This window comes from Ovis canadensis, chromosome 20 (assembly GCF_042477335.2).
Source record: "Ovis canadensis isolate MfBH-ARS-UI-01 breed Bighorn chromosome 20, ARS-UI_OviCan_v2, whole genome shotgun sequence".
Lineage (NCBI taxonomy): Eukaryota > Metazoa > Chordata > Mammalia > Artiodactyla > Bovidae > Ovis > Ovis canadensis.
Window position 1 is genome coordinate 56,662,952 of NC_091264.1, and position 72,089 is coordinate 56,735,040.

A 72,089-nucleotide genomic window follows, 5' to 3' on the forward strand; every position below is an offset into this window, starting at 1 on the left:
TGACTCAGGTGTGAACATCTTGAACTAGCTGTGAATGATCAGGAACCAAGTTTTCTGACCTTCTAATGGTGGTGCTCATGCTACCCCACCATATCTGAGTGCCTTAAAGAGCAAGAATCTCTGTGACTAGCCATGCTGGGAGTTGAATAAGGAAGGTGGCTTGTTCGCTGCTGTTTCTGGGTCATGGAGTTCCGTCAAGGTGGTGAGGCTTCTGAGTACTCAACTATCCGGAGGCCTGCTGGGACCCGGCTCCTGGCACACAAAGCATATCAGAAATAGTGGTGGGGATCTGGGTGGGAGAGTGCTCAAGGCTGAGCAGCAAGCCAACCGGACAGGAGTGGGCACTTGCCAAGGGCCCTGCCTGTGCTAAGTTCCTTGCTAGGGGCTTTGAGCTGTGTCGTCGTGTTGTCACTGAGAAATGACAACTCCTGGGAGCCTCACCAGCAGGGTCTAGGAAACCAGGAGACACCTGGATGGGTTAGGGTGCTTGCATTGGCGGTTAATAGAAAAGGTGAAAGTGGCTGAAGTGTAAAGACATCTAGAGACTCCAGAACGGCTGAGCCAGTGGTCCGGTGCTAAGTGTAAGAACTCACGCTGTGTCCATCTCTGCGTGTGCAGTGGTGACTTGATGCTCAGGCTGGCTCTCCTTACGTGCACTGAAGGATTGCCAATAGCATCCATGCTAGTGCTCCCTTATCGTGACCGGAGAGTGTGAGTCAGAGGGAGCTAGTTGCTAGTACTTCCCGCAGAAAAGCAGCGAACCTCCTTTCCCAGGAAGCTCTTAGCTCTCGCATCTTGTTAACCAGAATTGAGTCACATGGCCAGTCTTCAGCTCTAACAAGAAGGATGGAATTATGCTTAGATGTTTAGACTAACGAGGATGGGGACAAGTTGGATTCAAATGGGAAACTTGCTTTTGGTAAGAAGAAGCAAGTCTTGAGCTATATAGAAGGGAAGCTAGATTCTGTGTTTGATTTATAAATGAATGGCATTTAGAGATGTGTGCGTGTGCATGCACAGTTGCTCAGTCTGACCCTTGCGACCGCCTGGACTGTTGTCTGTCAGGCTCCTCTGTCCATGGGATTCTCCAGGCAAGTATACTGGAGTGGGTTGCCATTCCCTTCTCCAGGGAATCTTCCTAACCCAGGGTTCGAACCCTCATCTCCTAAGTCTCCTGCATTGGCAGGTGGATTCTTCACCATTGAGCCACTTTAGAAAGAGATACATCAAAAAAAAAAAAAGTCATTTTTTACTTTTATAGGGGAAAACAGTTATCTGAAATGTTCTCTTAAACTTCACTCTTAAGCTCAGACATATCTGATAGCTTACATTGTTGTGCTGGTTTCTGCTGTATGATGAAGTGAATCAGCTCTACATATGTCTCCTTCTTCTTGAACCTCCCTCCAACCCCTGCCCGCTTCCCTGGAGGTCTCCAAATACTGGCTGCATCCCTTGACTGATACTCACAAACCCTATCAGATGGCTTCTCCACACGACTCTCTGCTCCAAGTTTGTGTTTCTACCCTCACCCTTCAGGCCTAAGGATGGCAACAGGACCCCACGTGGTTTCCCTACACCCCACCCACACCTCTGAATGTAATGCCTTTGTAAATAATTTTTAAATTACTGAATTCAGTGTGCCAGATGTTTCTTGCCTGGACCATGACTAATATAACCATTCTCATCACTGGCTCTGTCCTGCCCAGAAAACAAGCCTTCAGCCTTGCCATTTCCCAACACACTCTCTCACCCTGATGGACTAGCCGTTTCCTGGCCGTGTTGTGTCCTTTTGCTTCTTGAGGGTTTTGTGAGTAATGCTTCCTTTTCTGACTTATCTGCCTGGACATTGTCTTTTACATCTTTCAAGACTTTGTTCAAACCTCACCTGTTGACCTTTGCTGCCTTTCCCCGGGCAGGTTCCTTGCCCGCTCCTCTGCACCCCCACATCCTGCTACACACAATAAAATGCTTCTCATAGCCAGAGGCACTGTTTTCCAACTCCCCTCTGAACCCCTTGACTGCCTGAATGGTATTCTGCTTTTCTTGGTTTGCCAAGTGTCTGCTGTTATCCCTGGTGGGCTTAATAAATTTTTTGAATGAATACATTTTCTTTATGGACTGTATTATTTCTTGCACTGTTCATATAAATGAGATTGCTGCAATAAAATATAGTCAGCCCTCTGAATTTGCAGATGTGGAACCGTGGATATGGAGAGCTGACTGGACACCCCATTTCATGTAATGGACTTGAACATCCTCAGAGTTGGGTGTCTGCGGGGAGTCCAGGAACCGACTGTACGACTTCATCAAGGCAAGTGTGTGCATTGTTTTCTATTTTGACGAGTAGCATTTGGTTTTACACCTCGTGACAGTTCTGAGAGACGGGTGGATGGGAGGCAGATTCCTCTGTCACTTGGGTGGTCAGTGGCAGAACTTGGCCAAGACTCTAGACCTCTTGAGACAAGTTTGGCGCTTTTTCAGTTAGAGCACTCTGCCTCCTGAGATGCCAGATTAAAAAACCACAAAGCCAGGGGCAGACTGGATGAGTATGCGCTACCCTAAGGGCCACTTCAGATGGAAGGCCAACTCAAGTGCCATAGAGATAACTCCAAGTGATTATAAACACATGTTAGAAAGGCTGTTTAGAGAGAGCTTGTTGTCAGAAGGGTTCTAACGAACGGAACTGGTCATATTACCGGAACCCAACCTCCATTACCCAAGAATTATGTCTGATGTAAGCTCCAGGGACCATCAGCAAAACATGACAGTGGGATTACAATTAGGATATGAACATCACAAAGAAGTATTCTGTAACCCTGGGGAAGGGATGGATTGCTTCTGTAATTCAAACCATACCCCACAAGAAAGTAATTCATAGGCAGCAGCACACAAATAAAGACAAATTTGAGAGCATCTGAGAAATTTCTGTTATGTCAATAGAAGGCTTAAATGTTCTTTCTTCTGTCTGCCTTTGGAGAAGGAGGCATCATGTTGAAAGCACTGCTAATAATGTAGCTCACTTGTAAGGAACATTCAGAGATACAATCAGAGAATTTCAGCAGGAAAAGGAACCTTAAAGGTCATCCAATGGGGGGCTTTGGACCTTCAGATTTTTTTCCAACAGGAAGGAAAACATGAACTCTGAGTACTCCAATTGGTTGAGGGTCAGGACAGATTAAATTGTAGATCCCATGGGATCTCTGCAGCCTCAAGAGTGTCAGAGCATGAATGTGATCCCTGTGGGTTCCTGTCATAACCTCATAATCATGATGAACCTTCCATTAACTGAAACACCCGTTAGTGGCTTAGATCTTTTTCCTTATCTTTCACTGAAGACAAATAAGTGAGTTAACAGAACATAAAGGAAATAAACTATAAATTTCTATGCGTCCATCTTTATCTTTTAAACCTGCTATATTGGTGCTCTTAATCTCAAAATGTTCGTATCTTTTAACTCAACGATTTCATTGTTGGGGAAAATTTATCTTAGGGATATAATAAGAGTAATAGATAAAGATCTGGAAAGAAACCAAACTGTCTAATGATAAGGAAAACATTAGTTAAATCCAATTAATAGAATTCTGTGTCATTATTTAGATCACATGTTTGGAAAAAAATTTAATGATGTGAAGGTGTTTATAGTATAAATCACAAGAGCAAGATATAGAACTGCAGCTATGATATAATTTGTCTGATGTTTTGAAAACCTTTTTCTCTTTGCCTAGATACATATAGCTATAAATAGTAAAAAATACCAGAAGGAAAACCATCAAAATATTAATTATGGTTATTTCTGGGTGGTGGGATTGTGGGTGTATTTTATTTTATCCTTTGTAGTTAGCTCTTTTTCCAAACTTTGTGAGTATAAATCTGAAAACAACTTTGTAAGCCGTATTGAAAACCCTCTGCTGGCTTCTCCCTATTTTGAAGGCAAAATCCAGACTCTCCAGTGTGGCCAGTGGGGCTCCTTATGACCTGGCTACCCACCCTCCTGGCTCACGTCTCCCCACTCCTCTCTGTGTCTGTGTCTTGGAGAGCCTTGAGAAGGAGCCCTCCGGTGGTCCCTTCCCTTGCTCCCGAAGTTCAAGCCTCTCCTCTGGTCCCTGCTGCCTCTTGTTTGTGTCTCCATCTGCACCCATCCCATCGTACTGCAACAGAACACGGCTCTCGTCCCTCTCTACCTGACCTGAATCCCCCTGTGGGTAGCAGGGAGAGTCCATTTTCTCTGTGTGCACAGCACCTGTCACAGCATCTGGTGCCTAGTTGTGTTGAATGAAAGCACATGAAAGGGAAACGGAGGGCAGAGAGAAGAGCAGGTGGAGAAACTGAACGAGTCCCTAATTAACAAAAGGAAACAGCACAGTCCTTCTGTGCCCTTCCAGCTGAAGCTGCATTTCCCACGGAGCCTTCCTATGCATCTACCAATGAATGAAGTTCTGACTTCAAGGTCCCTGTAGCTCCTTTCAGGGGAACCTTGGCAAATGCCAATTCTGCCCCCCCTTTTTTTTCTTCCTGTTTTGTATTTGCAAGACTAACCCTTCTTTCTTCTCTCCTTCCTCAGCTCTACTTCCTTCTTCATTTTTCTGTTCATCTCTCCCCAGGCTATTCCACATTTATCCCATATTTCAGGGAAAAAAATGACTATTTTCTCTTAATAGGAGCCCATCTCAGAGCCTCTGGGAAATAGAACTGAGCCATGTGGGGACCCACTCTCATTTTATCTCCCATCTTCCACAGGAAGCAAGGCAAGTGCCATGAGCCCCAGTGCATAATTAGGGACAGAGCCACTAAATGCCAGGCCTAGACACCTGACTTCGGGGTCTGCACTTAACACTGGTCTACACTGAGGGCAGTCCCTTACTTGGGAGGTTTTCTCTATTAATACATTTGTTTCTCTTAGAGTTAAAAAAGTTGTCGTAAATTCTAAAAGTAAAAATATGACTGCAGCATTGGTAGCCATGTGTGCACACGTGTGTAGGCATACAAGCGCATGTGTGTATGTGTGAGAGAGAAAGACTTCAAACCTGCAGAGACTTAGTCCTGCTTGTTGCAGGTGTGACATAGGAATGTTTATTCGCCACTCCTCTTGTTTCCAGGGGAATGTGCTGCCAGTGAGTAAACCCCCGGGCCTCTCTCCATCCTCTCCTTCACCTCATTGGAGGGAGAGGAAAATGATTAGTCTGGGAGAATCCATTGAAGGTGTGTGTCTCACTGTCTCCTCCCTCTGTGTGGGAATTGACTGGAGAAAGTGAACATTTTCTGTTCCTTTAAGTCTCAAGTTTTAAGGGGCAGCTCCTCATGTGGCCAAGTTTCCTGTCTTCCAGCATTGCCTGATGCTGGCTAGGGGATTTCATTTCAGTGGTACAGTATTAACAAGTCCACAGACCTAAAGTCATGGTCTCTAATCAAGACTTTCTCAATTTGAAAAAAAAAAAAAAGAGATGCTTTTTTTTTTTTTACCTCTGTCTTATACTTACGCCTCTTAATTGATCCACAACTTGGTCAAGAAAGAAGGGTCCTATTTATCCGATTCCCTAAAACCTCAGCATCAGAGAGAACTCCTCTGCTTGGCCTTCAACAACTGCCTGGTTAGGGATATAGGTCTTCTCTTAATGGGCAGCCAAAATTTTGTGGCAGAGATTTGGGACAGAAACATAGAGGCCAGCTGGCTGAGTTCATCCCATCTACAGTCTGAGTGACTCAGGGAAGGTCTACTCATTTGGAGCTTATGAAGAGGAAGGAGGGGGCTTCCCAATAAGTCACCCTCCTCTAAGTGACAAAGTTGTCATGGAACAAACAGGTTTCCTGCTAGGGCTGCTTCCTGTTTCCCCAGACTTCCAAGATTAAGTAATCATGTGATCAGGGGGACTCACTGTAATAATTCCTTTCTGAATACTGAGGTCCAGTTCATATCTGATCACCTCAATCAAAAGTAATCTCTCTCCTCCAGACTTCTACACTCATTGCCTAGAACTTACACTTGGGACTGATTATTCCTGACTGTTTTTATTACTTGCTTAGTAATAAAGTAATCACTTGCTTATCTGTTGTGGTAGATGTTCTCGTTCTCTGTGCATTTTATCTCAAATCCCAAGGTTTTAAAAGTTTGTTAAGTATAAAGACCACGTCTTACACCTCCTTGTATTTTTCCCTACCTGCCAAAAATCTCCTTAGGATTTATTTGTATTTGTTAGTGTGGAAATAAATTAAGACCACCCAAAAAAGAACGAGCAAAGGTGTTTATTTAGAACTTGATCTAGCAAGGGGATTAGCCACCATGACTTATGTTTTGGCAGAGACTCAAAGGCAAGTGAAAAATTGGGAAAGATTTATAGTGGAAAAAAGAAAAGGCTTCATGCGTGTCTCAATTGTAGACTATTGGCCTGGGGAACCTGGAGGCAGGTAACTAGAAGCAAGGCATCCTGTGGAATCAGTTAGGGGTGTATATTTGATTTTCTTAGGTCCTAAGTTGGAAGGGTGTGGACAAAAATAAGAAAAGCTGCCAGTTATTAAGCTGTAGTCATTTAGATTGTTACTGCTGATAGGAGTCTGACTTTCTATAAGCCTAGCACAGCAGGCTGACTTCCTGGACTGGTTACTGTAGAAAATGGGTTGTTTTCCTGGGCTGGTTACTGCAGCGTGTAGGTCAGAACTCTACTTTTTATGCATGATGTGGCCATTGTTCATTTGTATGTTCTGTCTCTCATTAGGTGTCAATACATGTGGTTGATTAACTGATAGCTCTGTGGTTTGAAACATCTCCTTTGAATTGATATCCTTTCTCTTTCCTCTTGCAGCTTGCTAAACAGTTTATTCAAGAAATATTTTTCATTTAATTTTTTTAACAAGACCTTAAAAATAGCACATGAGAGAAGGAAACATCACACTTTTGCTCCCTTTCTCATTTATCTTCTTGGAGTCTAAAACACTGAGAAAGAAAAATAGGGGTCATGGTCTTCAGTGGTTCAGACTAGAAATTACTATAGTTTAAAGTCCTGCATTTTCTAATGAAGAGATGAAGGCCTACGGACTTGCCCAAGGTCTTTATGATGTTAAGATTATAGAAGAAGTCACCACTGAAAACAGGTGGATAGTCTGTCTCCAGCTGTGATCTACTGAGGGTGCGACATGTTGGCATGAGGGGGTGGAAGACCAGTAAAGGTTTTTAAAAACTGGAAAAAAGCCAAGTTCCTGAAAGTGGAGGCCTTTGGAAGGGTATTGCTTAGAAGCCATGGAGCAGAAGAACATGGGGAGTAAGTCTTATGGGTTTCACCACAGTGTGCAGTGTGCTGTTCTACTTTTCTATGACTGCCATGAAAATTAGGAAGTCAAGAGATACCTGGAATAACAGGCAAGGTTGGCCTTGGAGTACAAAATGAAGCAGGGCAAAGGCTAACAGAGTTTTGCCAAGAGAATTCACTGGTCATAGCAAGCACCCTCTTCCAACAACACAAGAGACAACTCAACACATGGACATCACCAGATGTTCAATACCAAAATCAGATTGTTGTATTCTTTGCAGCCAAAGATGGAGAAGCTCTATACAGTCAGTGAAAAGAAGACCAGGAGCTGACTGTGGATCAGATCACGAACTTCTTATTGCAAATTCAGACTTAAATTGAAGAAAGTATGGAAAACCACTTGACCATTCAGATATGACCTAAATCAAATCCCTTGTGATTATACAATGGAAGTGACAAATAGATTCAAGGGATTAGATCTGATAGATAGAGTGCCTGATGAACTATGGATGGAGGTTCATAACATTGTACAGGAGGAGGTGATCAAAACTATCCCCCAAAAGAAGAAATGAAAAAAGGCAAATGGCTGTCTGAGGAGGCTTTACAAATAGCTGAGAAAAGAAGTGAAGTGAAAGGCAAAGGAGAAAAGGAAAGATAAATCCATCTGAATGCAGAGTTTCAAAGAATAGCAAGGCGAGATAAGAAAGCCTTCCTCAGTGATCAATGCAAAGAAATAGAGGAAAACAACAGAATGGGAAAGACTAGAGATCTCTTCAAGAAAATTAGAGATACCACGGGAACATTTTATGCAAAGATGGGCACAATAAAGGACAGAAATGGTATGGACCTAACAGAAGCAGAATATATTAAGAAGAGGTGGCAAGAATACACAGAACTGTACGAAAAAGATCTTAATGACCCAGATAACCACAATGGTGTGATCACTCACCTAGACCCAGACATCCTGGAGTGTGATGTCAAGTGGATTTTAGGAAGCATCACTATGAACAAAGCTAGTGGAGGTGATGGAATTCCAGCTGAGCTATTTAAAATCCTAAAAAATGATGCTGTGAAAGTGCTGCACTCAGTATGCCAGCAAATTTGGAAAACTCAGTAGTGGCCACAGGACTGGAAAAGGTCTGTTTTCATTCTAACCCCATTGTCTTCCTTTGGAAGTCAATGCCAAAGAATGTTCAAACTACCACACAATTGCACTCATCTCACACACTAGCAAAATAATGCTCAAAATTCTCCAAGCTGGGCTTCAACAGTATGTGAACTGAGAACTTTCAGATGTTCAAGCTGAATTTAGAAAAGGCAGAGGAACCGGAGATCAAATTGCCAACATCCACTGGATCATAGAAAACTCAAGGGAATTCCAGAAAAACATTACTTCTGGTTATTGACTATGCTAAAGCCTTTGACTGTGTGGATCACAACAAACTGTGGGAAATTCTTAAAGAGACTGGAATACCAGATCACCTGTCCTGCCTCCTGAGAAATCGGTATGCAGGTCAAGAAGCAACAGTTAGAACTGGATATGGAACAACAGACTGGTTCCAAATTGGGAAATGAGTACGTCAAGGCTGTATATTGCTTATTTAACTTATATGCAGAGTACATCATGAGAAATGCTGGGCTGGATGAAGCACAAGCTGGAATCAAGATTGCTGGGAGAAATATCAATAACCTCAGATAAGCAGATGAGACCACCCTTATGGCAGAAAGCGAAGAGGAACTAAAGAGCCTCTTGATGGAGGTTAAAGAGGAGAGTGAAAAAGCTGGCTTAAAGCTCAACATTCAGAAAACTAAGATCATAGCATCCGGTCCCATCAGTTCAGTTCAGTTCAGTTCAGTTGCTCAGTTGTGTCCGACGCTTTGCGACCCCATGAATCACAGGACTCCAGACCTCCCTGTCCATCACCATCTCCCGGAGTTCACTCAAACTCAAGTCCATCAAGTCGGTGATGCCATCCAGCCATCTCATTCTCTGTCATCCCCTTTTCCTCCTGCCCCTAATCCCTCCCAGCATCAGAGTCTTTTCCAATAAGTCAACTCTTCGCATGAGGTGGCCAAAGTACTGGAGTTTCAGCTTTAGCATCATTCCTTCCAAAGAAATCCCAAGGCTGATCTCCTTCAGAATGGACTGGTTGGATCTCCTTGCAGTCCAAGGGACTCTCACGTCTTCACTTCATGGCAAATAGATGGGGAAACAATGGAAACAGTGACAGACATCATTTTATTTGGCTCCAAAATCACTGTAGATGGTGACTGCAGTCATGAAATTAAAAGATGCTTGCTCCTTGAAAGAAAAGCTGTGACCATCCTAGACAGCACGTTAAAAAGTAGAGACGTTACTTTACCGACAAAGGTCTGTATAGTCAAAGCTAATGCTATGGTTTTTCCAGTGGTCATGTACGGATGTGAGAGTTGGACTGTAAAGAAAGCTGAGTGCCGAAGAATTGATGCTTTTGAACTGTGGTGCTGGAGAAGACTCTTGAGAGTCCCTTGGACTGCAAGGAGACCAACCAGTCAATCCTAAGGGAAATCAGTCCTGAATATTCATTAGACAGACTGATGCTGAAGCTGAAGCTCCAATACTTTGGCCACCTGATGCAAAGAACTGACTCATTGGAAAAGACCCTGATGCTGGGAAAGACTGAAGGCAAGAGGAGAAGGGGATGACAGAAGATGAGATGGTTGAATGGCATCACCGACTCGATGGATACAAGTTTGAGCTCCCGGAGTTGGTGATGGACAGGGAAGCCTGGCGTGCTGCAGCCCGTGGGGTCCCAAAGAATTGGAAACAACTGAATGACTGAACTGAACTGAACTGATTGCTGCCATGTAACAGAGTACAACCAAACAGATGCCTTAAATAACAAAAACTGATTCCCTCACAGTTCTGGGGGGTGGAGGTCTGAAATCAAGGTGTCGGCAGACACCTGAGCCCGGTAGGAGAGAATCCTTCCTTGCTTCCCCTAGCTTTTGGTATTTGCTGGCAATTCTTGGAATTCGTTGCCTCTGCTTCTATCATCTCATGACATTCTCCATGTATATTTCTGTTTCTGTGCTCAGATTTATCCTTTTAAGGACCCCAGCCATATTGGATTAAGGGCCCACCCTACTGTAGTGTGACCTCATGTTAACTAATTAAATCTGCAATGATCTTTTTGTGAAATAAGGCCCCATTCAGAGATCTTGAGGGCTAGGACTTCAACACATCTTTTTGGGAGACACAAATCAACTCACAACTCATGCCATCATGAGAGCTACATCTTTCCCGTGGAACTCCATAGTCATGAGCTGGTGGTCTTCTCTTCACTTCTGGGCCACTGCCAGCACATGGCTCATGACTAAACAGTGCTGCTCCTGGAGCCTTGGTGACTAGCAGTGCTGCAGGAGGCAGTGATGAATAGGAAGGTGTCATGTAAGTAAAGCCACCCAATTTCTTTGTAAATATGTGTCACGGGGTATTTAGAACCATTGTACCCAACCCACGGCTGCACGTTGGTGGAACTATTAAGTAAATCACACACACACATCTTTTTTTGGGAACCTCTTATTCATAGTTCCTCCCCCTGTCCAAGCCTTGCTTCCCCGAGGGAGTGTGCTTATCCCCCGCATTTCATCATCTAGCCTTGCCTGTTTCTAAAGTTCGAGCTGTCCTAAAGTTCTTTGCCTTAACGCTGTCACTACCGTTAGTCATCTCCTGCCACTTTTCTCTTTTTTCACTCTTTCAGGAAGTAATGTTTTCACTCAGGTAACAAAGTCGTAGGAAGAGTGTTCTGCCTGTTTGATGATTCATTTCTCTGCTCTTTGCTGTTTCTGAATGTAATGGGGGAAAAACCCTTTTGTTCTGGGCTTTGGTGAATGGGCACGGTCAATGGGGGTGAGAAAATGCAGTCATAAAACTTTCACCTTAGAGCGGAAGTAATCTCGTTTATTGGTCTTCCTGACTCTTTTGAGAGGTGTCATTGTGATTCTCATGGCCCCTGGAATCCACGAGATGGACTCTCCTGCCTTCAAATGACATGCCCATCTGTTTTACTTCCTTCATGTTTTGTTGTGAGTAAATCATGGCAAGAGTGATGCCATATGCCTACTCAGCTCACTTTATTTGTGGATCCAGACCACAGGCTCAGAGTCTTTCTGAGTTGAGATAGAGTTGAACTTATTCAGTTGAGTCCCTCAAAGGGTCATAGCAGTTGAATTGCATCCCCCTACAAGTTCTAACCTCCAGTACCCAAGAGTGTATTTGGAGATTGAGTCTTTAAAGAAATAATCAGGTTAAAATGAAGTAATTGAGATGGACCCTAATCCAATATGACTGATGTCCTTATAAGAAGATGAGCTTAGGGCATTTCTGTTGTTTAAGTTGCTCAGTTTGTAGTACTTTGTTACAGCAGCGCCAGCAAACTGATACAAAGGGGGACAGGTTACAGACATGTAAAGTGAGCCTTGAAAGGTACTGTGTGCCCCCATACCCCCCCTAGCCCAGGCCCCAAGGATCCTAACTGCTGGTCCAGCCCTCAGCCCACTTCGTGATGAGATGTTGTGTTTGTTATGAAAAATATCACAGTAGGTTACTTCTTTTATGAATTCGGTTCAGCTGGCATCTCAGTGATGGTGTCAATTCTTTTGCCATCTTCTGCAATACTGAGGGAAATTTTCTCTAAGCTAATTTCTTTTAGCTGCAAAGATGACAAATGCTATCAACGATATCCAACCGAAGTATATTTTCATCCCTTTTCTTCCCGTCAAGATAAGCCAAAAGTATTTGTTGCCAGAAATGGAAAACAGCTTGCTCATCAGCCAGATGATCGCAGTGTTCAGAAGTTCCTCTCATTTGCCGTGTGTGTGAAAAGTTAAGAATTGAAAACAGACAGGCTTACTCTGCTTAAACTGTGGGCTCTGTGAAGCAAGAAAAGGAGATTGGAGATTGGAAGAAGAGTTGTAGAGACGGTTTGGAAGGCAAAGCGAGTAGGGGCTTTTCAGATGGCTCTGAGGTGAGATACCCTCAGTTGGTTTATTAATAACAGTAGATATAGCTGTTCATCAGTGAGATGAAAGGTGAGCCTCAAGTCACCAAGCCCCGTAGGCTACCTTTGTGTTCTAGAACAAATCCCAGTGTCCTACAAAACAGGGCTTTTGGGAACTTATACTGTGTTACATATAACAAAAATTTCTAGGCAATTCAGTTAGCCCTTTCCCTGATTGCCTTGATGGAAATATCTCCCTGATTTCTTAGGTCAGAGGCACACAGAGGGCCTGAGGCTTCATGAGAAACACTGAGCCTTCAGGTGATAGGCTTGAATTATTTCACCATGTTTCCACTCATGAGGAAATCGGGGATACTTGTTGAATTCCTGTGAGATTGAGTTAAATTACCCAGTTACCACCCTGTCATTATGTTATAAGGCTGGATGTTCACTGAGTGATTTCTGATTATTTTTATTAGTCTCTCTTTGCAAATACTTAAGGGACTTTCTGACACTGGAGAGAACCTTTGAAGGTCTAGATTTGCAAGCTTACAGGAGTCAAATGATTAACCCAAGCTTGACCAAAAAAAAAAAAAAAATCCTGAGGAGCACTCAGGGTTCACACTCAAGGCTGTAATTACCATTGCAAAGGTTTCTGGACGCTCTTGTAATCACAGTACACTTTATGTCATTAGAAATAAATTTGCCTTTCAACACTTAGATTTCCTCTTGTACCTGATTCTTGAGGTCTTAGAAGTTAACAGGAACTCAAGGATTTGGCTACCTAAGAGAAGGGGAAAAATAAAAACCCCAGACACCTGCCCTGGTTCTTCTGTAGTAAGGTCAGCTCACAGTAGGGCAAAATAAGTGAGTTCTCACGGAAAGACAATGCTGCATTGAGTGCCGCTTCCTATGGGTCCATTCCTGGCAGCCAGCTTGTTTTAAGGGTGGGTGTTTTTAGCAGAAGGGAATTCTGGCTGCTGGAGGCAAGAGAATAAAATAGAGAGGTGGGCAGGGGGTGGGGAGTGCGCGGGGGGAGTAGGGAGACCCACTTTCAGGTGCACAAAACGTGCCGCTTTCGGTCAGTCCACTTTCTCCCTCCTGTTTGAGCCAGCCCGGTCCCACCCCACCTGCCGCTGGCCTTTCCCTGGGTTCTGGGTCCCGAGCTGACTGAGGCCCCCACGCTGGCTCAGATGAAAGGACAAATCAGAAGGTACCTATCACAAGTCTGTGAGCAGAGAAACAAAGGCCCCCGCCGCCGCTGACACCCTCCCACTAACTTGGGTCTTAATGGTAGGTTTAATTTCCTCACGCTGGCTGAAAGGAGGGGAGAAAACTCGGCGGAGAGAGCCAGGGTGTGGGCAGCGGCGGCGGCGGGGAAGCGGCAGCTGTCGTATTCGTGGTTAATCAGGTGTGTCTGTCTTTGTGTGGCATCTGTCTGCTACTGTTGCCGGGCCACATGTGAAAGGGAGCCGAGGGGAAGGGGGCCGTTCATGTTCAAAGGCGGCAGCCCTGACCTCTGCTTCGTTCTCCTCGGGGTAGGAGAGCTTGTCTATTTAACTTTCCCCATTATAGGAAGCTGTAATTCTACTCTATTAGCCCACCCTCACCATTTTGGCCTGACAGACGCAAGCTGCATCCAGAATGCCATAAATCTGTGGGGAGAAGGAGGCCTCTTCTCCCCTCCCATGCTTGTCCTTTGGGATTCGGTTTGATTTGTCAAACAAGACAAAACCAGAAAGAGAGAGAAACAGGGGAGCCGAGGGCATCTCGGGTCCCCTTCCGCTTCAGACTGACCCGGATGCTAAATGCGTCTTTCCCCTGATGAGCTTCAGGGGGCTTCCCTGCCCCACGACGAGAACATCCGTCTGTCACACGAGTCCCACAGACGCATGGTGTTCTCATCAGACTTCAGTCAACTCCCTGGCACCAAACCCTCCCCCTGCTTTCCTCCACCCCCTTCCTTCCTCTCTGCCCAGGCACAGAAGGGCAAGGGCAGAGCCTGGGGGAGTCTCTCAGTTTCTCCTGGAGCCAGATCTGCTTGTTAGATGACAGTTCAGCCCTGCTGGGCAGGACTCTGCTCTCCAGCAGCCAGAGAAACAGTGGAAAGAGAAACAACCCCTCCACCCACCTCCCAGTGCACGAGAATGTATTAAGACTTAGCATCTTAGAGTCCGGAAGACTCCAACTGGAGACTCAAACTGACCCCTTCTTACCAGTGGTTCTGGGGGCTCCGTCTTACCCTTTCAGGGTCCTTTGCATCCAGCCAGTCTTCTTCTTTGGGGCCAGCCCTTGTGTTTCTTGGAGTAAATGGTAGTCATCTGCATTTTCAAGATCAAGGAACTCTCACTCAAGCTGGCTTTCCTTGAGAATCAGCCATCATGGACTTACCGTATTGTTCAGGAGAGCCTGCCACTTGCAGATCTCTTTTGGTTTAAGATACTTCTCAATATAGGTACTACCAGTTACCAACAGCAAAATGTTCATTTTTCTGGGAAGGCTGGAGTCAGACTCTACTGACACTGCACTTTGTGTGTGTGTGTGTGTGTGTGTGTGTGTGTGTGTGTGTGTACACATGTGTATATGTATGTATCTTTCTCTTCATCAAAATTGTTACCTTCCCAAGATGTGGGTTGTCATCAGCACAGCCAACTTCCCTCTGTGAGCCTGTTTGGATTGCTGTGGCTGTCCTATTAATCTGCAACTTTGGGATCAGGAAGGTTTTGTTTCCCTAATGCTGAAAGAGTTTGGAAAACCATTCCACTGCCTCAGGCCCTGCTTCCTCCCCCTGATTTGCCTGGGATCTCCAGATTTCAGTGAAATTGATAGGCAAATATGTAGCTCTTAATAGAAGCCTAGTGCTCTGCTAGGCTCTTATGAGGCCTTCAAGGACATTTCATCTTGCCAGAGACCAAGGATCATGTGAATAAAACAAGCAGTAACAAAGTAGGGCTGAAATTTTGTTAAAAACTTTAAAGAAATAAAATACTTACACAAAGAAGAACGCACAGTCCTAAGGATACAGCTTGATGAAGTATTGCAGGTGGAACACACTCATGCGTGTTCCCAGATCAAGAAACAGTATCCTACCCATGTGGGGACCTTGTTAACGTCTGAAAATATTCTACAGCACAGTTTGGGGCTGAGATTGCGTTCGTTACCTGGTTATAGAAGTTCAGTGATGGAAAGGTTCCCATCGGCTAGAAGGGATTTGGGTCCTGGCAGGATCTGAGTGTGAGCTGGGTTGGCCTTCTGAAGTTGGGCTTTACGGAGCTGGAGTTATGGTGCTCATGGCTCTAGGGGAGGATATAGAAGATTCTGGCCTCTTTTTTTTTTTTTTAAACAAAACAAAACACTATGACAAAATATACATATTATAATATTTACCATCCTAACCACTTTTCAAAGTTAAACATTTTTATTATTTATTTATTATTTTTGGCTGCCCTGGGTCTTCATCACTGGGCGGGGCCTCTCTCTAGTCATGGCACGTGGGGCTACCCTCTGTTGCAGCACATGGGCTTCTCATTGTGGTGGCTTCTCTTGTTGGGGAGCTCAGGCTCCAGGCTCATGGGCTTCAGTAGGAGTGGCACATGGGCTAGCTGCTCTGTAGCTGTGCCATCTTCCCAGACCAGGGATTGAACTGGTGTCCCCTACATCGCAAGGTGGATTTTTAACCACTGGACCATCAGGGAAGTCCCATCTTAGTCATTTTTAAGTGTACGGCTCAGTAGTGTTAAATACATTCAGATAGTTTTGTAACGTCTCCAGAACTCTTTTCATCTTGCAAACTGAAGCTCTATATTCGTTAAACAATAACCCCTACTCCGCCTTCCCTCAGCCCCTGGCGACCACCATTCTTTCTGTCCCTATGAGCTGACTGCTCTGAGTACCTCATATAAGTAGTCATACAGTACTTGGCATCTTGTGACTGGCTCATTTCCACTCGGCATTGTGTCCTTATGGTTCAGCCATGCAGCAGGTGTCAGAGTGTCCTACCTTTTTCAGACTGAATAATATCCATTGTATGTCTAAAGCACGTTGTGATTATCCACTCACCTGTCAATGGGCACTTGAGTTCTGCTACCTTTTGTCTACAATAATAATGCTGCTATGAGCGTGGGTATACAAATATCATTTCAAGACCTGTTTTCAGTCATTTGGGGTATATACTCAAAAATAGAATTGCTACATCAACTGGTAGTATTGTTTTTATTTTCTGAGGAACCGCCGTTCAGTTTTTGATAGCAGTATCTCCATTTTGACATCATTTTCACCTGAATGGTTTCTTCCTGAGCAGCGTCCTTGGTGACCTTGGGGGAGGAGGAGGTGGATTGAGGTGATGGCTGTTGTTAGGATGGTGTTCTGGACTCTCTAGGTGCCTGTTCTCGGGGCTTTAGAGCCGATAAGGCAGCAGAGGCTGGAGCTGTGGCTGTTCACAGTGGACGCTGGAGACTGCGGTAAAGACAGTGGAAGTAGCTTATTTTGCACAAAGATGAATGAGTTTGCATTATTTGTAGGAGAATGGAGGGCAAAGGGGTCCTTGATTACTAGGTATTATTCAGAGGTGTAACACCTGTTCAGTGTATCACCTCCAAATTTTCCATGGGGCTTTAATTAAAAGTGTTGGGGGTATTTGTAGAACAGACAGTGAAGAAGACAGAGGGAAGAAGCTGCTGACACAATTGTGGAGGCCACACACTACTTTCCAGTAGCATCTGTGCAGAAAGAGGTGCTACCTGCCTACAAAGGCAGTTCTCGGAAACATGGGTGCTGCTGGCCCCGAATGCCAGAAACCCTCATGTTGAATATTCAGGGGCTTCTTCAAGTGATTTTAAGTGTTTCTGTTTCCTAACTCCTGTTGCTATCTTGCAGGGGCCAGCCTACCATTAACGTGCATTTGAAGTGGGCGTTGTGTGGGTCATGTGGGTGGGGACCTTCAGGACTCTAGATATGGGGACTCATTATTATCCCTGAGAGAGTAGAACTAAGGGATTTGCTATTTCTAAATCCCTTTGCTTTGGCCCTCTCCCATTTTATCATGGAAAAAACCCTCAGTTGTGGTAGTAATAAATACTGTTTTCTTCTCTCCCAGCACATTCTGTATACTTGAAGCACACGCTTATCTGCCTAGACACACATATAAACACTTGAGGTGGCACAATTTAGTTTCTGCTACTTAGAGCCCGAACATTACCAACTAATACAGACATACAGATAATATATTTATGCAACTCTTTACCATTATAAATTGCTTCAACATGCTATTGAATCTCATCAAAATTATTAAGTTAGTATTATTTTCATTTAACAGAAAAGAGGCTGAAGAGATTAAGACACTTGTTCAAATTTACACAATGTGTTGGAAGTAAAATTAGGACAAGAATCCAGGTCACTGAAGTAAACTCTAGGCCCACCAGTCTTTCTCCTCCACCACAGGATCTGTAGTGATCATTTGCAGTCAGAGACCACCTTGCAGAAAGATTCAAAGAAGCTACTGATTGATTCACCAGTGACTCAAAGGTAGAGAATCCACTTGCAATGTAGGAGATGTGGGTTCCATCGCTGGGTAGGGAAGAGCCCCTGGAGGAGGGCATGGCAGCCATTTCCAGGATTCTTGCCTGGAGAATCCCATGGACAGAGGAGCCTGGTGGGCTACAGTCCATGCAGTTGCAAAGAGTTGGACATGACTGAAGCAACTGAGCATGCACCAATTCACTATCTTCGTAAAACTTACTAATGTTGATCTTTCCATGGTGTCAGTTTAGAAATGTCTTTATCTTATACTTGTGGATGCACTGAACTCCTTTAAATATAGATAAAATAAAATAAGAATTGAGGTTATTGCAATAGGCATAACTCCAACTGAATCTTAGGGAAGATAGCTGTTAGTGTGGAAAATATTTTTAGTATTCATGATATGTGTACAGCAGCTTATTTCTAACATTGTTTTGATAATGTACATGTCTTAAATTTCTACTATAGGGATTTATAGGAAAAAAATGAAAAAATCTTGCTCAAATGGGTTTTAGGTCAGATTGCAAAGATGTCTTGATCTACCTGTTTGATATAGAATAATAACTATTTTTTCCTGCTGAGTTTAAAGTATGTTAGTTAATTAAGAACCATTTACTTAGAGATATGTTCTCTTCCTTATCAGGTACATACTGCAAACATGGCCATAGATATTATGTAGCAATGGGAAATGCTTCTGTGATTTTGGAGGTGAATTCTTTTAATTTTATCTCACAACAGTTGTACAGGGAATTGTTGATGCTCATGTTTTATTTCCTTTTGTTATAAAATCTTCATAGTTTGCAAAAATAAAAGTTACGAGCTATGTGTCCTTTATTTCCTACTCCCTGTGAGAAAGGTTAAGATAGAGAAAGAACATTCAGTGATGGCCATTGTTGGTGGAGAAAATGATACTGGAAACTGGTAGATAGGAATGGGGAGGAAAAAAAATTTTTTTTTCCTGATTCAGCTTAATGAGAAACAGGAATATAACAGTAGCATAGAAAAGATAAAATTTATTACTGTCTTACTTAAAGGATGTTCAGAGTTGGCAGTCCATAGCTGGTACAGTTCTTCTGTGAGAATTTCAGATAGTCAGTTTTCTTCTGGTTCATTAGCCTGCCATTTTTAGAATGTAGCTTTTGTCTTTATGGTCCAAGATGGCTGCTAGGACTCCAGCCATCATATCTGTCTTCCTTTTAAAGAAGAGGAACTTCCCAGAAATTCCACACAATTCTTCTGCTCATATCTTATGGTCTTAATTGTATGGCCAAACTTAGCTGCAGGGTAGGCTGGGGAATATAGTATTTTTTTGTGGATGGCAATTAGCTAGAGTGAAAATTGAGAGTCTAGTATTTAAAAGGGAAGAAATGGATATTAGAAGAAAATTGCATTCTTTGACATAGGGTATTCATTTTGTTTCCCAAATACCCATGCACACCTGTCTTCCACCTTCTTGCTACCTGGATTGCAGGTATAGCAGTGGAACTTCAGAGCCATCTTGGACCAAGATGTAAACTTGGGAATGAAAGCCACACACAGCTGAACAGTAAGTAAGTAAGATTCAAGGCACATGAGTCCCTGGCAAGGTGGAGCTGTAGCCAGACCACCCCTAGACTTCTGTGTAAGAGAGAAATACACCTTTGTTTTTATTAAACCATTTTTTGTTAGGATTTTGATAGTTGCATCTGAGCTTAATCTTAACTGATATAATATAAACTTATAAAATAGCTTTTGTTTTAAGATTGTATCTTATTTTCCCTGTCAGTGCAGGTGGACTGACCATCTGTATCCATGATCCTGGCCCACTCTGTGCCAAATATCAGATATATAAAGATCACCAAGATGTAGATCTTACCTGTAGGAGCTCGCATTGCAGTGAGGGGCAAACAAACCAATGCGGTGAAAGCGCTTCAGTTGCTTTAGTAGAAAGAAATTGGTATACAGTAGAGCGGAGCCCAGGGATATTTGTAATATTCTCTGCTGCCATCTTTAGACTGAACAAAACCCCAAGCTCCTTATAAGTAAATTTGGGGTGTTGACTATACCATATTTTTTTTATCATTAACATTATCATCATGTTAATCACCTATAATTATTTCTTGAACATAGAAAATTTGTTTGTTTTTTGTTTGTTTGTTTTGCTTATATTGGGAGGATGATGTTATCAGATTAAACAGTAATTTTCCCTTGAGAAGTTTTCAGGATAATTGGAGCAGACTATTTTTACTTAAAACCAAAGATAGATTGGCTACATATAACCTGCTCAAGTAGTGAGCGTTTTAGGTGAGAAGAAATGTACTTTTCCTTTTAGGTTTTAGAGTAAAGCTGAATCCTTATTTTCTTGCTATTATTGGCATTGCAATGAATCACCACAGTGCTTATGTGTTTCAAAGAGTTCTTAGTTGATTTCTCACTGCAACTTGTATTTTTCAGATGAGAAAATTGAAGTTCATTAGCATCTAGGCAAGTCCTGACGAGGGTCATGCCACTGGTAAACAGTGGAATCAGGATTTGCATTTAGGTCTGGACTCTTTGTATTCTGTCTGTGTGTCGGTTACAACCTTACTGTGGAGACTCAGCCGTGAAAGCAGAAGGAGGTGGAAGGTTAGCGGAAGCTGGAGAGGAAAAAAGGTAAAGATCTTTTGAAGTTTTCCTGCTCAGCCAGGAAAACATGGCTGCAGTTATCAGGTAATTGAAGTGTCAGCATGATGCTGTCAGAAGGGCTGGATGAATCTGTTCCTATTGGCCTGTACGTAGTGGCTAAGTGAGCTGCACAATCGCAGTTTTCAGGTGAAGAAACTCTCCGGCCGTCAAGGGAGTTCCTGTTTAGAAGCAACTCTATGAACATGCAAAATCAATGTCATTGAAGTCTTGCTTATGGTACTGCCTCCGATATCGTTTGATACTCACATAAAAGAGGTATTTGTCATTTGACAGTACTAAGACTGTGAGATTGTGGAGGTTCCCCCCAACTCTGTTGCACAAATATCTGTAAACTCGGTTCCCCCGGGGTGTTTTCTTTTATTACAAAGTCTTTGTCACCGTGGGGCCTCCTCCGTCCTTTGATTTTTGTGAGTGACCATTCCTGCTCTTGATGAATTTGAAGGGCAGACCTAGATCATCTTCCCAATGCTGGTAACAGGGAATGCTACTCTTGTCTTCATTTTTATCTCTAGCCTCCTTTTTTCTTTCTCTTGATTCTTATTCTTCTTCCTGTAGTGACCACGTGCCTCCATGTAACTGCACCCCCATTTCCTGCTACCCTCCTCCCTCTACCTAGCTACCACCCAACCTCAAAGCTCACATCCTCTAGCACAAGAAATGGTGAGTTCTATGGAAAAAGCATTCAGTGGTCCTTAGGATTGTTGGCATCTTAATCACCTGATTGTCTGCCCAGACAGCAGGGAGGAAATAACCTGAGCCTTTGTTTTCTCAATGACCAGACAGGTTTTGGTGTTGGTTAGTGGCATATGTACCTTTGATTGGCTTTCATTGCCAATACTGGGACATCTTTTTCTAGAAGCTTGGGCCTTTCACTCACAGAAGCTCAGCCGTAGGTGACTTGTACACACATATTGAAATAGTGGGTCCTCCAGGTCATGTCTCACGTTGTAGACACTTAGAAGGAGGTGTCTTTTGTTTGTTGAGAGCTGGGAGTATTGTTATAATATCTGTCATACTGGGAGGCAGTCAAGAAATCTTTTTGTAAAAAGTGATTGATCTTTTGCCTCCTCCTTTGGAGATATTTTTAAATGCCCCCTCTTCTTCTTGCCCTGTAGAATCTCCTGGAATCACATGAGCTTCCATTCCTACTGCTGAAAATATTTTTGTTTTTTACATAACACGTTAAGCAATATTCCATTAAAAAGGTAATGGATGTTTATTTTAAGGGGATTAGGAAATTTTTGTTGTTCTTGTTGTTTAGTTGCTAGGTCAAGTCTGACTCTTTGCAACCCCATGGACTGTAGCCCGCCAGGCTTCTCTGTCCATGGGATTCTTCGGGCAAGAATACTGGAGTGGGTTGCCATTTCCTTCTCCAGGATATTTTCACAACCCAGGGATCAAACCTGTGTCTCCTGCATTGCAGGTGAATTCTTTACCGTTGAGCCACCGGGGAAGCCCAGGAAGTATACAAGACCGCGTAAAATAAATATTGTCCTTAATGATGATAAGGGTGTCATGCTTTATCTTATTTCCTTTGTTTCAAGGGTGATAGATCCTTTTTTGGGAAATCCTACACTTGCTATCATCATTGGAGAGTATATCGTTTTTGTGAATGTGTTCTGAGAAAGGGAGGGGTGTCTTGATTTCCTCTGAAGTGCTGGGATCTCCCATGAGCCAGTTAATAGCAGCATTTATTCTCTTTGCTCTGTAGTCAGATGCCAGCAGTTCTAGCAGTAGGCAGCTTTGGAGTCCGAGAAGTCAGTGTCCTTAGCCCACAGTGTCCACACAGGATGTGGGAGGGGATATGTTAACTGATAATTGTTGAAATATCAAAGTTTTGAATAACTTACTCTCTTGATAAATTGCAATGCATTTTAGACTGAGTCCCCTTAAAAATACTGCTGTTTAGATTCTTGTGTTCCAACAGCCTTCCCTGATTGGGAGAGAAAGGGGTGGTGTCCATCTGGCCTGCAGGCATGCCTGTGGGGCCGTATTGGTGTGAACAATATCATCGTATTGTTATTATAACATACCCCTTATCATCTGGGTTGTGAGCTCGGTCAGAAGAAACGCAGAGTTCTGCTGTGAGGCTGCGTCTGCACAACTCACCTTGGGAGGATGGGGTTGGTTTCCTTTGGAGAGTGGCCACTGGATCTCTCTAGTTAATGGGGAGGAAGGAAGGAGGCTGATGGTGGAGAATGGGTCTACATACTTCCAATCCCACCATAATCTGAATTTCTGAAGCTGAGACTCAATTGAGATTATGTATATAAATGCCATGTGGCATGAACCTACATAAACTATATACACACATCGGCTATCGAGTCATAAATTTTCAAGAAAACAGAGAAGAAAGGTCTCCTTCAGGAAAAAAACAGCCGAAGTCTGTTCCTTTGATACATTTCTGACTGAGGCTGGCCCTGATTCTTTGGCATCAGCCCATTCCATAGTAAGGGTCACCTCTGTAGGCGTTAGGGTTTCTTAATCTTCCTATATAGCTTTCGTTGATCCGTTTTCTCCCTTTCTGAGTTTTGCAGAATCAGCTCCTGCATAGATTTTTTTTTTTTTTTTCCTGGTGGAGAATGGCCTTGAAAGAAGTAGAAAACTCCTGGGGCTTTCCTGGTGGCTCAATGGTAAAAAGTCTGCCTGCAATACAGGAGACCCGGGTTCGAGCCCCAGGTTGGGAAGATCCCCTGGAGGAGGGCATGGCAACCCACTCCAGTATTCTTACCTGGAGAATCCATGAACTGAGGAGCCTGGCAGGCTATAGTCCATGGAGTTGCAAAGAGTCAGACACGACTGAGTGACTAACACACACATACAGAAAACTCCTAGTTTTTGTACTTGAAGTAAGGATAGCTTGCTCATCCTACAGTTCATCCTCACCCTGGAGACCCCAGTTGTCCCCCACATCTCCAGTTTGCTGCTGCAGTGATGGAATGGCTCCCCAAGTGTGAGGGTGAAGGAATCGCAGCTTGCATTCCTACAGCTTTCCTTCCATGGGTACCAGTTGATATTCTAGTTTAAACTACCCCTTGCAGTTTGCTTGTCAACCTGGAAGAGGAAGGTTGAAGGTCTTATTTTTGGGCATGTATTTTTATACAGTGTTTATTTTCGCCTCATGGCATATGAGGAATCGTAGGAAATTAGGGTCGCACCCCCGGGCGTGGTGTAGAGGGTTGGATGGAAGAAAACTGAACTCTGAGAGGCAGCTCTGTGCTGGAGGCCGTGAATTCAGCTTGTATATCTGACCTGGAAGCAGAGCCTGCTCCCAGGGCGGGGCGGGGGTAGGCAGACGGGGAGCGAGTGCTCATTTTGTGCGGAGCAGGGGCCCCAGACCCCCGGGTTTAGGTTGTCAGGGGCAGAGATGTCCTTGGGGTGCCGAGGAGATGAGGATTTATTGCCTGCTCACCCGGGGAAGGAAGCAAGCCCAGGACGTGGAGTCAGCAGCAGGGAAAGGGGTGCCTCTTTCATTCCACAGCACCTGGCCTGGTCTTTTGAGGCCAGCTCTCTCCGTTCCTGCTTTGGCCTCCGCTCTGAACTGCAGACTCTCCTGTGTCTTCTTCCACTCCTCACGGATTTTCTTCCTTGGGCCTTGAGACTTCCTTGGTGTCTGCTTGCCACATCTCCCAGGTGTGCCTCCAGGCTGGCTTGCTGCTCCCTGAACCCCTTCAGTGGCAGCCTGTCTCGGCTGTGACTGAGCCCGCAACCCAGCTTCCTGGGAGACCCAATGTGACCAGATGGGTCACCGCCTGGCGCTGGTTCCCTCTGGGCAGAGCTTCTGTTTGACCCTGGGGTGCTCCTCAGTCAGAGGACGGTGGAGGCAGGATCCTGGGCTGTGGAGGCGGCCTTTGGGTAAGGAATTGCCTGAGGCGGGACTCCTTCGTCACAGACAGGCCTCGAGCTGTTGTACGAGGGAGACCTTCGTGCTGGGCTTTGTCTACAGGCTTTTCCTCAGCTCCTCTCCAGAGTGGAGGGAGAAGATTCAAGTTTCTGGGGGAAATCCTAGAGAGAGCTGGATGCTGGGCCAGAGGAGGGCAGAGAAAGAGGAACCTCCCAACCCTGCCATATCTTTTTGTCTTTTCATACTGTTCATGGGGTTCTGAAGCCCCAGGTCAAACAGTCCCTGGACAGCAAAGAGATCAAACCAGTCAGTGCTAAAGGAAATCAATCCTGAACATTCATTGGAAGGACTGATGCTGAAGCTGAAGAGAAGGGGACAACAGAGGATGAGATGGTTGGATGGCATCACTGACTCAATGGACATGAGTTTGACCAAGCTCTGGGAGTTGGTGATGGACAGGGCAGCCTGGCGTGCTGCAGTCCATGGGGTCACAAAGAGTCAGACACAACTGAGCGACTGAACAACAACCACCAACCCTGCCATCTGCGCCCAGATTGTGAGAACACATCATGGATTCTTCATTTGTGCCTGATAATAGACCTTCCCTCTGTGGCACCTCTCTCCAGTACTCTTGCCTGGAAAAATCCCATGGACGGAGGAGCCTGGTGGGCTGCAGTCCATGGGGTCACCAAGAGTCGGACATGACTGAGAGACCTCACTTTCACTTTTCACTTTCATGCATTGGAGAAGGAACTGGCAACCCACTCCAGTGTTCTTGCCTGGAGAATCCTAGGGACGGGAGAGCCTGGTGAGCTGCCATCTATGGGGTCACACAGAGTCGGACACGATTGAAGTGACTTAGCAGCAGCAGCAGCAGCTGCTCCCCTCTCTTTGGTACTTACAGTTTTGTAGGAGTGGGATTGAATAGAGGGCTCAATAGGATGCAGCCCAGAAACAGTATGTGTAAGTGTGGGGATCACAAGCAGTGAGGCTGCCCACCTGAACTGCCTGAACTTGCAGGGAAGATTTTGGACATTCAGTGGCCTAAAATGGGGTGGCCTCAAGGTTTTAGGAAGGTTTCCTTAACCTCTGGATGTCATGTGAAAGGCAGGGTCTGGGCATGAGATGAGGTCAGACACCAAGGTCCAAATGGCTGGATGAGAGGAAATTCCCAGCTTTGCTAAGGCCATGAGAATGAAGGAATGAACACTAAGGAAGTAAGCTGTCGGTGGATTTTGGAGACAGCGTCAGTGTTGGTCACCTGCCTCCTTTTGACTGCAATAAAAATCATGAGGCTTAAAAACCCTGACTGCTGATTTGAAAATTTACCCCATGCAGTGATTAATAATAGAAGCTTTCAGGAATGAGTAAAAAAAAGAGGGGGAGGGGATGACACAGACATGCTGGGGAAACACATGAGGATAAGGTTCCCTTGTTGAAAAGGACGAGGGTTAAAATTCCTGGCAGTCCGCCTTCCTGCCAGTGGTGCTCTGAGGTCCAGATCCCTGGGTCTGTGTTAAGGGCAGGCACACAGAGGCGCAGGGCACTCGAGGAGGTTTTCACGCTCTCCAGTCCCTCTTGGTATCGTTATTTACAGAAGTGTGGTGACCAGGGGCAGAAAAATGAGGCCTGGCCAATCCCACAGGTCTATCTCCAGCTCTGTGTCTGCCTGCACTTGTGGTGACCATTTGACCATTCCTCAGACGTTACTGTTGACAAAAAAGAAAAAAGACGTTCTGTTCAGCAGCGGCATTCCCCAGAGAGGGATGGAACTGCCTCGTCTTCCCCTGTTTGCCTCTGAAGCACCTTTGCTCTCATTTGGCGTCTTTGGCCAGGTTAGAGCCCCTTTCTAGGTCCTTGGCTTTTTAGAAATAAAGGAGCTGCCTGGGCTTCCCTGGTGGCTCAGATGGTAGAGAATCTGCCTGCAGCGAGGGAGACATGGGTTCGATCCCTGGGTCAGGAAGATCCCCTGGAGAAGGGAATGGCTACCCACTCCAGTACTTTTGCCTGGAGAACTCCATGGACAGAGCTATAGTCCATGGGGTTACAAAGAGTCGGACACAACTGTGCAACTAACACTTTAGGAGCCACCCAGTGGTTCCAATTTTAACAGAAGGATTTTAGGTGACCCTTTGTTTATGCTGAGCTTGAGGCTGAGGTGAAGGCTGTGATCTGTCCTGGTCATTGTCATCAAGGAAGGACTGATGGAAGGGAAGGAGGGAAGGAAACTATACCAAACATCATGCATGATACAGTGTTAGCAAAACGATCTTAAGGGTCATTGGTTTTAGCAGAGGGCATTTATAGTCTAGAACAGCAAATTCTGAAATACAGCTGCACAGTCAGAACATTTGAAGAACTTGAAATACTGATGTTTGGGCCCCCTTCCCAGAGATGCTGACTTGATTGGTGTGTTAGTTTCCTGGGGCTGTCATAGCAAAGTTCCACAGACTGGATGCCTTAAACAAGAGGGATTTATTTACTCACAGTTCTGCAGGCTAGAAGTCCGATATCAAAGTGCTGGCCTCCTGGGTTTCTCCTGAGGCCTCTCTCCTGGACTCGAAAACAGCCATCTTCTCCCTGTGTCTCCGTGTGGTCATCCCTGTCTGTCCATGTCTGTGCCCTGATCTCCTCTTCTTGTAATGACAGCAGTCGTACTGGATGAAGGCCCATCCTAGTGACCTCATTTTACCTTGGTCACGTTTTAAAGTCCCCATCTCACACGAGTTGCACTCTGAGGGACTGGGGTTTAGGACTTCAACATGTGAACCTGTGGGGCAGGCATCCCATAACAATCGGCCTGGGTGGAGCTGAGGCATCAGCACTTCAAAGTCTCCCCTGGAGACTCCACTTGCAGCTGAGGTCAAGAATCTGGTTCCAGATGGGTCTGCCCTAGCATCCAGGAACAGCTGTTTGGAATATTATCCCTGGACGGTCGAGTTTTTTTACATTGTGAAAGTATTGGGAACTTGTTTGGGAAAAGGCTGTCATAAGCAGAACCGTGTAAAGAGCGTTGATATCAGAGAAGGTGACCGTGGAGAGACTTTGTTAGAAGGTCTGTCACACCTTGGCAGGGGGGTCGGGGTGTGGACAGGGTGAGGGGGGCCTCTGATTTCACAGCAAGGGTCCAGCAAGCAGTGTGCTCACTGCACTGGAGGAAAGCAGCCCCTGAGGACAGACAGCCTCTTTCACTCCACCACTGCTGGGTTTTCTGAGCTTTCTCATCTGCTGTTCAGTTTCCTGAACTGACCGAGCCCCTAGAAGGGGAGTGCCCTGTGTAAGCAGCTGGTCGTGGTTCTCGGGCCAGGAATTCAGTAGAGCCTTACATAACCCTGCAGTTGAGCTCTTGGAAAGAAACGCCTGTCTCATGCGAGCATGCTTAATGAGAGGTGAGCAATTAGCAGGAGGTCGGGGCTCCGTTCCCAGGCAGTTCTGGAGCGTGCAGTGCGTGGTGTGTGGGGGCCGAGAGTCGTGATGCAGAGCTCAGCCTGACTCAACTGCAGCTCACCCGGCTGACGACAGGCACACGCTGATGTCTCAATAGTTCATCCTGCAGCAAGGATTCTGTTTCTCTATTGCTCTCAGCCTGCAAACTCAGTTTTGGCATTTTACAGTCTTGCTTTTTTTTTCTGAAGAGCATCCTTCTGTGACTCTGTATACCCTTCCTGTTCATATCCGATGGTCGTCCCGGCCAGTCGTTCACGAATATGAAGAGCTGTTCCTCCACCTTTGTGCCCATGCACATCAGGAGGCATTCAAGTCCCCCTCTGCCCTCCTTAGTTTTCTCACTGAGGGGTCAAAGTCGACTGCTGCCTCCTCTTCCAGCTTGGGATTCATGTCAGGCACCGGTAAATGTTTCCCTCACCTTACCGTGTCGGATCCTCACATAGGACCTGTGTGCTCTCATCTCATGTTACAGATGAGGGAATCCAGGCATCGATGGAGGTCGATGGAGGGCTGCCCACGAATATGAGTGGTGATGGAGTTGGGCTCAAGGCTACATCATCCTGACTCCAAATCTTATTTCTAGCCTTTGTGTGCGTCCTGAGCCATGCTGACACATTGCTGGTGATCTCATCTAGCTACACGCTGTGTGCATACTAAGTTGCTTTAGTCATGTCTGACTCTTTGTGACCCTATGGACTGTAACCCACCAGGCTCCTCTCTCCTAGGGATTCTCCAGGCAAGAATACTGGAGTGGGTTGCCATGCCCTCCTCCAGGGGATCTTCCCGACCCAGGGATTGAACTTGCGTCTCTTATGTCTCCTGCTTTGGCAGGCAGGTTCTTTACCACGAGCGCCACCTGGGAAGCACCTCGTCTAGCCACATGGCTCTGAAATCCATCCATACAGTGGGTGACTCTCACTCCTACACCTCTAACCTAGACCCTCCCCTGAGCTCCAGGCTCAGGTATCCGATGGCCTCTCCCCATCATCTCTGGATTTCTAGCGTGCACCTCAAAGCTAGCGTGCACCTCAAAGCTAGCCTGCCCCAGGCAGAGCCCCATATCACCCTCCCTTTTCAAAGCGTGCTCCTGCTTGGTCTCCTGTCTCTCCATCGATGTGTCTCCTTTCAGTGACTCAGGCCAAAACACGGGCGTCACCCCAACGCCTCTGCTTCTCTCCCAGCCCACATGCTTGTCATCAGCAAATCCATTGGGACTAACAATATCCCGAATCCAGCTGCCTCTGCCCCCCGCCACTGTCACCGCCCTCCCACTGTCTGTCCTCATCACCCACCTCAGAGTGAGTCAGCCTCTGTCACCCTTTGCTCAAATCCTGCGGTGCCTTCCTGTCCCATTCAGGTTGTCAGTTATTAAGTTGAAAGTAAAAGTGAAAAAGTAAGTAAAAAAAATTTCTCAGTCGTGTCTGACTCTGTGTAACACTATGGACTGTAGCCCACCAGGCTCCTCTGTCCATGGAATTCTCCAGGCAAGAATACTGGAGTGGGTAGCCATTCCCTTCCCTGGTGGCTCAGACGGTAAAGAATCTGCCTGCAATGCAGACGACCAGGGTTTGATCTCTGGGTTGGGACGATCTCTTGGAGAAGGGAATTGCTACCTACTCCAGTATTCTTGCCTGGAGAATCCCCATGAACAGAGGAATTTGTCAGTTAACAAAGAGTCGGACAAGAATAAGCAACTAGCACTAACAGATACTAAGTTACTGCCCTCAGCCCTGAACCCATCCTTCTGCACTTGACTTCATGTTGCCAAGCCTGGTCAGCTGGCTTCCTGTCGGGCTGAGTCAGCAGGAGGTGCTCGAGGGAGATGGCACCGAGGAGAAGGGCGAAGGGACTTGCTCCCTCCTGTTCGGCTGTCTGTAGGTGTCCAGTCAGCTTGCGTCTCCTGTGAACAGTACCCTAGCCCGATTGCCTCAACCCGGCAGAGGCAGTTCCTTCCTGTAGCAGCAGTTGAGTCCACCTTGCTGCTCGTCTCGCCCTCAGGAACCCATCTGGCTATGCCTCCTCGGGGACATCAGAGCCAGTGGCCATGCCCTCTCTGCAGGGGCCGGGAGCTTCCAGGTTTTGATAGTTCACCTTCACTTGCCCAGCCCTAGGGGTGGAGACATCTTCCTGGACTTGCTGCCCTTTCCTCTTTCAGTTACCTGGTAAATGACAAGTTTTCCAGAATTCTAAATTTCTCCAAATTTTATCATGGGCTATATACACACTGTCAGTTATTTCCCTTGAAGTAACAGGCCCACTTCATTCATTTTGGGGGAAATATCTGCCTAATAACCAAGTCTAAGTAATCACAGTTTGTCTGATCAGTTGTTCTTTCAAATGAAAATCATGTCCCATGCAAAAATGGGGCTCAGTTCAGTTCAGTTCAGTCGCTCAGTTGTGTCCAACTCTTTGCGACCCCATGAACCAGGCCTCCCTGTCCATCACCAACTCCTGGAGTTCACTCAAACTCATGTTCATCGAGTCAGTGATGCCATCCAGCCATCTCATCCTCTGTCGTCCCCTTCTCCTCCTGCCAGCATCAGAGTCTTTTCCAGTGAGTCAGCTCTTCGCATGAGGTGGCCAAAGTACTGGAGTTTGTTTCAGCTTTAGCATCAGTCCTTCCAAAGAACACCCAGGGCTGATCCCCTTTAGAATGGACTGGTTGGATCTCCTTGCAGTCCAAGGGACTCTCAAGAGTCTTCTCCAACACCACAGTTCAAAAGCATCAATTCTTTAGTGCCTGGATATCCCAGACTTCAGAGCACAGGCCTTACACAGAATAAATGCTTGATAAATGTTGGTCCAGTGGATGAGTGATTGGAGTTCTAGAATCTCAGGACTTAGACAAAGGTGCCCCAGGCACAGGTGACTCTGTCCTCATGCCTCGGGGAGGATCATAAAGAGGATGCTGACATCATAGGAAAATGAATAAGTGCTTTCTCCATTGCTGTGTGTGTGTGGGAGGGGGCGGGGGGTGGAACTAGCAGTGTCTGTAGCCCCACTGTGCATGGGCTTGTGTGTATGTACTTGTGAAGAGTAAATTATATTTCTTCTCTCTTTTCTACCAATTGCTATTGCTTGACCTGGGGAAAACAAAGCGAAAAACAACTAACAAAATTTGAGTTATGGCATCTCATTACCTGCGGTCCGCTGAGTCTGTGGTATCTCCCCTTTACCTTCCCTCTCCACTCTGGCTTTTGAACTAATAGATGTCGAGGGGCTGCCTTCCTAGAATACTATCCTGATAATTTTATGGAACATTCTAAGTGGTTTCCAGCTCCCGTGGACTTTAATTCATATCAAAAGAACCTGAGAATGTTGGTTGTTGGCTTGTTATCATCTGTGTATAGAATTATCTCCTCAAGTCTGGGTCTGCTGAGGGGCTTGCTACACTTCGCTCCGAAGGTGAGGCCTAGTTCTTAGTGGGGAGCTTGGTGGGCTACAGTCTGTGGGGTCACAAAGAGTTGGACACAACTGAGTGGTTAACACTTTGGCTTTTACTTAGCTTCTTCTTAACTCAAGGGGGCTAACATTTTCATGCCAGGAACAGGCAAGAGAATTTCTTCACATTAGCAATTAGTGGAGACCTGCCTTCCCAGGGTGCGAGGCTGAATCAACCCAAAGTCTAGCATGTTACAGGGTACACCCTGCCCTGCTGGATCGTGGGGAAGCTCCCTGGGTCACAGTGGCACTTTACAGTTCTCACTGCTGTGGTTCATCTGTTCAGTCTTGTTTGCCTTGGATTTCAGCCACCCGGGCTTCGGAAGGTGCTGAGCTGGCCACTGATCTTGGCTCCAGAACACAGGTGTGGTTCACGCCATGTTGAACACTAGTGGCAATTATGGTTGCTGATTGAAAAGGAGACTGAACACACTGGCTTTCATCAGGTCAGCTTTGCTTGGCTACGTGCAACTTTCCACTGGGGCAAATGAGGGCTGAATTCTTGATTCAGACAGATTCTTTCAAGGTGTATCTTGGGGCTCAAATAACTAAGCAAGACAGCCCTGTGAAGCTAGGTGCTGTCTACAATGTCACCAAACTTGGTGTCCTGTGAAAGGAGAGCATTAAGCACATGAAACTTCTAACTTCAAGGGCCAAGATTTTGCTAAGTTTTGGCTCCAGATTTTGCTTAGTAGAGAGCTGCTTTTGTTCAGTTGCTAAGTCATGTCCAACTCTTTGTGACCCCATGGATTGCAGCACACCAGGCTTCCCTGTCCTTCGCTATCTCCCAGAGTTTGCTCAAACTCATGTCCATTGAGTCAATAATGCCATCCAACCACCCCATCCTCCGTCACCCTCTTCTCCTCCTGCCCTCAATCTTTCCCAGCATCAGGGGCTTTTCCAGTGAAAAGTAGTTTAGAGCTACTGCAACCTTAGTTTACTGTGCCATATTTGAAACAAGAAATCTGAGCTACATTTTAATTTTTGAAATATAGGATGTATGTGAGTAGCAGGATATTGATAAGTACCCTTAGGGTACATAGCACTGTGCTGGATATTCATGGGGAATCTGAAACCAAAGACTTGGTTACTGTCCTCAGAAAGCTCCCAACCTATTTAGGGAAATAGAAGCTACACTGGCATGGACATGGGCTTCCCTTGTGGCTCAGCTGGTATAGAATCCACCTGCAATGTGGGAGACCCCGGTTTGATTCCTGGGTCAGGAAGATCCACTGGAGAAGGGATAGGCTACCCACTCCAGTATTCTTGGGCTTCCCTTGTGGCTCAGCTGGTAAAGAATCCACCTGCAATGCGGGAGACCTGAGTATGATCCCTGGATTGGAAAGATTCCCCGGAGAAGGGAAAAGCTATCGACTCCAGTATTCTGGCCTGAAGATTAATGGACTGTATAGTCCATGGGATGGCAACGAGTCAGACATGACGAGCAACTTCCATTTTTATTTTTCATAGACACAGTAAAGCAGAACTATTCATAAGCATCACAATGTGTATAGTCAGGAGTGGTGCAGGAATTCGGAGAATAAGTAGATAACGGTGGATCTGTGTTTGCTGAAAAAAGCTTCAGTGGAATTTGAAGTGGCCTGAGAAAAGAGCGTGGGTTTAGATTGATAAGAAAAGGAGAGGCCCCTCAGGCCAGATCTGAGCAGGGGCTTGGTGGCGTGAACATGTGCAGCACACATGGGGTTTCGCAAGTGGATGAGCTCTCTCCGGGGGAGTCATTAGAGAGGGAGGTGAGCAGATGGGAAAGGACGGAGCGTTGGAGGACACCCAATCCAGTGGGGCAGACAGGATATGTGCGCACAGAAAGATAAGTCAGACTGTTGTTTGTGCAATTAAAAATATTAAAAGATGATTCAAAGGCAGAAAGATAAGAAGTACTTGGCAACTCTCCCTCACAAGTCAGATAAGAGGTACAACCAAGACGTGCCTCAGGACTTCAGGGGCGGGTAGAGGGAGGAGTGCTAAAGGGCCGTGGCCTTAGGGGAGAGGAGAGGAAGCAGGCAGAAGAAAGGGATTGTGGCAGGTGAAGGGAGTCAAGGGCAAGGCTGACTCTCGGAGATGTCTGACTCTTGGTGAAGAAGATGGGCATTCTTGGTGAAGGAGATGGGCCTTTGGCCGGGATGTGGGTCTTAAGGTGAAAAGGTCTATAGCAGTTATATTGGGAAAAGGAGCCACGCGTGGATGAGGGGCAAATAGCAGGATTGCTAAGCATGTGCCAGGGTCAAACTGTGTGGAGCCCATTTTTAGCCTGGAGTGGGCTGAGCCAGGGGTTAGGGGCCCTTCCCCAGCTGTGCATTTTGATTCAGGAGGTCAGGGTTGGAAGTTGGCGGGGCTGACTTGAAGGGAGGGCTGAGAGGACGAAGTCTCGGGTGCTGAGGAAGGCGGCATTTTTACGGCTAAGCACAGGGCTCCCCAGGCTCAGGTGTGTGGGTTCTGAGGAATGGAGGAGGGCCTGCCAGGTTAGGAGAGCAGGGGGCAGAGGCAATCTTGCACTGATGCAGCCCTGGGGAGACCTTGTTGGCCCACAAGCAGTAGGCTGAGAGGAAGAAGTGTAAGGGAAGCTGGAAGGAAGCTATTTAAGAAGAAAGCAGCGCACCCAGGGTTTGATATTCCTCTGTATGAAGGAAGTTAGGTTGAATTAAGTTGTCAACAGTAGCATGAATAACATCATGATGATGAGACAGCTGACTTAGAATATCTTGGATCAAACCATTCTCTAAATTTCTTTACATTTTTTTCCATCCAAACTTATTTAACACTCATAGCTTAAAATTAATAGATTTTAGAGATTAGAAGAGCAGAGAGTCAACTTAGTTTGAAAACTCAGCTCCATCATTTTCTAACTGTGAGATTTGGGGCAACTTAACCTAACTTTCTGCTCTTGATTTTCTCATCTCTAAAATGGGAATGACAGTATGTTTCCTCGGGGCTGTTATGAGCATAAACATTAGGTTTCAACAAGTGGGGACCCTTGTTATTTTAAAATCAGAATTTCAGAGGCTTTTGTGTGTTTCAGCAAGTTACTATTCAGCCCTGGCAACTCCCCCCTGCCTCTGTCCTTCCGCACGCCTTGCTCACCTGTAAACACGTCTACTTAGATTTGTGATTTGGAATGTGGAGTGCTAAGCCCAGGTAACTATAAGTCAGACAGTGTTTTTTTTTTTTTTTTTTTTTGACACATTACAAATTATGCCATGTTTCAGCACAATAAGGGAGGAGGGAATTAACCTGTTAGAGGAGCCATTTGGCAAGTCCCAGCAGTCTGCACAGGCCATTTGGGATCTTTCTCTCACACAGACGTGGATGACGCTCTCCTCCCACAGTGACTGAGTCAGGGGTCACTGTTTGCTGAGTCACGTGTCTCTTTGCTGGAAGGGAAGTGGGCGGTACTGACAGTGAATGACGTCAGTGCCGTGGGAATCACTGGAGGTACTCATGAGCCCAGCACGTGGGTCAGAATCACGCAGTCCTGCATTGTGTTTCCAAGTATAACTCACATCTGTGGAATAGATCAGGGGAGATTAAGTGAGTCCAAGCAGGAAACAAAGTTCAAATATATTTAGAAGATATTAAAGGAAGAGAAGAACTTCTCCAAGGGATCTGATCTCCCCTTTCACTTTTCTAGAAACCATTTTGTTCTCTGGTTACATCTTTTTTTTTTTTTTGAGGAATATTAGCAATACTGTGTTCATTCAACCCCCATGAGCCCTCCCTTCCGGTACTTCAGGTTCTTGATGAGTTCTACTTCCTTGGCATAGATAGTCTGTAACAGTCATGGGTTTGGCCAGGGTTTTGTTCTCTCTAATTTAATTTGTCTAAAGCACAAGTGAAGACTTCATGAGCTGAGGCCAAGAAATCATACTTCATCTTTGCCTAACACATTTTGCCTATGGACCTCAGATCACTGACAAAGCAGTTGAGAGAACACAGATTAAACCTTAACTGTTCTCAGGTATTTCCATTGTGTGGATTTGACAGAGAAACCTACATCAGTTGCGATGTCCCCCATTTCTTTGTTTCTATGACTCACCTCAGAAACTTCCCTACCTTAAGAAGCAACCAAAATGTGTAAAGTTTTCTTATAAGTAACAAAAGACCCTATGGACTGTAGCCTACCAGGCTTCTCAGACCATGGGATTTTCCAGGCAAGAGTACTGGAGTGGGTTGCCATTTCCTTCTCCAGGGCATCTTCCCGACCTAGGGATCGAACCCAAGTCTCCCGCATTGTGGGCAGACGCTTTACCCTTTGAGTCACAGGGAAGCCCCTACAAGTAAGTACTGTGGGCTAAAACTTTTCAGAGACAGACATTGCAAAATTGCCCACCCAGGTAGACTTTTGGTGCTTATGTGGGGAGAGGGGTAGGAAAGGGTTGTTTATTCAAAGGTCAATATAGATGTCTGTTGCTACTTGACCTCTGGTCATCCAAATTTTCCCTCTCAGAACTTTGGGAGCAAGTTGATTCAGATAAATCCATCACTTTCTGAAATCTCAAGTCTTGTTTTCTGAAACTCAGAACCAAATAGATTGCCTTCTCTCCAAACTCACTGTCCAGAGACACATTGGGCATCAAATAAATTTAGATAATGAAGAATTTTTTCCCCACTTCTCACTTATTAGAAGCTACTCATTTGTGGTAGAAAATTAGGGAAGCACAGGAAAGACTAGAGATGACAAAGATAACCCGCTGTCAGAGGTGTAATCATTCTTACTAATTTCCTGATACTGGCTTATATCAAGGAGTGAGGAATACCCTTCTTTAGTCTCTTACATCTTCTCCTCATCCGCCCCAGCTCAGAAACATTCAGAATCCATGAAAATCAAAAACAAACAAAAACCCCACACAGTTTGTTGGTAGATCTGTATGTTGGCTTGGATGACAGTATCTGACCAGCATGTAGTATATGTGAGATTTTCCTTGTCGCTACCCTTCTGCACTTGAATCTAGGTTAGGCTCCTGGGCCTTCTGTTGGTGACCAGCTGCTTGTCGCTCTCGGCACTGAAGCTCTTGCCCGGGCACTGGAGGATAGTCTAGTAACCTGGCTTCTCAGGGTCACATTTGTTGCCACAGTATCCGTGGAAGTCTGTGATCTATGCTTGTCTATTTCCCTACTAATAGACAAAGATGAAAATGCCTCATTGAAATACAGTTTGAAATCTAAGCATAGCGTCAGGAAGGGAATGATGCAGAACTGATGACACACGTTGAGTTACAAAAATACATTTTCCCCTAAGTGCTCAAAAGGTAATCACCGCTGTTGCTTGGTGTCCAACTGGGTGTGTGGTGGAGCAAAGCCAGACACAGCCAGTTGACCTCCAGGCTTTCCGATGCCCTGTCGCCTTAGCCAGCTTTCCTCCTGCACCTACTTTCTCTCCCTGAGCTTCCCTAGCTTCATCTGCTTTGCTTTTTGGAGCAGCAGCTGTGGGAGAAGGAGCAGGACGTGGAGAGCCTGGGCTAGGTGGTGGGGCCTTGGTGCCAAGATGGCTCTCAATCCAAGGTCTCTGCTCGTTTCCGGCCTTCTGACCACAAACGTTCATTGCGAACGTGACTGCCACCAGAGCAGCTTTGTTTGTAAATGACTTCTTCTGCTTTCTGCAAAATGACATTAACTCTGACCACTGCTCCATCCCCAGTTAGGGCTTGGGCCACTATCTGTTAGGTGTCTTTAAACCTTCATCCCTTTGCTCAGTCATGTATGACTCTTTGCGACCCCACGGACTGCGGCCTGCCAGACTCCTCTGTCCATGGAATTCTCCAGGCAAGAATACTCGAGTGGGTTGCCATTTCCTACTGCAGGGGAATCTTCCTGATCCAGGGATTGAACCCAGATCTCCGGCGTTGCAGGTGGACTTTTTGCCATCTGAGCCACCAGGGAAGCCTGGCTATCTGTAAGGGAATTTTGAAACATCAACCCCTTTGTCTGGGCCTGGAGACACAAAGCACCAGGTGTGAAGGTTAAGGTCCTTTCCTCTAGTTGGATGAAGCCCTGCTCCAGGTGGAAGGAGGCTTGGCTTTAGCTCCCCCTGTACCCTTTTGCATTTCGGACTACACAGTCATCCGTGGCAGCCCAGTTAGGGCGGCAGAGCGTGTAGAAGAATGTCTGACGATGCGTAGGCACCTTTACTGAGTGGAGCTCTGAGTGCCCTGCCCACCTTCTCACCTTACCATTAGTCACTGTGCGCTCAGACTAGAATGTTGGCTTCGTAGGCAGTCAAACAGAAGCCCAGTGAGAGGAATCAGCTACCTAGGGACCATATAAGCTAGTGGTCCTGCCAAGACCAGAACCCCAGTCTTTGAAACTGGTTCTATAAGTCCCCCAGTGGGACTTGACTTAGATTTAATTTAGTTTTTAAGTCTTGGCAGACTGGATGCTATGTGTTTGTGTAGACTTGCACCATTTAAAAGGTTCTTGGAGTTGAGATCTTGCATGTAATTTGCTACATTAGCTTTGGGCAAAAATATTTGCTTTTTGATCCTTTGTGGTTTGAGTTCCCTCTCAGCATTAACCTGGCATGTTAGAGAGCACTGGACTATGGAATGCAGCAAGGGGCCCAGAGTTCGGGGCAGGGGGAGTGAGGAGGGCTTATTACTCATGGCAGCTTTTCAGACTGCAGGCGCTCATATAAGATTTTCCCAGATTGTTTGGTTGGTTGTTTATGTATTTTGGATATCACTCAGTTGAGATTAGGAAGCCGAAGCAGTTCAAATGAAGCCTTTTGGATTTGGGTTTAACACTGGGAAAAACCTTCTCCTGATGCACTGAATTAAGTAAGAGCATCACTGTGATGTTTGTCACGCAAAATGACATTCACTCTATCATAATTGTCTCTACGCCTCAACCTTCAGCCTCTTTGGGGGATGAAACAGGATGGGTTTTCTAGTGAAAATTTGACTGTCTTCTTAGATTCTCCAGTGTGCTGAATACTTCAGCATCAGTGAACAGATGACCTACTAATTAGTTCTAATCACCAACTACTATATTCTTTTGTGACAATAAACAAGGAGTAGCTATTCTGCCCTGTTTCTTAGGAGGAGTAGCTGAGGCAGAGAGAAGGAAGTAACTGATTTAGTCATATGAGGAAGCTCAAAACAGGAACAAGACATCCCGGGGAAACCCTCTGAGGATAAATCCTGAAGCTGTACTCATTTTCAGCAGTGCTTTTTACCACCGCCCCCTACCCCGCCGCTTCTCTTTCTGAAGCTAAGGCTAGCCATACTCTTGCTTTCCAGATGGTAAAACTCCTTTTCCCCATTTTTACACCACTGGGCTTACCAGGTGGTACAGTGGTAAAGAACCTGCCTGCCATGCAGGAGACACAGATTCGATCCCTGGGTCAGAAAGATCCCCTGGAGAAGGAAATGACAACTGACTCTAGTATTCTTGCCTGGAGAATTCCATGGACAGAGGAGCCTGGTGGGTGTCTATAGTCCATGGGGTCGCAAAAGGTCAGACATGACTGAGCACACATACACACTATTGCCAACCTCCCAACTGAATTTTCAGTCCCAGTATACATACACTGGGATCACACCATATGGGAGGACTAGGTTCTAAAGTCAGCATAGAAGGTGAGAAGCTATTATATTTTTTAAAATTCAGTTATAATTTGCCCATGTTCATGCAGTATACATAGTTTATAGCATTGGTATATGTGTACGAAAACACATATACAGTTAAAGACTATGTACGAAATATTTAATTTTTCAGCGCCAGATCCTTAAACATTAGCATCTCAGCAAGAGGCTCTGAGAGATAAGCAGGAGCAAAGATTGATTTAGGGCAGAGTAGATTCACATCTCTCCTTTCCTGTGCCCTCCAGGGCATTCACACACTGAGAGAAAGGGTGGGTGGAATCACTCATGTTATTGGAAAAATTTCCCCTCCTCTCCTCTCTCTCCTTACTGCTGCCCTGTGCGTACCCCTCTCCTCTTTCTCACACTGCTTTTTCCCTTGAATGGATATAGTGAATACGTACAAGTTAAATATGCGTGTGATGTCACTTTACTGTAGGTTTCTCAAATGCCAGCTATAAGTCAGTGAATGTCATTGTGAAATATAAGAAAAAGAAAAAAGAAAAGCTTGCATCTTCCTAATTTGCACTAACAGAAAATCACGCCGATGGATTTTATGATTTTTGTTGGAAGGATCAGCCTATCATTGAAATATGGGTTTACTGTTAATGTTAGATCAGTAGTTTACATGAAGATGTTATATTGTGTGTAATAACCAATGAGATCCATGTCCTTTTGGGAAAACACAACTTGTGTTCTCTACTTGTGTGCACTGTACTGGGAAAGCAACATGATTTCTGTTTGTCAGCAACTCAAAAACATTTTTGCCTTCACGATAGAGAGGCTTTTAAATATTATTAAGCTTAATCAAGTTTTATAAATCCTGGTTGGGTTTCACATAACTTTAAGCCTAATGAAAACTGTAGACATTTGCTTTCTAGTTCTGCGTGTTTTCCTTTTAATGTCTTGCTAATCACCAAGATTCCATACCATCACTGGCTAATATCTCAAGTCATAATGCAAAGTTCAGTGTTAATGATTGTGGGTGTTGGTCCGCATTGTAAACAAGTTTTAAAAAATAACTTTGAGATCTTTTATTGGTTGACCTTTTGGAAATGAAGGCTTCAATGTTGTTCACTTGTGATGTGACTCCTGTAGAGCTTGTCAAAGTGTGAGAGCTGCGAGCTTTGCCATTTTCTCATGGTTTGCTTGGGCTGATGTTATTGGCAGTACTTTCAACCTGTGGCTTTTTTCTGTGAATCTTTTATATTTTTTTCAATGATTTGAAGGTTAAGTTAGTTAAAGTTACATATTGTGGTGCATACAGCTGCTTAACCAGGCACAGGGAAATAGCCTGTAGACACCTCTCTCAATCTTTCAGGAAGCCTCACTCAATCTTGAATATTACACATTGGATGAAAGCTCTGGGTTAATCTGGATAATACATGTTTGCTAAGCTTAATTAATGTAATGATAGCCTGATGGTCTAAATTCCTGTGGGGTTCCATTACTGTTAAATCATCAAAACTGTGTACCTTGTCCATTTCTTCATGATTTAGGCTTCTGGAGAAAAAATATGAAAGGAGGAGGGATAAAAGTGTTCAGATAGCATCATTTCCTCTAGAAAAATCTGAGGTGTGACTTATAACCCTTGAAAAATTCTCCTGGAATTCTTCTGAGCAGAAGCGACTAAATGCTGCTCTAACTAAGAGGCAGGTATGTTTTATGTGCACAAATATTCATTATTTCTATATATTAGGGTTGAAGAACTCAAACATTTACAGGAAATTAAATCCTATTTTCATTAAAACTCCCGTTTGGAATCTTGAAAGTGGATAGCCCTTACATTTAAATCAGAACCCACTCCCTTCTTTATTCTGTTGACCAAAGGAGTACTAGGAAAATGTGGGAATTATCTGTTTACCAAAGTGATACCATCCTTCTCCAAGCATGCTAAACCAAATTCCAGAGCCTAGTGGATGAAATATCTGCCGTCTGCGTTAAGGCCACCAGGTTCAATTCCTGCTGGGATGGTAGTTTTTTCAATTAAATTTCCATTAACTTTTCGCTTCTGTGTCATTAGACACTAATTCTTACGTGTGGCAAAGATGAAAGCGTAAAAGGAAATATCTGATTCATGCATCATGTTGCTGACAAGTGAAATGTGACGATGACAACTTTTTAATGTGGGAGATAGGGAAGCCGACAAGGGGACAGGTCTCTTAGACTCGACACTGACCAGGGCAGAGGAGCGGTGGCAGCTGCAGCTCAGGGAGGCAATTTGAAAGATAGTGATCTCGCAGTGGGAGCATTCAGGATGATAAACGCTGGGATGTGGGGAAGAAGCCGGGTGGAGAAAACAGCCTGCAGTAAGCCTGACCCACGGGAGGAGGAAGCACCAGAGGCACTTTGTTCAGGGGAGGAGATGGAGAATAAATATTAAGAAGAGCATGATGCTAAGAGGTACAAAGGTCATGTATTTAACCTTAAAGGTGGAAAGGGATTCCAGGGCACAGATGAAGACAGTGAGAAACAGATAGACATTAACAGCAATTTTGCAAGGAGCGGAAAGATAAAAAGACAAAATCCAATCAAACACAATCCCAAACATGTTTGCTAATGGGTGATAGTGACAGCTGATGCTCGAAAGGGCTAGCCCAAGAAGACGTTTCAAGAAGTGCTCATACTTTTTCAGGGTTTTTGTGGAAATAAGAAAAAATGGTTTTTAGAGTTCCGTTACACAAATTTTAACCAAATGAACTTAGACACAGAACTTAAAAAAAAAGAAGTAAAAGAGATTAAGGGCAATTTGTTCATTATAGCTTAGTCTAGATTTACATTGGGGTGAGGGAGGTTGGATAATCTGATTTTTACATTAATCCATGCTTAGATGAGAATACAAAACAAAAATGATTGTACATACACATGCTTACACATGTGCACACACATATATGCATAGTCTGTGTATTTGTATATAAGAAATAGAATCAACTTTGGAATACTCATAATAATGCCAAATATTACTGAGTGCTTATTACTCTATATGCTTTTCAAACATGGTACATCTCAGTAATTTATCACAATTATTCATTAAAGAGGAACTCTATTTCTCTCTTTTCTACAGATGAGAAAACTAAGGCACAGAAGTTCAAATTCCAGTTCGCAGAGTCCATCCGTGATAGAAGTAGGGTTGAGAACTGGGCATTCCAATTCTAGAACCCATGTTTATTACCATGATTTAGTGGAATGGCAGTTAATAATAAAAAGAATTACATCTGGAATAGTTTTAACATTTATGTTTGACTATAGCTTTGCCTGTTTTTCTGAGAATATTTACTTCAAAATAGCATCAGTTCAGTTCAGTCGCTCAGTCGTGTCCAACTCTTTGCGACCACGTGAATCACAGCACGCCAGGCCTCCCTGTCCATCACCATCTCCCAGAGTTCACTCAGACTCACGTCCATCGAGTCCGTGATGCCATCCTGCCATCTCATCCTGGGTCGTCCCCATCTCCTCCTGCCCCCAATCTCTCCCAGCATCAGAGTCTTTTCCAATGAGTCAACTCTTCGCATGAGGTGGCCAAAGTACTGGAGCTTCAGCTTTAGCATCATTCCTTCCAAAGAAATCCCAGGGTTGATCTCCTTCAGAATGGACTGGTTGGATCTCCTTGCAGTCCAAGGGACTCTCAAGAGTCTTCTCCAACACCACAGTTCAAAAGCATCAATTCTTCGGCGCTCAGCCTTCTTCACAGTCCAACTCTCACATCCATACATGACCACAGGAAAAACCATAGCCTTGACTAGACGGACCTTAGTCGGCAAAGTAATGTCTCTGCTTTTGAATATACTATCTAGGTTGGCGTAGTGGAGTCCAAATTGAAGTTAAAAGGCTAAACTGATTTGAGAGGAATTATTCTTTTCTTTTTTTAATGGCTGGAAAGAAACCACATTACTTTCTAGAAGAATGCAAAACACAGTTTAAAGTAAAGTAGGCTTATTTCAGCAAGATTCTATTGAATTCTTGACCAAGAATTAGCTAGCGCTTAGCCCCTTGTACTGTGTGTGTGTGTGTGTGTGTGTGTGTGTGTGTGTCTGTGTCTGTGGAGTTCTGAACTCTACTTGGGAGTCAACCTTATTACTTCCATCTGTGCACTGACAGTTTGAAGGCATCTCATAACTGGTTTTGATTCCTGGGTCAGGAAGATCCTCTGGAGAAGGAAATGGCAACCCAGTCTAGTATTCTTGCCTGGAGAATCCCATGGACAGAGGAGCCTGGCGGGCTGCTGTCCATGGGGTCACGAGAGTAGGACACGACTTAGTGACTAAACCACCACATAACTGGTTTGTACACAGTTTTGCTTTTGCTTTGCCTGTATGGGCACTGACATGTTGTAGGAACCTAGGCCCCCAAACCCTTGCATTGGGTAGGCATGCACTTGGCCCCAAGTAACAGGACATCCAGCTCACAGTACCTTAAACAAATATGAGTTTATTTTTCTCATATAGTAAGAAGTCTGGAGCGAAGCAGCTGCCTGTATTGGTTTAGCTGCTCAGTGTTATTAGACCTGGCATCTCTGCATTGCTCCTAGGCTTTCGTGTTTGTGAGATGCAGTTGCAACTCAAAAACATACAAGGCAGGTAATGTAGGGAGCAGGCAGCACCAACCATTTGCTTCAGGAAAGCAAGTCTTCCTAGAAGACCTTGTGCTCTTCCCTTCCACTGCTACCTCCAGCTCATCACTGGTTAGGACTGGCTCATCGCTGGCTGCAAAGCAGGCTGGGAATGTATCTGGCTGCAAGGGAGAAGGTGGGTGTTGAGTACCTAATCAATGAAGTTTGCTCTCGCATCTCAATAGACCTTATAATTTAATGAATAGCCTGAATTACAGAGTTGTGTAATAGATAACCAAAAAACTTTTAAGCTCAGGCGTCGTCAAATTAGACTAAACCGTATATTTTTCTTTTATAACCCTTTTAAAACATGCAGCTTGATCTCTTAAATATTTGGCCCTAAAATCATGTTTGAAAATATTCATTTTCATTGTCATGAAGAAATGACTTCTTAAGCAAGAATAAACCTCAATTCAGATCTTTTACGAGTGATCTCAAATTCCAAACTGCTGGATTCCAAACTAGTGAGATTTTACTACACTTCACTTATTTGAATAATGTTTATTTCTGCATCTATGCTCACTTGGGTGAGATTTACAGAGCAGAACTCAAATAAAATTACCTTTTTCATGGAACTTTTACAAAGTCAGCATTAACTAGTATCATGTTTCAGTTTTGCTCAGTAGCATGCTTTCTTGGAAATACAAAGTGCGTTTAAAACAAAATTATGCAATCTTACTTCAAATAGGAAAATCAACACATATGGGAGTTATGTTTCTACAAAAAGTCAATCTGTAGAATAAGAGAAAAAGTTAAAATAAACTGTGGAAAACAAGCAAATAATACTTTTTAAGGGTACCTAAGAATGAAAAAAAGCAGAGAGATGAAGAACATGGCACCCAAATGCTGGTGGTGGTTCTTTTTGGGAGGTAGGATATGGGTTGAGGGGACAAGTATCATCCATACTGAGACAGCTTAAATGTGAAAGGGACCCTGTTCATAATTACTCCAGGTTGAGAGATATAGACTGACATAGCTTCAGGTAAGGCAGAATGGATAGTCACCTTCGTTGGACCTGGCTGGGTGTGACTGCAAGCTCAAAAACTATGGGTTCATTAATTATGAGAAACTTTTATTATTTGTCTTGTGTTTTGCTGGAATATTTTATTTTGTCTAGTTTTGTATTACATGTGTAATTTGTGAAGAAGTCAACCAAGATTTTAAAAATATGGACAATCCTAGGCTTGTACTTTAAAAATATTCAGAAACTCAGTTTTTTTCATCATTGCTACCACTTCATATATCTACTTTTGTAGCTTATATTTAATTATTCATTCAAGTTGAGTAATACTTATTAAACTATATTATATAATAGATATTATACTGCTGTGTCCCTTAATCCTTATGATGACCCCATAAAGTAAGTATTCTTAGTCCAGTTAAAAAAAACAAAAACTGCTAAGGTAAATAACTTGCCCCCAAATCGCATGGCTGCTAAGTGTTGGGACTTAGAGTCAAACCCAAGTCCAGTGCTTTTCCCCTTGTTGTATGGCTATTTTGAATATTGCTTAACACAAGTTATCTTTATTTTTTTAAAACATGTACTTAAAATATGTGTTGCATTCTTAAATGTGCTTTTGATTACATTTCAGGGCCAAATTATTTTCTTAGAAATGTTCCTTTAATTTTATAATGGTATCAGTGGGAAAATAAAAGAGGCTGTATAGAATTTTGCTTTACTGCCAACTTCATGGGAAAGATATAAGAATTATAAGCCTAGGACTTGAAGACAGAAAAAAGTTAGCAATGCCAAAGCACTGTTGTCATCAGTAAAGGATATTTGAAAGTAGGAAAGCAGCTTTATTTTTAACAAGAGTTCTAAGAACCCCAACCTTTCCCACAGTACAGTACGTTGTAAAATAGATGTGATTAAAACAAGACACTCTGTAGCTTGCAGAGGAGTTTAGTTCATTACTCAAGTCACAGAAATATTGTTAAATGTGACCTAACTTAGAAAGCAAGCACAATGGGAAATATGATAATGATCTCGTCTTTTTCACACCTTTAGATACAAAGTAATTTTTAACAAATTCCAGGTCAGTTCATCCAGTACTAAAATAAAGATGCCAGAAACAAGTAGCAGCTGTTTAACCCTGTACAACAACCTTGCGCAACTGCTCAGGACAGGAGGCACAGATCAGCTATGCTGATAGGTTGTAAAGTGGCAACATTATTTGTGGGGTTTTTTTGTTTTTTTTTTTTTTTGCCATCAGTCTTGAGTTCTCTGTTACCCACCTCTTTTAAATGAGCCTACTGAAAAATGCAAAATAGCTCAGTTCATTCATTTTCCTTAAATTCCCTTAAAACACGAGAACTGTAATTTGCTAATCATATTTCATCATTCATGACAATCACGCACAAAGATATGATTGGTGAAATGACTGTCTGCGTGGCTGTTATTGTATGAAGAAGATCCATTTTGGCAATGGAAAAATGTGTTGATCAAGAGCAATTCAGTGCATCTCAGATTCCATATAGGAATGTAGGTCTTGGGAGATATTTATTTTTATCCTAGAGCAGCTCTCAATTTTCTGTGACAACAATGAAGGCTATTGACCTAGATGTTCAAAATAGTGGATTAATCCATCCAGTTGGGTGAAGGCCATGGGAGTTGGATAAAAAGGAAACTCTTCACTGTGAGGCTTCAGTTCCGGTGGAAAAGGCCTCTGTTGGTGACTTGGTAGTAGTCCAACCGACTGGCATGCATGTTGAACAGTTAGGACTCTGTGATTCTTGACACATGACTAACCCATAATGCTACTGATGTGCTTGAATAGCACTGAGAGCCCATTCACTTATTCAGAAGAGTAAATAGTATTTGTGAGCCATACCAGTTTGCTAAATGCGTCTATATTTCATTTGATCTCCCAACAAATTTAGGAGGTAGGCATTATTATTTCAGTATTATAAGGGAAGAAGCTAAAGTTTATCGAGGTGAAAGACTCTTGCTAAAGTCATACAACTAATGAAAAGTGAAAGTGTTAGTCGCTCATCTGTGTCTGACTCTTTGCGACCCCATGGACTGTAGCCCGCCAGGTTCCTCTGTTCATGGAATTCTCCAGGCAAGAATACTGGAGTGGGTGGCCATTCCCTTCTTCAGGAGATCTTCCTGACTCGGGGATCAAACCCAAGTCTCCTGCATTGCAGGTGGATTCTTGACTGTCTGAACCACTAGGGAAGCCCAACAACTGATGAACAGCCCAACTAAGTTTGATCTCCGGTCACTGGCTTCCAAGTTCATTGTTATCTCCTTTAGATTACACTGCTTCTCAATAGCTGGATACATACCAGAAAATCTTATGGATGAATAATAGGTTCAAAGACAGCCAGCAAATGGAAGCCTAAATTAAATTAGTGGGCATGAGGGAGTAGAGGGTCCATAGTCCTTGGATCAACAAGCAATCTGTATAAATAGTCTGAGCTCTTGGTGGTAGTTTGTCCAAACCTTCTCTCTCTATGGGTTCATATTGGGCTTTCCCCAACTTCTACCAGCTCACTGATACCCCAAACCCCTTTGCTGCCCCTGTGTTACGGGAAACTCCCTTGTTAATTACGGAGCATGTGTTTCAGATCCTGACTTCCTTGTGTAGACAGTCATATGGTTGGCTGGCTCAAAGTCTCCATTTTAGATCTTTCATTTCTGCCTTCTTCCTCCTATGACTTTTTTTTTTTTGTAGTAATAGAAACTGTGAACATAATGAATGAAAACATGAGCCTGTACTGAGAAGTCCATTCTGCAACATGTCTGGTGTGACATCCAGTTCTGTCCCATAGCACCTGAGTCTGTGTCCCATCTCTGTCCCTTGTTATCTGAGGAGCCTTAGCCCACTTCATCTCTCTAAGCCCTTGCTGAAAAATAGCCAGCCTTGTAGGTGTCCCATGAGAGCGATTTTGGATGGTGTAGACGACAGCAGTCTGGAAACTATACAATGCTCTAAAGATTTAAGATACCAGCTACCCTACAGATACTCATTCCCTACCCAATTGCCCAAAATATATAAAGTAACAGAAGAATCTGAAACTATTTGAGGACCTCTAATCCCAGTGGTAGTGAAAATTCTTTCCCTGGCAGGGTAGGGACTCTCGTCTCTGCTCCCACAGTATCTTGGGAGATACCCACTGAATTGTGTCTCTTTACACGTCTGCCTTCCTCTACTCTAGAACAAGGATCAACTGTGGTCTTCTTTTTAGCCACAGTGCTTAACATTCAATGTGGCACACGACAAGCACTCAATAAATGTTTAATAGTGTGGGTAATGTTTCCTGAGTATGTACTCTAGGCCACCGTTTTGAGCACCTTACATACAGGAGTATGTGGGAAATGTGAGTTCAGTTCCCAATGACTGCAATAAGGCCAAGCACACAAATTCTCTCTGGTTTCCCGTGAGTATAAAATTTATGCTCACACTGTTCTGTAGTTGCTTAAGTGTGTAATTGCATTATGTCTGAAAAAATAATGTACACATACACCTTAATTTAAAAAAATACTCTGCTAAAAAATGCCAACCATCACCTGAGCCTTCAGCAAGTTATCTTTTTGTAATAGCTGCATCACAGATCACTGATCACAGATCACCATCACAAATATAATAATAATGAAAAAGTTTGAAATATTGCAAAAATTACCAAAATGTGACCCAGAGACATGAAGTGAGCCAATACTGTTGGAAAAGTGGCACCAATCGACTTCTCGACGCAGAGTTGACAGAAATTTTCAATTTGCAAAACAACAACAACAAAAAAAGCAATGTCTATGAAGTACAGTAAAGCAAAGTGTGATAAAATGAAGTATGTCTGTATATTAATTCATTTCATCCTCCCAATAATAAAATTTTCTTTATTTTATTGTTGAGGGAACTGAAGTCCAGGGAATTAAATAACCTGCTTAAAGTCATTTGGTCATTTAGTCATCACTTGAGACTGCTCCTAACTAAGCTTTTCTGCCTTGAAGACATTAATACTCATTGCAGAAATCTAGATGGTAAAGACAAAGATGGCTATAAGAAAAATATTATTTCCTGTATGATTTTCTGTATAATCGTAATTCTGCCATCTAAACTAGAGGTAACTACACCTCACGTCTCTGCACTCTGTAGGTGATATTTTGTATTATAGTTGAGTTTATCCTATAAATAATTGTGTAGCTATTTTTAACTTTTATATGTCATAATCCCTTTTAATGACAAAAACATCCTTGCATAAACGGGTGGATCATTGTTTAGATACACTCACTGTCTCCTGTAATTGGGCACTGCATTTTCCCCCCTGTTTTAAATGATTCTGTAACAATTTTTTGTGTGTGTGCTTACATTTTTTGTGTGGACTATATTTTTATGTGATTCATAGAAAAGGATATTCTTGAGATTTTTGATACACATGGCCAAATGACTTGCTACAAAGGTAGTATTAATTTACACCCTTTCCAGCAGGATCTGAGTGGGCCTTAGACATTGGAGAGGTTTTTGAAAGAGGAAAGTGTAGAAACTTGAAGATTCTGAGTAAGGAGGAGACAGCTCAGGAAACAGTGAGTTGCCTACTTCAAAGTGTTAAGCATGGCTGACCTTTAACCCTCCTGCTCTTCACCCACTTAGAAGGAATGGAATTAAACAAAAGCTGCCCAAAGAGGAAGTGGGATTCTATTGTCTTAGGCTGCACCTCCATTGTCTGAGGATTGAATGGCTTGTTCTTGCTAAGTGTGGCAGGTCATTAGGCCTCAGTTTGTCAGCAGGATGATGACATGGCTTAAATTTCACTGAAGAATAATGAAACACATTTCACAGGCAAAGCCAGCCATCCAGAAAGTATTCTTAGAATTGTTTCTTGTCGTGTGTGCATGAACACGTGCGTGCTTGTACATGTGTGTATGTGGGATGGTGGTGGAGTGATGGAGAGGAGGGGCGGTCAGCTTAAGAAGAGTTGCCAGTAAGAGAAACAACTGATCAAAGGATTCGACTTTGCCATTTTTGCGGGTTTTTCCGAGCTTATTTTGTTAGATTTGGCACACTGCGGTGAATTTAGAGCACCATGCTGAGGCCTTTTCATTAATACCTGGGAGGCTGTCTCTAGCCCATGGCGCTTCAGTAGAGGAATTAGAGATATATAATTTACCCAGTGTCTAACTTCGTATCTTGTAAGATCCCGGTTTTAATTATCTGAGAAAAGCATTTACTTTTCTCTGCCTCTATTTTGTGCTCTGAGTGGGTCTCTTTCCCCACCTTCTCCCTCCCTCCTCTTTCTCTTCTCTTTAACTCTCTAGCAATTATGTCTTGACTGCAGGGCAATCATCTTTCCATTCAGGGACTCCATTTTTATTGTTTGTCTTTGCAATAACTATATTCTCCTGTTTATATCTGTTGGCTTTTTTTTAAATCCCAAAGACTAAGTGTGCTTTGCTTACCTTGGGTAGCAAGAAGAAAATGATCTCTCTCAGTTTCAGAAAAACAGACCTACCCCCAATAGGAATGCCAGCCCTGGAAGCTACAAATTATTTATGCCCTTTGACACAAAGAATAAGAGTCACCTGGAGAGAACTGGTGGCATTGTTCTTGGGCATGTGAGAACTTTAAATTTGGCAAGGAGCTTTATAATTAACCCTATGGGTTTCAAAATCAGATAAACCTAAATCAGAGGACTGGCTCCACTTAATAGCTTGTGAATTTGGCAGTGATCTCTGAGTCTCAGTTGCTTCATCTGTGAAAGAGGTATAAAGACGTTTACCCACCATAGTGTGGCTGGAAGAATTAAATGAGACAAATTGAGTGGACCATTCAGCACAAGGCCTGGCCTGTGTGCTCCATGAATGGTGACTGCCATTATTTTGATAGCTATACCATCACTATTTGTTTGACTCATAAAATTTTTCACTTGCTCTGTCCTATAGTAAGGACTCTTTTTTTCTTCCTAAATGTAGCCTCGATTTTTCTGTTAACCTCAAGAGGTGAAAGGGAGGGGATATCTTTTCCCAGCAACCAGTTACTACTGTAATGAGAATGGCGCATTTGATGTATATTTCCTCCTTTTGCAATTGTTTGAGAAACAGTTGTCTTGTTTCCATAGCTCACCCAATGGTGTTTGATTTGGGGGTTAACTGATCCCTAAAAGGATAGGGAAGACCATGGAAACCCCAGAGAAAATATTTACGAAGAAGAAAGCATCTAAGCTATAAATATGTATCTAGCTTGTAATAGAATCGCTCAAACCAGTGCTTTCCCGGCTAGATGCACGGCTGATACATTTTTACTCTTACATAATCAGTCCTAGGGTGCATAGTATAAAAACAATGCAGTATTAAAAATAAAAAAGGTACTTCCTGAAGATACACATGTTACAACAAGTTGTAGGGCATTAACAACAATCCTGTGAAATGTAATTTGAGGCATCTGTTTTCAAAGGAGCTTGCCCCAAATCTATGGCATACTTGATTCAAATCAGCTGCTGTGGCCTCACGTGTCTCCTTAAATTTTTTTCTTTTGTTGCTCGGTTCACTTGCACAGTTTTTTTTCTTTTCCTTTTCTCGGTGATCAATTTCCTACTTGCACAAAGCATCAAATCTTTTGAAGCCTGGTTTCTCAGTACTTAGCAAAGCTTTCTCTTTCTATTCTGTAATTCTACAGGGTAGGGTGAAAAAGCAAGAATGCTTTAATGTCAGCAAGTAATTTTCTTTCTTTTTTATTTAATTTTTTTGGGGGGCCACATTGTGTGGCTTATGGGATCTTAGTTCCCTGACCCGGAATTGAACCTAGGCCCTTGGCAAGGAAGCGTGGAGTCCTAATAACTGGACCACCAGGGAATTCCCCAGGAAGTAATTTTTTGTTGGTCTCTTTATCCTTTATCAAGACCTTAGTTCTTAGTTCTTCTTGGTGTTCCACTATTTTACTCCATTGACCCCCCCACTCACTAGGTGGAAAGAACTGATCACAGGACAGTCAACTCACTTGATTATAGAACCTGGAGCCCTGGGTTAGGTGTCTGATTTTCATGTGGGGAACTCACCTTCCTCGCTTCTGCCGTCACAGTCTACAGAAATGCTAGTTCGGGCAGGTGGAGAGTGACTTGGGTCCCCTAAAGTCACGCCACCCCACATGCCACCCACGCCCCCAAGAGGAAGGACTCAAAATGCTTAACCTAATGTAGTAGAGAAATGAGTCCTTTTTTTATATGCAGCCTCTTAGTGGGATGGAAATAATTGCCATTTTTATACATTTCTCTGCTACTGTGTTGAATACTTGGTGGTTGGGGTGGTGGGTGGATGGGAGGTACCCTTCCTCTTGTGGGTGAGAAATAACTCTGCAGAAAATGAGTTGAGGGTCAGGCTGTGTGTAAAGAGAAGGCATTTCAGACTCAGGACTCAACTCAGCTTGTTCTGGAAGGAGACAGCACAAATGCTCTGCGTAAAGAGAAAACGGGGTTGGGGGATTAATTACTGCTCATTATTTGATGGTTGGAGGTGGGAAGTCTGGAGAGAGACTGTCGAAAATAGTAATATTATCTAACCTTTCCTGAGCAACTACTATGTCTCAGGGCCTGTTCTAAATGCTTCTTGCGTGTTGACTCATTGAATGTTCACAACCTTTATAGGTGTTATTATACTTGTATGTATATCTGTGTGTTGAGGTCAGATTCACAGAACATAAAATAAAGCATTTGAAAGTGAGCAGTACAGTGACATTCATCATGGTATGCAACCACCCCCTCTACCTAGTTCTAGAACACTTTCACCACCTGGAAAGGAAACCCTGTACCCTGTACTGTGTTTGCTTCCGAGGGCTGCGGCAGCAAAGTACCACAAACTAGGATGGCTTAGAACAACAGTCTGGGGCTCCTAAATCAATGTGTCTTTGCGACTGGGCTCCCTCTAAGACTTTGTTTGTTTTGATAATTACTTTACAATACTCTGATGGTTTTTGCTATATAGCAGTATGAACCGGCTACAGGCATAGACGTGTCCCCTGCCTCCTGAACCCCCCCTCCCCCTCCCTCCCCATCCCACCCCTCCAGGTTGTCACAGAGCACTGGCTTTGGGTGCCCTGCACCAGGCAGCAGACTCCCCCTGGCTGTCTTACATATGGTGATGGATGTGTTTCAGTGCTATTCTCTCAAATCACCCCACTTTCTCTAAGACTTTGAATGGAGCCTTCCTTGCCTCTCTCAGCGGCTAGTGCAGCCAGAAGCCCTTGGTGGTCCTTGGTTTCTGCTGCATCAGTCCAGTCTCTGCCTCCCAGTGCTCTCGGTGTTCTTCCTGTGTATCCTCATGTTGTCTTTCCTCTACGTGTCTGTCTCTATGTCCAAATTTCCCCTTTCTATAAGGACACCAGTTGTACGCTGGATCAGGGCCACCCGAGTGAATTTGTTTGATCTTGATCTCCTCTATAAAAACCCTCTTTCCAAATCAGATCATCTTCTGAGGTACTGGGGGTTAGGTCTTCGATACATCTTTTCGAGGGCACACAATTCAACCTATAATACCTTGTAAGCAGTTAGTCCTCATTCCCCTCTCCTCCGGCCCCTGGCAACCCCCAGTCTGCCTCCTGTTTCTGTGGATTTACCTACTCTGGGCATTCTTATGAAGGAAATCAGACAGTATGTGACTTTCTGTGTCTGGCTTCTCTCACACAGCATAATGCTTCAGAAGTCCATCCACGTGTTGCCTGTATCAATACTTATTTCCCCTTATGGGTGAGTAATATTATACTTGTTTTTCAGATGAAAAAACTGAGGCACATAAAGGCTATTTAATGCATCCAGGATGACACAGGAAGGAGATATCAGAGGCGGGATCTGGACCCAGAAGACCACCTGAAAAGCCTGTGTGTCCTTGAGAAGCATTGCCTCTAAGGAGTGCAGGGGGAAATGAGCACAGGCAGGGAGCAGACCGGGAGTCAGGAGCAGCAGATGCCAAAGCCCTCTTAAGCATGGTGCCTGGTGTTCAGTTTTAGGTTCTTTCCTAATCCATGCTATGCACCCAGCTTCTCCATTCTTCCCAAACCTGCAGTAAACTCTTCCTTCCTGTCCTCCTTGGTATTAAGTCTGCCTTGAGGAAATAATGAAGGGTGGCGTCCAGAGTGGAGACAGGAATCTGGACTAAACCTACATGGGAAAAGAATTTGAAAAAGAATAGATACACGGATATGTACAACTGAATCACTTAGCTGTACACCTGAAATGAACACAGCAGTCTTAATCAACTGTGCTACAATATAAAATAAAAAATATTTTTAAATGACTTGGAAAATGTAAGCTCTGGACGTTTTAAAAATTCATGGATGTCTGACTAAGCTGTTTTATTGAAGTATTACGGGAGAGTAGGACCTTGGGGGTGAGGGGGAGCTGCAGGGTTTAAGGGCAGGACTACATAGGTTGGATGGCATCATTGACTCAAGGGAAATGAGTTTGAGCAAGCTCCGGGAGATGGTGATGGACAGGGAAGCCTGGCATGCTGCAGTCCATGGGATCGCAAAGAGTTGGACACAACTGAGAGACTGACAACAGCAACTATATAGTTTTGTGTAATTATCTTGATGTCCCCTAGAATATTTGATGTAGCAAAACTGATCCTGTCACCCTCACGACCTAGACCCATCATAGCCCCTTCACCTCTCCTTGGGTGAGTGGACCCTAAAGTGGGATGTGCCACGAGAGAAGATGTACAAATTGTTTCTGTGCCAGGTCAGTTCCAGAACAGTCCAAAATCTTTAAAAATTGTGAGGGCCAGTTTGCCAAGCCAGAGAGCTGTGGTTCTCGGCATGCAAGCCAAGACTGGATCTGAGTCCTTTCAGGGATGAAGGCAGCATCCTGGTTTCCTGGGGGTGCAGCAGAAGTTCATTCTGTCAGTGTTCTGGGGGCCAAGCAGGGAATCAGCAAGAGCCATTCCTTCTGGAGGGACTCAAAGGAGAGCCTGTTCCCCTCAGGCCTGAGTGGGCCGGGACTAGTGATTCCTCTAAGTATTCAGTGATGGGAGGATCACAGTCATCCCTCGGTATCCACCAGGGGTTGGTTCCAGGACCTCAAGGACACCCAATCCACACATGCTTCAGTCCCTTACATACAATGGGACTCAGTTCAGTTAAGTCGCTCAGTTGTGTCTGACTCTGTGACCCCCATGGACTGCAGCATGCCAGGCTTCCCTGTCCATCATCAACTCCCGGAGCTTACTCAAACTCATGTCCATCGTGTCAGTGATGCCATCCAACCATCACATCCTCTGTCATCCCCTTCTCCTGCCTTCAGTCTTTCCCAGCATCAGGGTCTTAGTGTTGGTATATAACCTATGCATGTCCTCCCGAACACTTTAAATCATCTCTAGATTTCTTATAATACCTAATCCAATGTAAATGCTATGTAAACAATCGTAAACACAATGCAACTGCTATGTAAATATTTATCAGAGTGTGACAAATTCAAGTTCTGCTTTTTAGAACTTTTTGGAATTTTTTTTTAAACATTTTTGATCCACGGAAAGTGGCTACATTGGTCTGACCATGTTTGACTGCTGCTGCCCCTGCTGACAACTTGTGCTATGAGCTGCAGCTCTGGGGAGTCCCTGGGGCCACCAGGACATAGAGTCATTGCAGTCAGAAGGGCCCATGAGGTGTGGGGGGCTGGGTGGATGTGAAACACCTGCTGGGAACAGAGTTTAGCGGTTGGTGCCGCTGTGGAGTGTAGACAGAATGGTCTGAATGTTCTTGTGGTTGCTACCTCAGTGGCTTGTCCTCTATTACATTGTGTAAATCTATATGCTTTTATCTTGTGATAATACTGGGGAGTTTTTTGCAAAATAAAAAAGAAAAGAAAACCCCCAACCCAAACCCTTCCTGCAGTCTTGGCCTTTAGAAAAAAGTGCATGTTGAATGAAAAATTCAGTGCTAGGTATCCTTTGTTCAAAAACATGGATGGCTGTGAAACTTGTTAACATTTGTCAGATGCTCTTGGGGCTGTAATAATAGCACTGACCACAGGTAAACTCAGAAGACAGAATCTCATGGAAAAGCATCACCATCTATTTTAAAAAATTAGTAATTTTTAAAGACAGTTATGCCTGATGAAAACGATTTCACATGTGTAGTAGTGTTTTTATAGCACTCTGAGAAGTTTGACTTTTCAGTTAGGTAAAATAATTATTCTTCCAAATTAGTTTTGCTTAATTTTGACATCATCTTTTCTGGTGCCCATAGGAAAAGTAAAGGGAAATTTGTGAAATGGGCCCACTAGCTAAAAAATGTCACAAATATTTAAATGATGTAGTTTTATATCCGTTTCTTCCAGAAAAAGTCAATTAATTTAAATAATGGCTTGATTATTATTATTTTTTTTTAATCCAGTTCATAGGCTCAAAGCTTTTGATATATCATTTTGTCAAAGATTAAAGCATCTGATATCATAGTTTATCACTTCACTTAAAAATAATTCAACAGTGAAGATGGTGGTGGTACTAAAAATACCAGCTTCAGTGGAGCCCAGCATAATGGGAAAAAATAGTGTTATTACTAAATTAAGAAATCTGTGAAGCAGAAATGTATTTGGAATTAGCTGTAGTGCATTCAGAGATCAAAACTGCATCCAAACAAGCTGTGAGAGTCTACCAACAAAGTAGAAGCTATGGTTGACAGACATTGTAAATATTTTTATTTATACACAGAGAAACCGAACTACAAAATATTGGTGATAGAACTGATGTAGAATTAAAAAGTGCTTCAGCCTGGCAGTATGTGCTTTTTTCTTTTCTTTTCTGCATGTTCTTAGATTTTAGAAACTTTGGACCTTTGAAGTGCTGTTTTATAAATCAACTCAAGAATAATACAATACATAATGACTTTCTACTTGAATTTTTTTTTAAACAAATGAGTCCTCAAAATGTTGTTTGCCTCTTACTTAAAATAAGTTGGTAATCTTTTATCAAGTATTCAAGGAATAGTGAGCCAAAAGACCAGCTCTGGAAACTTTTAGGAAACTAATTATTGAAAACAAGATTTGTACCTACAAAAACGAAGGAATTGAAGCAATCAAATAATTTAAAATTTGAGAGTAAATACTTATGCTTTGAGATATCTTATTTATGAGAAGAATATTTGGCTGGAGCTCTTATATTTAACAGGGCTTCTCTGATAGCTCAGTTGGTAAAGAATCTGCCTACAATGCAGGAGACCCCAGTTCGATTCCTGGGTCAGGAAGATTCCCTGGAGAAGGGATAGGCTACCCACTCCAGTATTCTTGGGCTTCCCTTGTGGTTCAGCTGGTAAAGAATCCACCTGCAATGCAGGAGACCTGGGTTCAATCCTTGGGTTGGGAAGGTCCCCTGGAGAAGGGAAAGGCTACCCACTCCAGTGTTCTGGCCTTGGGGTTGAAAAGAGTTGGACATGCCTGAGCAACTTTCACGTTTACTTCACTTATACTTAACTGGATGAGTTTATATTCTGTACTGGAATGGAATGGAATTGTGAAAGTCTGTGACCTTGTAGCATCTAAATTTGGCAAAACATTTTTAAGAATCATAAAAGAGATAACTTACTTGATGAGTTTCATCTCATAAAATATTTGTCACAGTTTCCATGAATGACAAAAGGATGACACCTGTGAAAAGATTGGGACTGAAATAGTGACACATTTCAATTAAAAAAATTAGAATTAGGAATGTTTTCCATTTATCAGAATTACTTCTTCACTTACCAGATACCTCAGTACCTGTAGAAAGAATATTTTTCTTAATTAGAGATACCATGGTCAACTGAGAAGAGTTATTTTGTTACTAACCAGAGTTCTTAGCCTCCTCAATCAATAGAAATTGATAAGAGGTAGGACAGGAAATTCAGACAAGGCTTTACTGGGGTCCCTGCTGCAGCCAACAGATGGAGAACAAGGAACAAATCCCCTTGTTTGCTTGCTCACTCCCTCACTGAGCAGGGGTGAGGTGGGTCCTTATATGGGGTGAAGGTAGGGGTGTGTCCAAGGGTCCAGCACCAAGGGATAGCTTAGGTGGTCTGCCTGCCCCTTTGGTGGTGTTGAGTGCAGGGGGCAGGCCCAGTACCCTGCTTTTGCTCCTGGTTCTTCAGAAATAGCGGTTGGTCTTTTGGTCTTTTTGTATCTTGTTGTCCATAAGTTGCCCTAACTCAACTTCTGGCAGCTATTTTTAGTCCCATGTTATTTCTTTGTATTTTATTGTTCCAGGAGATGTTTTTCCAGGTGCAAGCGCTGCGGCAAAGGGACCCAGGTCCCAGGTCCCAAACCCATCTCAAATCGATGGTCAGTACGTGTTTTGAGGAAAAGGTTGCTGCATTGCATGTGGGATCTTAGTTCCCTGATCAGGGATGGAATCCACACCCTTTGCAGTGGAAACACGGAATCTTACCTGTTGGACTGCCAGGGAAATTGCAACAGTCTTAAATATCTCAATATGGAATGTAAGCTTGAAAAGATTACAGGCACTTTTATGAAAAAATAGAAATATAAATGTTAAAAATCCATTGTTTAGAAAAATACCTGTTCCATAGTATTATATATAGATTTGACTTTAGAATTTATTACAATAAATGTTTATGAATAAGATTATTCTGCTTATAACTCTTTAGATCTAAATAATTTTAAATGTTTTGCACGAATAGATGCTGTTTTTTTTTTAATTTTTAGAAATGATTTTATTTTTGAAAATAATTTTTGGCTGAAATTATTTTATGGGCCTACCATTATGATAAAACCAAATTGGCAATCTATGAATGCATACTTAAACATATATTTTTTAAGTACTTAAAGCATATTTTTCATCCACTTTCAAAATTGTCCCCAGTGTGGATTATAAATTACATAGTTACATAGTAGTTAAAAACAGAAGCCTATTTTTAGTGTTTTGTTTTTTTTTAATCCTGCTGTCTCATTTATAACTTGTGGCAATGTTCCACAGTCATCCATCCATTTCCGGATTCCTGAACACCAGGAAGAGAAGACTGATTACTACTTCCATGATTAGGAAGTAGTTTGTGCATTGGGCATTGGATGGTCTCACCAGCTCCTTCCCTAGTTCACTTTGACTTTTCTCTCCCCAAAGCCACACCATTCAGTGACTTTCACCTCTCACTCAGCCAGTCCTGGGTTGAGTCAGTAAGCATTTAAAAAGCTGTTTATTTTGTTTTGGTAATTATATTTGCATTCATTGTGTGTCTTTAACAAATCATTTTATTGTTTATTTACGTTGCAGTACATAGTTGCTTTCTGTGTAGAAGGAAAATGTAATTCTTTCAGTATTGTAGCATTCCGCACACAAGCATATTCACTAATGAGTTCATTAAGAGTCGAATAATTAGGTAATTGGTATATTAAATGCCCTATATCATGCAGAAATCCACAGTGAGTTGTTTCATAGGTGATTAGAAATATAGGTAATACAGGGAACACATTGTTACTTTCCCCTTTAATGTAAGAGAATATGGGCTTTTGCTGCCCACAAATTCTCTACCCAGTGGAATTTCAGGTATGGATTAGACTTAGATAACAGGGGCCACTTGTATCTATTGAATGGTTTATTTTTTCCCCAGCTTTACTGAAGCATAATTGACATATAACACTGGGTCAGCTTAAGGTGTCCAGTGTGTTGATTTGATGCTCTTATACACTGCGAATGATCACCACCATAGGTCATACTGAGGGACTGTTTAAGATGCCAGGCACTCTTTCAGCCCTGGGGACTCAACAGTGAGCACACAGTCTTTGTCCTTGTAGAGCTTTGGTAGCCGGGAGAAGGACATGAAAATAAACAAATAATATAAACCATGGCAGGTGGAGATGTGTGTTAAAGAGAAAAATGAACCAAGTGAGGGGGACAAGACAGATGAGGGAGGTGCTGTTTTGTTTAGGCCGAGAAATGGTTCAGTGGAGAGACAGAGTGAGGTGGTGAAGCAAGCCATTGGAATATCTAGGGGAAGGGTGGCCGGGCTAGGAGGATGCCTGGGGGCTGGAGGAAGAGGGGAGGGGAGGAGAGGACAGAGGGTGGGTGGAGGAGATCTTGGAGGACCTTGGAGGCCAGAGTAAGGACTTTGGATTTCACCTTCAATGAGATGGGAAATCTGAAAAGATGGGAAACCAGACCACCTGACCTGTCTCTTGAGAAATCTGTATGCAGGTCAGGAAGCAATAGTTAGAACTGGACATGGAACAGACTGGTTCCAAATAGGAAAAGGAGTACATCAAGGCTGTATATTGTCACCCTGCTTATTTAACTTATATGAGAAACACTGGGCTGGAGGAAGCACAAGCTGGAATCAAGATTGCTGGGAGAATTATCAATGACCTCAGATATGCAGATGATACCACCCTTATGGCAGAAAGTGAAGAACTAAAGAGCCTCTTGATGAAGGTGAAAGAAGAAAGTGAAAAAATTGGCTTAAAGCTCATCATTCAGAAAATTAAGATCATGGCATCCAGGCTAAGTTGGCAACTGGACGGAGAAGGCAATGGCAACCCACTCCAGTACTCTTGCCAGGAAGGTCCCATGGATGGAGGAGCCTGGTAGGCTGCAGTCCACGGGATTGCTAGGAGTCGGACCCGACTTCACTTTCACTTTTCACTTTCATGCATTGGAGAAGGAAATGGCAACCCACTCCAGTATTCTTGCTTGGAGAATCCCAGGGACGGGAGAGCCGGGTGGGCTGCCGTCTATGGGGTCGCACAGAGTCGGACACGACTGAAGCGACTTAGCAGCAGCAGCAGCAGTCCCATCACTTCATGGCAAATAGATGTGGAAAACAGTGGCTGACTTTATTTTTCTGGGCTCCGAAATCACTGCAGATGGAGATTGCAGCGTGAAATTAAAAGACGCTTACTCCTTTGAAGGAAAGTTATGACTAACCTAGACAGCATATTAAAAAGCAGAGACATTACTTTGTCAACAAAGGTCTGTCTAGTCAAGACTATGGTTTTTCCAGTGGTCATGTATGATATGAGAGTTGGACTATAAAGAAAGCTGAGCGGCAAAGAATTGATGTTTTTGAACTGTGGTGTTGAAGACTCTTGAGAGTCCCTTGGACTGCAAGGAGATCCAGTCAGTCCATCCAAAAGGAGATCAGTCCTGGGTGTTCATTGGAAAGACTGATGTTGAAGCTGAAACTCCAATACTTTGGCCACCTGATGTGAAGAGCTGACTCATTTGAAAAGATCTTGATGCTGGGAAAGATTGAAGGCGGGAGGAGAAGGGGACGACCGAGGATGAGATGGTTGGATGGCATCACCAACTCAATGGACATGGGTTTGGGTAGACTCTAGCAGTTGGTGATGGACAGGGAGGCCTGGCGTGCTGCGGTTCTTGGGGTCGCAAAAAGCTGGACATGACTGAGCGACTGAACTGAACTGAGATGGGAAATCACTGAAAGATTTGAGCAGAGGAATGATATAGCTTGGGCTTCCCAGGTGGCACTAGCGGTAAAGAACCTGCCAATGCAGGAGATACAAGAGCCGCAGGTTTCATCCCTGGGTCCGGAAGATCTCCTGGAGGAGGGCACGACAACCCACTTCACTATTCTTGCCTGGAGAATCCCATGGAGAGAGGAGCCCGGTGGGCTATAGTCCATGGGGTCGCAAAGAGTCGGACACGAGTAAATCGACTTAGCATGAAGCACACACATGATACAGCTTACATTTGCAAAGGATCATTCTGGCTGTGGTATAGAAAGAAAAAACCAAACAAACAAACAAACACACCAAACCCTCATAGTATGTGCATGTGTGCACATCTGCTTGTGTATGTCCATGTATGTGTGTGCACATGATGGGGCACAGAAGGCTAGAAATGGGCAACCAGTGAGAAGACTCTTGCCAAGGTCCAGACGACACACAATGAAGGCTTAGGCTGGTCGCACAGGGAGTGGTAAGAAACAGCAGATATATTTTGAGAACAAGGCTGAAATGATTTGTGATGAAGTGGAGGCAGGAGAAACTTGAAGCCTTTTGGCCTGTGTATGAGAAAGGAAGGAGGTGCCATCTTGCTGAGCAGGGGGAGGTTGAGAGAGAAGCACGTTTAGCTGGGCTGGGATCTCGGAGGCCAGAGTTTGGTTTCCAAAGTACTAAACTGGAGTAGCCTCCAAGACATCCCAGTGGAAATGGAGTGGTTGATTACTTATCTCCCTAAGCCTGGTTACTTCATCCGAAGACTGGACCTGTTAATAATACCCACCTACTCCACCAGAGGATTACTGGGAGGGTGAAGAGTTATGAGGTTTAAAGTACTTTGCCAGAGCTCATAGTAACCACTCAAATGTTACTGTCACGAATATCCTTGATTAATTCACATTTTCTGAGAAAATGAATACAGAAAGGAAATACCACATACTTGAATGTAACACAGTCCATCCCTAGAGTCATAGAATGGGAGCCAGAAGTGATCTTTAGTCTCCAATAATTCCAACCCTCCTCTTAAGGACGGGAAGACTGATGGATGGCCAGGGAGCAGGGAGGCTCGTGGTGAATCTAGAATCCGGGTCCGGAATCCAGGGCCGCTGCCCCTGAGGTCTGCAGTCCTCCCATGACACAGTACTTCCCACGGAACATTCGCGCCCCCCCCCCCCCCGACCCCCCGCCGCCGAGTCTCAGTTTTAAACATGCTTGCTAAAAACCCAAGATGTTTAATGCTTAGCCAGGATCCTCAGAGGTTTACGCTTCACAGAGCAGGGGGGATGGCACCATGGTGAGGTTCATACCACCCCTTCTTCAGAAGTGTGAGATGTGGGAGGAGTGATCAAACCCATCATAAGCTCCAGGGAACCAGGCCTCAGCATCCACCCATGCATGCGAGGCTCTTTGCTAGGGTGAAAATATCCCAGGATGGGGTGGGAGATGGCAGGAGTGTTCAGGAGGGAGAAGAATATGTATACCTGTGGCTGATTTGTGTTGATGTATGTCAGAGGCCAACACAGTATTATAAAGCAATTATCCTCCAATATTAAAAAAAAAATAGAGAAAAAAAGATATCTCAGGATCCAGCTTTCTAAGTCACCTGGGCTGGTCCAGCCAGAGTGACCTGGAGGACCAGAGAGATGTATCTAGAAAAGTCAATGCTCCCGAGAGGTTTCTTTGCTTCTCATCTCACCATATTTCCTCTTGCCCTCCACCAACTTCTGGGTTAACGCTGCTCAGAAATTACACGTGTCTGATCATTTCCATTCATCTTCAGATGGTGATTAATGCATAATTTATTCTTGAGCCCTTTTGAGAGGCTGAAGTTTCTGCAGAAGGGCTTTGTGGCAGGCCTGGAAATGAGAGCATCAGATCCTTTTCCATTAGAGCCTGCAGCAGCTGTGAGTGCTGGAATGCTGGGGGTGGGGGTGGGTGAATACTCAGGGCTTTCTAACTCTTCCCAAAGTGGGGACTTTTCACCACTGAACCAAAGGAACCGACCAACCCCCTGTCCATGGGAAAGCGCTCAGCTGATCATGCTGACGATCTAAAGGGGCTCTCCTCCCTCCAGAAACTCTAAGCCCCGCCTTGTAGTTTAGCCCAGCATATCTTGGGGAGTGGGAAGGTGGCAAGCAGCAGGCCCCAGCCGGTGCAGATGGAGTGTGAGAGGCCGGAGGGGCTGGACTCAGCTCAGAGCCTGCAACGCTGCTTCCCTATCCAGTATCCATTCTCCCCTCTCCCTTGGTGACAAGCGCTAATTTTGTTTGTTGCAGGAATGTTGCAAATTACTAATGAGTCTATGAGATGCAAGATAAGCCTACTGAAGCCTACTGAATAAAGCTTCGGGAGAACTCTTGCATTTCTGATTTAAAAAAAAAAAGAAGCACAGGGTCTGGAGTAGGAATTTTGATCCTGAAAATGAGAGTCCCAGACCAAGGATGGCAAAGCAGAAGGACACAGGAGAGTGGGACTTGGCCATCACTGCGGGTGTGCTGTCCCAGGTCCCCCCTCAGACCTCTCGTTGGGTGAGAAGACATCACCCTCTTGTACCTTCTTTGTGTGTTATGCCTGATCCTTCAGGGATGTTCTGCCCTCTTCCACCTTCTGAGTCCTTTCACTGGGCAAACAGCTCTTGAAATTTCACATTGTTTCTGACCCAAACCTTCCACTGGGCAATACCCAAATGGCTGTTTCTTTCCTTTTCTTGTCTTTCCTCCCCCTCCCCCGCCAATGACCTAATCAGTGATTATCATTGTGGATATCTGAGAATGGATACAGATGAAGGAGAGAGGAGTAGAGGGCTACCAGAGTGGGAGAAAAAGGCCCCAGAGAACGGAAATCATCAAAAACAAAGCCTGGAGATACAGCTTAAAGAGCTTCATCATTATTAATTTAGATGCTTAAAGAGGGTTGGCGACAAGAAAAGGGCAGTAAAAAAAAAAAATCCCAGTGATGAGCCTGCCAGGCAGAAGATGGTCCAGTCATTCTGAGAGCCAGGCGGATCCCAGGCCTCTCATTTCCTGTTCCTCCACTGGGCTGGGGCGTGGGGGGAGTGCATGGTGCTGGCCGCAGGCCTCAGGGGGCAGAGGCGCAGAGCAGCCCTACAGAGGCTGCCCCACCCCCTGTGGGCTGTTGGCTGGGCTTGAGCAGGCTCAGTGGTGGTGGGTAGTCTCGTGGGGCACGTCTGATGGAATATGAAAACTATTTAATCATGGGTCTGGCCTGGACATTGACCAGTCAGAATGGAAATCGCCTACCATGCTAAATCCAGGTGTAGGCAGGCGCCCTCTGCATTAAACCTGGCCCGTTTCGTAAAGATGCTGGGTTGTTGGGGGTAGACCACAGGTTTTAGGAGAGGAGTGGGCACAGCTTGAGGCAGTGGCTGGGAGATGGCTTGGGGAGGGATTTTCTTGGTCAACCAATATGCAGCATTTCAACATCTTAACAGTGAGTCCAGTTGCCCTGATGCACACTGGCTGAATTCCCGCCTTGGAGCATCATCCCTGTAATTTGTGCTTCTGTGAGGACTGAACCACATTTGAGCCATGACATAGCACAGGATCTCTTTGGTGGAATCCCTCACTGGCTCTGCTGGAGAAAGTTAATTAGCGTAGGTGACGATTTCCAAGAGCCGGAGGGTCAAGCAATACCAAGGCTAGTTACCCGTGACCTTTCTGACTTTTCCAAATGTGTTTTTCCCAGTGGGGTAGGGGGCGCTCTACCTTCCCTCCGCCAAAGACAGCCCTCTTTGGTCTCCTTCCCTCTTGGAGTTCTTATTCTTGATTCCCCGGCAGGTCCCGGGGAACTTTAATCAAAGGCAAGGGGAAGGCAGCTCATGGGTCGTCATTAGGATGATCGGATGTGAAATGACCACTGGATTGTTTTCATTTCTCCCAGACAGCAGCCTGGTGTTCCGTGCTGTCAGCTCATTAGAGGATGTCACTGAGAAATGCAAAATAGCCCTGTTCCAGCACCATCGGCCCCTTTCTAATTCCCTCAGCACAGGACATGAGAACTGGAGCATGCTAATCTGAGCTCATCACCTGGGCAGTGGTTACTGGGCTCACTCAGAGGTGGCTGCAGGGCTTTCAGGTGCTTTTTTTTTTTTTTGCACACAGCAGGTATATTTCCACAATATATATGTCTGTGAGATGTCTCTCTACCTCTCCTTCTACATCATTTGCCTGCCTTATTCCCAGAAGGATTTACGGCCAGTTTCAACCTGACAGATTGTTGTTTAGTCACTAAGTCGTGTCCCATGTCTCTTTTGTGACCCATGGACTGTAGCCCACCAGGCTCTGCTGTCCATGGGATATCCCAGGCAAGAGTACAGGAGTGGGTTGCCATTTCCTCCTCCAGGGGATCTTCCTGACCCAGGGATTGAGCCTGCATCTCCTGCACTGGCAGGCAGATTCTTTATCACTGTGCCACCTGGGAAGCCCTTCAACCTGACATTCTTCAGCTTAAACCTGAGCTAGGCAGCTCTTTAAGAAAAGAGAAAATAGGAGATAACAATTCCCTTGGTAAAACAATTCTTGACTTAAAACAAATGATATACTTTCTGACTTTTCAATATGATTTAAGCTACTTAATTTATGATAAAATAAGAAGCCCTTTATCGCAGCAGAGAGCATTCTGTACGGCATCACAGTGCTTCTCATTTTTTCTCCTAAAATACCTTGATGCCCGAGGACCCCAGGGTCTGGAGGTAGCTCAGCGGGATCTACAGTGAGTAGGAATTTCTTCAGGGTAACAAAGTCTAAGTGTACGTGGTACTCTAGCATCCTGTTCCGTAGCCTGTCTGTCTAATAGGAAGTTTGTACCTGGCTTGTGATACTGCAGAGGTTCCGCTTATCCGCCCAGACTTCTGGTGGGGCTGACACTCCTCCCCAAAATCTGCCAGGCTTGCCTGGCACCTCTGCCTGTGAGGCTTGTTTTTCCATCTGCAACCCAGGAGAAGGGGAATGGGAAAGTCTTAGCCTCAGAGAGACCAGTGGCCTGGAGTTCAGACCAACTCTGGCATTTCTAGGCCTTCTTGGCTGCCAGAATCCAGACTCTTTTATCCTCAATATTGGATTCTTAGGACAGTCTGTTCCACTTCTGGGCCTGATGACCCAAAGAGAGGATCTGGAAATGCAGGTGGATGTGTTGCCAGCTTTCAAAAACTTCTAATGGCTTTAGGTTTGAGTTGGGGTGAAACCTCTTTCTTGGGTACAGTTGACCCTTGGACAAGGTGAGTTTGAACTGTGTGGGTCACTGATCCATGAGTTTCTTTCACTAAATACCTGTTACAGCACTGCATGATCTGGGGATTGGCTGAATCTGCGCATGTGGAACCACATATACTGAAGGCTGGTTGAAGAGCTAAACTTGGATTTCCAACTGTGCAGAGGATTGGTGTTCAAGGGTCAACTGTAGAAATATTTCTATGTATAAAACAGGTCAGAGAGAAATAAAATATTACACGGGCTATTTATGTCTTAACATGCATAATTAGATAGTGATTGCTAAATACCATTGTAAGGAAGCAAGGCTCCTAGGAGAAGTGGCTGATTTCAGTCCAGGGGAGTAAATATACAAGATCTTGTCATCCTGAAATGTAAGCAAACTTTTCAAGACTACAGAGGTGTGTCAAAAAGACTCAGAAGCCTACCTGAATAAGCTCCACATATCCAAAGATGGGACAATTTAGGCATCGGCAAAGATAATCACTCAAGTGGTTGGAACCCACTCAGTTCCTTTATACTTCAAGTTATACATGATTCTTATAAGAAAAAAATCTTACTGGTCAGCTTTGGAAGAGTCTAGGAAATGACCTTATTATTTTGAAAACTGGTAAACGAAAGAATTAAACATTAGCTTACATTTACTCTATGAATCCTATCTCAGGGAAAGCAAATAGTTGATTAGGAAGTTTTTCTTTATCCCAGTGTTAGTGCTAATAAATAAAAAATGAATGATGAAATTAAAAATGTAACATTTTGCAGCCCCCCATGAATAAATGGATCCAGGCCAGGATGTCTCAACTTTGGGCCAGAAGATTCTCTGTGGTGGGGGACTGTGCGTTGTACAGCGTCCCTGACATGCACCCACTAGATTCCAGGGGCATCTCTTCCCCCATCTGGGATGGCCAAAGACGTCACGGGACATCGTCAGGTGTTCCCGGGGAGGACAAAATGCCCCTTGGCTGAGAAACAGCGCTGTAGGCAGGAATAACCAGTGGCTGAGACAACATCGCAAAAGAGGGACAACCAGACTTCATGCGTCTCCTGGTGGAAGCACACATCACCGCCTTGGAGATTCTTACCAAATCAGAGCAAAAACAAAGTGGTCTGAATTCAGTCTCTATTCTATTGGGTTGACCAAGAAATTCATTCTGTTTTTTTTCTAGAAGATGTTACAGAAACCCAATAATTTCCATAGACATCTCTCTCTCTCTCTCTTTCGCTGTCTCTCTCTCACACACACACACACACACACTAACCAGCATTATAAGAATGCAATCAGCAAAATCTGGACTGTGTCAAATGCTAAGAGCACATGACATACTTTATTCAGCAAAAAATTGTAAGGAACAAGCAGTGACACATGAGGAACCTAGAGATTGAAGGAGGGTTATAATAAGAGGTATATCAATCAATCACTTTGTCAAGCTCATAGTTATATCCCATTTTAAACAAACTTAAAAACTATAAGATTCTTGAGAAAATTTAATGACATTGAGGAATTATCATTCATATTAATTTTTAGGTGTGGTAATGGTGTTGTGAATATGTTTTTAAAAGTCCCTCTCTTTTAGAGATATGTACTGGATAATTATGGATGAAATAATAAGAAGCCTGGGATTTGCTTTACAATAATCCAAACAAGGTGCATAGAGGAAATAAAATTGGGCATATATTGATAACTGTTGACGATAGTTAATGTTCATTGTGCTTTTCATTTGTTTGACTATCTTCATAATAAAGGGTTTTAAAAAGTTTAAAAAAATGCATGAGCCCTCAGGGAAGTTCCAACATGAAGAGAAGGTGACATTCAGTCCATCCCATCTCGGGGTGCCTCCCAGGATCTGATGCTAATACACAGTAGTCAGGCAACGAGAGTTCCATTTCCTGCCCTGGAGCCCGTGTCTGCATGGTGCTCAGGAGAGAATGGAGATGAATAGAAGGGTCAGCCCCATCCTCATGTTAATTAGCCATTAATTGCTCTAAGTAGTAGATTAACTGATTCACAATTTTCATAAATGTATTGGCCCTCCAGTTAATGAAGAGCCTAATGCAGTGCTTTTTGGCATATATCATTCCTTAGCAGGACTGGCATGTCCTTATCTCCCAACTACTGAGCTTGGCTTGAGAGGGCATGACAGCTGCTCCAATTTTGGGCTTGAGGAAACCGGCGTGGCAGAGAGTAGACAGACCCAGGGATACAGGCTGGAAAGGATAAGGATGTCCAGGTGAATTAATAATGAATATGCACTTCCTGTAAGCCTGCAGGCGCAGGGAGCCTTGCTGGGTCTGCTGCCAAGATGATGATTTTGGAAAGTTAACTCTGTTCCATCCCCTCTTTCCCCTGGCCCCTCCTCTTTCTTCCTTTGCCAGCCCTGGCCCATGCGCACCCCCGCTGACCCCTGCGCACCCCCGCTGACCCCAGCCCCTCTGCCCCTCCTCAAAAGCAGCCAGCCCATCTGATGCTCCCAGCCCTGGGGGAAGGATGTGGGAGAGTGGAGAGCAAATGGCCTGCCTGCTTTTTGCTGTCTTACACCAGTTCAAAGGACTATGCCCTTAAGGAGAAATGTCAGGAGAGGAGGCAGGCTCCCTGAGCCCGTCATTACCCCCAAATCTAGCCAGGGTTTTCCCTGAGGATAAGACAGAAGTAAAGACAGTGGGTAAGTGATGATCAGATAGAGAGGTGCTCAGCCTCCTACCTCCAGGGCTGGCTGCAGAGTGAGGCCAGGCCGGTGGCCTCAGCAGACAGTCCAGAGACTTCCACGGCCCTGAGTGGCACAGGCTGGACCAGGCTGACCTCCCTGCCCTTTCCTTGTCTGTGCAGAGAAGACTGGGAGGCGCCTGATGGACAGTGGTGAAAACTCTTGGTGGACCTGTGGTAAATGGCTGCCTCCCGCACCTACATCCAAACTGGAGCCAGCCTCTTTGACAAGATCTTGTGTTGTGCTGTTCCGAGTTGCTTCCAACTCTTTGTGACCCCAAGGACTATAGCCCGCTAGGCTCCTCTGTCCATGAATTCTCCAGGCAAAAATAGTGGAGTGGGGTGCCGTTTCTTTCTTCAGGGCCTCTTCCTGACCCTGGGTCTCCTGCGTGGCTGGCAGATTCTCTACCACTAAGCCGCCTGGACTCCATGTAAAATGCTCTGCCCTCATGAATGAGACTAGTGCCTTTAGAAAAGGGACCCCAGAGAGCTCCCTCCCCTCTTCTGCCCTGTGAGGTTATAGTGAGAAGATGGACATCTGTGAACCAGGAAGGAGGTTTTCACCAGGCACCTAATCTGCTGGCATCTTGACCTTGGACTTCCTGGCTTCCACGACTATGAGAAATGAATTTCTGTTGGTTTTAAGTCACCTGTATGGTATTTCATTATAGCTGCCCGAATGAACTCAGACGGAAACTCTAGGGTCTGTTCTCTCTTTTCCAGCTGATAGCCTATAGGTCGTCAACTTTTCTAGATACTATTGCAGAGGCGTCACGTGGCCTTGCTCCTTGTCTCTACTATCGTTGTCAAAGCCTTGGCTCAGATTGTCCTCAAATCTTAGTGGGGCTGCTTCACAGTCTGTTAGCTGGTATGCTCGACACTCATCTCTCTTGACTTCAATCTGCCGCTGACACGCTGCTCCTGAGAGCAGGGCTGGTCACCTCGCTGTGTTGCTTGATGGTCGCTCATGGCCCCCATCATGTCTGTGGCTCCCCTTTCTTTGGCGTTCACAGCCCTTCCTGTTCTTCCTTTAGGCTGTTTCTCACTCTCCTCAATGAGCCTGGGCACACGGGCTTTCTCTCAGGGTCTGTTCACTGCTCCTCAGCCTTCCTTTGGTTTGGTTCCCTGGAATGCGTACATATACCTGTCTATCTGGGCAGCTCCTACTGATTTGCGTGGGTTGAGCCTCCTTGCTGCCTCCTGCCTGAGAACTCCCTCCTTGCTGTTCCCCAAGCCCAGGCCCAAGGCCGGTGCCCTCCACATCATGCTCATGAGAATTTGTCCACACTTGGCTTCCTGGGTGGTGCAGTGGTAAAGAATCTGCCTGCCAATGCAAGAGACACGATCCTGGGTTGGGAAGATCCCCTGGAGAAGGGAATGGCTACCCACTCCAGTATTCTTGCCTGGGAAATCCCATGGGCAGAAGAGCCTGGCGGGCTAGAGTCTATGGGCTCTCAAAGAGTCGGAAGCTACTCTGAACACGAGCATTCTTACGTCGCTTACACACTTTTTCTTTTCTCTTCAATTGTAAACTCAAGGGAAAGCCCACTATCCATTTTAGAAAATCTCCAGTAGCTAGCCTGCAGAAGTTGCTACGTGAATGACATCTTATCCACACAGAACACATCGGTCTGTGCTCACCTTGAGTGAGCTTCCTCACCGTATCATGGTGTGTAGACTAAAGGAGCCTTTGATTCCTACTTAAAAGGACCGGAGGTGGAAGAGTTGTACTCTCAATTCAGGTATCCAGCCCAGCAGCGAGGCTACCTGAGTGAGACAGTGGAAGAAATTTTTATTGGTATAGAAAGACTCCGGAGTCAAATCTGCTGTGCACCTGATATTTACTCAGTTGCGAACAAGCCTGCTCTGTGTGAAAATAGAGGTCAACAAAGCAGATGTATTAGTGTATAGTTAGTCGCTTTGAGATAAATCACTTTCCCATCTGTTCCTCTGTCTCCAGGGCCACAGCCTGAAAGACACAGAGGCAGCAGTCCCACCAATTCAGTAGATCCTTTCTCCTAACATATCACTAATCTAACTACTTTTCTCCACCTCCCCTGCTGATGCACTGCTCAGGCCACTTTCGTCTTGGTTCCAGATTGTTGCAATCTCTCCGGCTAACTTCAGGCCTCCCAGTAGACAGCACTTCCTTTCAACAGTTCTATCCTCTCCAAGACGGGATTAAGTGACTTACGTGTATGTTCTTCTACATTAAACTGCAGTTATCCTAACTTTTCTGTTTCCCACATCAAACTTTTCTGTTTGCACATTATTCTCATTGTCCACATATAAGAAGTGGGTGGTTACATTGTTATTGCACAAAAGAACTACAAACAAAGGTAGGGGTCAAAATATTTTAAAAACGTATATTTAAAAATCGTATTTACTCATTTTTACATTTTGGTATGAAAACACCAGCCTATTTAGTGAATTGAACTTAATTGGCTTTGGAAATAGATTTTTTCATTCTATCTTTCCCTTTGACTTTTCAGCCTTTTCCAACAACACAAGAGAAGACTCTATACATGGACATCACCAGATGGTCAACACTGAAATCAGATTGATTATATTCGTTGCAGCCAAAGATGGAAAAGCTCTATACAGTCAGCAAAAACAAAACCAGGAGCTGACTGTGGCTCAGGTCATGAACTCCTTATTGCCAAATTCAGACTCAAATTGAAGAAAGTAGGGAAAACCAATAAACCATTCAGGTATGACCTAAATCGAATCCCTTATGATTATACAGTGGAAGTGAGAAATAGATTTAAGGGACTAGATCTGATAGATAGAGTGCCTTATGAACTATGGAATGAGGTTCATGACATTGTACAGGAGACAGGGATCAAGATCATCCCCATGGAAAAGAAATGCAAAAAAGCAAAATGGCTGTCTGGAGAGGGCTTACAAATAGCTGTGAAAAGAAGAAAAGTGAAAAGCAAAGGAGAAAAGGAAAGATATAAGCATCTGAATGCAGAGTTTCAAAGAATAGCAAGAAGAGATAAGAAAGCCTTCTTCAGCGATCAATGCAAAGAAATAGAGGAAAAGAACAGAATGGGAAAGACTAGAGATCTCTTCAAGAAAATTAGAGCTACCAAGGGAACATTTCATGCAAAGATGGGCTCAATAAGGACAGAAATGGTATGGACCTAACAGAAGCAGAAGATATTAAGAGGTGGCAAGAATACATAGAAGAACTGTACAAAAAAGATCTTCACGACCCAGAGAATCATGATGGTGTGATCACTCATCTAGAGCCAGACATTCTGGAATGTGAAGTCAAGTGGGCCTTAGAAAGCATCACTATGAACAAAGCTAGTGGAGGTGATGGAACTCCAGTTGAGCTATTTCAAATCCTGAAAGATGATGCTGTGAAAGTGCTACACTCAATATGCCAGCAAATTTGGAAAACTCAGCAGTGGCCACAGGACTGGAAAAGATCAGTTTTCATGCCAATCC